At 42.0% G+C, this 64413-nt stretch overlaps 1 protein-coding gene and 10 non-coding genes across 11 annotated transcripts; all 11 read right to left on the bottom strand.

The window, feature by feature from the left end:
• Positions 1-22621: 22621 nt before the first annotated feature.
• On the bottom strand, positions 22622-22836 carry LOC117442998 (small nucleolar RNA U3). The gene has a single exon (XR_004551597.1). It is a non-coding gene; the product is annotated as a small nucleolar RNA U3 (small nucleolar RNA).
• Positions 22837-24848: 2012 nt separating this feature from the next.
• On the bottom strand, positions 24849-25063 carry LOC117442996 (small nucleolar RNA U3). Its single transcript, XR_004551595.1, has one exon. It is a non-coding gene; the product is annotated as a small nucleolar RNA U3 (small nucleolar RNA).
• A 2012-nt stretch (positions 25064-27075) lies between these two features.
• Positions 27076-27290, bottom strand: LOC117442995 (small nucleolar RNA U3). The gene has a single exon (XR_004551594.1). It is a non-coding gene; the product is annotated as a small nucleolar RNA U3 (small nucleolar RNA).
• Positions 27291-28319: 1029 nt separating this feature from the next.
• On the bottom strand, positions 28320-28533 carry LOC117442997 (small nucleolar RNA U3). The gene has a single exon (XR_004551596.1). It is a non-coding gene; the product is annotated as a small nucleolar RNA U3 (small nucleolar RNA).
• Positions 28534-30951: 2418 nt separating this feature from the next.
• On the bottom strand, positions 30952-31166 carry LOC117442999 (small nucleolar RNA U3). Its single transcript, XR_004551598.1, has one exon. It is a non-coding gene; the product is annotated as a small nucleolar RNA U3 (small nucleolar RNA).
• A 4208-nt stretch (positions 31167-35374) lies between these two features.
• Positions 35375-35589, bottom strand: LOC117442994 (small nucleolar RNA U3). The gene has a single exon (XR_004551593.1). It is a non-coding gene; the product is annotated as a small nucleolar RNA U3 (small nucleolar RNA).
• A 1058-nt stretch (positions 35590-36647) lies between these two features.
• Positions 36648-36862, bottom strand: LOC117442993 (small nucleolar RNA U3). Its single transcript, XR_004551592.1, has one exon. It is a non-coding gene; the product is annotated as a small nucleolar RNA U3 (small nucleolar RNA).
• Positions 36863-37920: 1058 nt separating this feature from the next.
• LOC117443001 (small nucleolar RNA U3) lies at positions 37921-38135 on the bottom strand. Its single transcript, XR_004551600.1, has one exon. It is a non-coding gene; the product is annotated as a small nucleolar RNA U3 (small nucleolar RNA).
• Positions 38136-39193: 1058 nt separating this feature from the next.
• LOC117442992 (small nucleolar RNA U3) lies at positions 39194-39408 on the bottom strand. The gene has a single exon (XR_004551591.1). It is a non-coding gene; the product is annotated as a small nucleolar RNA U3 (small nucleolar RNA).
• A 3701-nt stretch (positions 39409-43109) lies between these two features.
• Positions 43110-57704, bottom strand: LOC117442991 (polycomb group RING finger protein 5-B-like). Its single transcript, XM_034078950.2, has 9 exons — positions 57500-57704; positions 55632-56240; positions 53754-53850; positions 51549-51604; positions 48692-48751; positions 46566-46726; positions 46164-46262; positions 44597-44686; positions 43110-43160 (listed from the first exon to the last, which is right to left on the bottom strand). The coding sequence occupies exons 2-9, from the start codon at positions 55744-55746 to the stop codon at positions 43110-43112; spliced, it is 729 nt and encodes a 242-aa protein (XP_033934841.2). The 5' UTR covers positions 55747-56240; positions 57500-57704.
• LOC117443000 (small nucleolar RNA U3) lies at positions 43616-43830 on the bottom strand. Its single transcript, XR_004551599.1, has one exon. It is a non-coding gene; the product is annotated as a small nucleolar RNA U3 (small nucleolar RNA).
• Positions 57705-64413: the final 6709 nt, after the last annotated feature.

Raw genomic sequence — 64413 nt, 5'->3', positions numbered from 1 at the left:
GCCTAACAATAATAAACGTGTCCATTTCGTCAAGTCATCTGATTGATGTTATTAACAGCAATGCAAGTTAGCTTTGTTGCGAAGTAGGGGTTTTTACAACCCAACTCCTCACCGCGTGTTGTTTTGACGAGTCCTGCTTGAAATCATAACAGGGAAGGAATTAGAAGACACCAGGATACCAGTTAAACAATAATCCGTTTTAATTAAACAAAGTAGTAATAATAATGCAATACGATATAATATAATACATTACTTATACAATTCAAAGAATCATATAAGCAATGTGTGGAGTACTCCCGCCCTTATTCACGCACTGCGGACATCCTATCGTCTTGTCAACGCGTGAAGAGAGACCCAACCACCAGAAAAACATTTCCCTAATACAAAAGAAGGGGTGGAGTTTCATTGGGGAGATACCAAAACGCTATCTGACAGGGAAATCAGCGCCTAGCAGCTTTGAAAGCCACAGGTGTTGGGAAGGCACCTCATTAAAACTCAAGGAAAATGTCCCTCCCCATTTGTAAAACTTATCGATGGTTTAACCCAGAAAACATTATCAGGGATAATCTTTACACTCCAAACAGAAATCACCCTTAATTCTGCATCTTCCTTCTTCACAAATAGCTTAAAACACTCTTTTGATAAACAGGTAAAAAGTCAAAGAAAAAACTATTGTGCTCATCTATTTCTAACAAAAAAAGGGAACATTGTTTCAGAAATCTATAAAAAACCTCTCTATATTGGAGAGGAAAAATGTACCTTTTGTTCCTTCAACTATTAACACACAGGAATGTATAAACTCACACATATACTTATTCAAGATACATAGATTTCCTTAAAACCTGGCCTGCCAGAGATCTCAAACAGAATTTCCTCTCCCCACACCCACTCACCCTGTGCTGCATACCTCGACCTCCCCCACTGCAATAAAACTTATTTTTTACAGCCCTTTGTCTCTCGCCATTTTAGTCCTCACATTTATGAAAGGATCAAAACAGAGAAATCACTATAAAACACAAACACAGGTATTGCTTGAACAGTATTCACTTAACTGCTACTATTTGATAATTACCAGGGAAACTCAACAGACCTCTTTTAATGTCTGGAAATTGCAACAAGACTTTCTGCCCTTTTACATGTATCACTTCTTTGGTACAATATCTCACATCAATTTCCACAATTCCCTCTTTTGCACTCTTAAAAAAGAGTGCAACTTACACAAGGCACTTGAACCATAACTATTGTCGCTCCTCTCCACTGTGTTCATCTCTCAACATTATATTTAGAGCCCTTTAAACATTTAGAAACAGCCCTTCATAGCAATTTCTTATGGCAGAATGAGAGGGAGACCAAAAAATGTCAAAAACTGCGTCCTTGTCTGCTGAGTCTCCATACTCGTCCTCCGAGACACAGGCCAACAGTGTCAGGAGGGGGAGAAGCAGCTTTTCCCTCAATGGTGGAACGGATTAGTCTGACACATAATGAGCGGATGCACGGCACACCACAACACCCACATGATAGTCTCTGTCCATGGATATAACTCGAATGGTTTCATCAGACCCCTCTGAGGGCAGGATGGGCTGGTTACACGCAGCACATTTAGGCGCCAGGACCCTGTGGTAGTCTTTCAGACAGTAGATTTTATTCTCAGTGTCCACAGTGAAGGGCACTCCGTCCAGGCTCTCGTTGCAGATGCCGCAGCGGAAACAACCGGGGCGGTAAGACTTCCCCAGGGCCTGCCGGCCTGCATGTCCATGATCAGATGTCCACATGCGTTGCAGACTGCTGGAACCCAGAGTACAGAAAGTCCTCTTCACAGAAAACCCTTCCTGCGTCATAGTAGAACGCCTTCCCTACTACAGGCGCTGCAGGTGAAGCAGCTGTCATGATAGAGGCTGCCCATAGCTTGGCAGGCCTGGCTGGCTCCATACACCGTCTTGTTGCACTTAACACACACTCCTGTTTCAGCGGAGAGTGGAGTCCCCTGTGCCATCCTGGCTTGCCGTGTCTTTGTCCCCTCTGATCCGCTGACGGCGGCTTCTGGGCTGCCTGCTAGAGAGATGTCTTCCTTCTCCTCCGGCTTGCTGATGGCGGCTTCCGAGTCGCTGCTGAATAGATGTCCTCCCGATCTTCCTTCTCCGGTCCGATGATGATGCCTCCTGGGACGACTGCTGGATGGATGTCCTCGAGGTCCTTCTCCTCCAGTCCGCTGATGACCGCATCCGAGTCGACCTCCATGATGAGAGCCCAATCCGTCCTGATGTCGTCTAGGGTCCTCGCAGGTGTACCAGTTGTCCCCCTTTCCTTGTAGGCGGACGTCATTGGATGTCCTCTGGGTCACTCGGTCGGGGCCGGAGAGGGTTGACAGTCAGCCTCCTGCGTCTCGGGTCCCCCTTTTGGCATCCACAACCTGTGTGGAGAAATCTGATACAAATCCCTCAAGCCTACGCTCCGGGCTCTGGGGCCCTCGGCTGTTTGACCCACCAGTGCGTGGCCACTTGGAGCCTGTTGGTGGGGTGTCTTAAAACAACAGACGTCTGTGAACAGGTTTTCTAAATTAATTGTGCAGCTTCAGAATCTTAATACTTGGACTGTGCCCACTAAATAAGAACCCCAACATCTTTAGGTAAACTAAATAACATATTTCAATAGCTCTGAATTTCTGACAAGCATCTGTGTTTATTTTTAAATGAAATCCCTGAGATCCCATTAAAAATCTAAATATGATTTGAACTGCTAATGTTTCTGGTAAAGAAACACACTAATGTTATGGATTCAAAAACAACCAAAATCACAATACTAACAAAGTGAATGGCTTCCTGGTGATACTGCTTCTACCCGTCAGTGCTTAGATATTATTCCGCTGAAAAAATGAATACAGAATTCCAACAAACTGTCATCAAATGTCTTTCTATTATGTATTTAGATTAAATGTATATCAATCAATCAATCAATGTTTATTTATATAGCCCAATATCACAAATGTTACATTTGTCTCAGTGGTCTTCACAGTGTGTACAGAATATCAGTATGACAATACGACACCCTCTGTCCTTAGACCCTCACATCGTACAAGGAAAAACTTCCAAAGAAAACCCAGTTTAAAGGGAAAAATGGGAGAAACCTCAGGGAGAGCAACAGAGGAGGGATCCCTCTCCCAGGACAGACAGACGTGCAATAGATGCCGTGTGTAAATTGAAAAGATAATACATTTGCAACATAGGTAGTCCAAATGTTTGGAAATGCATGTGTGTATAATAGGAAGATGAATCCACGAGGATATCCATCCAGGACCTATGATCCAGGACCACAGCCACGACTCAAGATCCAGCGCTCGGGATCCAGGACACAGGACCGCAGGATCATCCATGACTCCGGATCCCAGCGTATATAGACACCAAAAAGAAAGACATTTGGGGAAGCTGGGTTAATCGGAACATGAGTGTACACGGGTATAGACAGAGAGAAGGAAGAAGTAAGATGTCCCCCGACAAACTAAGCCTATATCAGCAAAACTAGGGGCTGAATCTAATCAGCCCTAACTATAAGCTTTATCAAAAAGGAAGGTCTTAAGCGCACTCTTAAAAACGGATAGGGTGTCTGCCGCCCGAACACAAACTGGAAGCTGATTCCACAAATGTGGAGCTTGATAAGAAAAGGCTCTGGCTCCCATTGTACTTTTAAAGATTCTAGGAACAACCAACAACCCTGCATTCTTGGAACGCAATGCCCTAGTAGGACAGTAGGGTATAATGAGTTCTTTAAGGTAAGATGGCGCCTGCCCATTAAGGGCTTTGTAGGCGAGAAGAAGAATTTTAAATTCTATCCTGTGTTCTATAGGGAGCCAGTGTAAGGCAGCCAGAACAGGAGTAATGTGGTCCCTTTTCCTAACTCTGGTTAGTACACGAGCCGCAGCATTTTGAATCAGCTGAAGCGACTTGATTGACTTCTTAGTACTCCCTGATAATAAAGAGTTACAATAATCCAGCCTAGAAGTAACAAATGCATGGACTAGTTTCTCTGCATCGTTTTGAGGCAAGATATGCCTGATTTTTGCAATGTTACGTAGATGGAAGTAGGCGGTCCTTGAAATTGATTTTATGTGGGCGTTAAAGGATAAATCCTGATCAAATATAACACCAAGATTCCTTACAGTCTCACTGGAGGCCAAATTAATGCCATCCATAGTTAGTATGTCTTTAGATAATTTGTTTCGTAGATTCTTCGGGCCAAGTACAATAACTTCAGTTTTGGTCGTGTTTAACATCAAAAAGTTTAAGGTCATCCACGTTTTTAAGTCCTTAAGGCAGTCTTGAATTTTATTTATATGATTAATTTCATCAGGCTTGATTGATAAATATAGTTGAGTATCATCCGCATAACAATGAAAGTTTACAGAATGATTCCTTATAATATTGCCTAACGGAAGCATATATAATGTGAACAAAATAGGTCCGAGCACTGAGCCCTGTGGCACTCCATGGCTAACTTTGGTTTGCGTGGAAGATTCATCGTTAACACGTACAAACTGAGAGCGTTCAGATAGATAGGACCTAAACCAGCCTAAAGCAGTTCCCTGTATGCCAACTAAGTGCTCTAGTCTTTGCAATAGGATATCATGGTCGATAGTATCAAATGCAGCACTAAGATCGAGCAAAACAAGAATAGAGACAAGTCCCTTGTCTGAGGCTATTAGAATATCATTTGTGACTTTAACCAGAGCTGTCTCTGTGCTATGATGTGTTCTAAAGCCAGACTGAAAATCTTCAAATAAATCATTGTTTTTTAAGTAATCACACAACTGTTTTGCGACCGCTTTCTCAAGAATTGTTGAGAGGAACGGAAGATTAGAAATAGGTCTATAGTTGGCTAAAACCTCTGGATCGAGGTTGTGCTTTTTAAGAAGCGGTTTTATCACTGCTACTTTGAATGATTGTGGAACATAGCCTGATAATAAAGACATATTCATAATATTTAATAAAGAAGTGCTAATTAATGGAAAAACTTCCTTCAACAGCTTAGTTGGAATTGGGTCTAACATGCACGTTGATGGTTTAGAAGAGAGAATCATTGAATGTAATTGTTCAAGGTTAATGGCTGAAAAGCATTCTAGTTTACTATCTAGTGTAATATTAGAACTTACGATTCCGGGAGCTGTTGATAACACTATACTGGTCGAAGGCAAGAGGTCATTAATTTTGTTTCTAAGAGTAACAATTTTATCGTTAAAAAAGCACATAAAATCATTACTACTGAGTGCTAAGGGAATAGAAGGCTCAATGGAGCTGTGGCTCTCTGTCAGCCTGGCTACAGTGCTGAAAAGAAATCTTGCATTATTCTTATTCTCATCTATATCCCCATAATGACCTCAACAATAAAGTCTATGGCTTTTACTTCTTTACCAGGCTAGTTACATGATGTTGTCCAAATTACATTCTATCTCATTACATTACTATGTTTGAACTTTAACTGTAAATATGTTCTTTCTACATTTCAAACCTTAGTTACTTTAATACCTGTTGAAACATTAGTTGACACATTACTCACAGGTCAGCTTCTTCAGTATTTCATTCTGGACTTACATCTCTCTGGTAGCCCCTTGGCCACTGATTCTTTATCTGTGTTACCTGCTATAACTCAATCAATATTAGAGACATGTCAACATTCATCAAACAGTGTGTTATCCCCAAATATGGAGCAGGTCAATTCTAAAACTGTCAATCAATGGTCAGATTGAACAATCGAGTTGGGGCAGCAGGTTCCTTTCAGTCCCTAAATGAGAAAAAAATGTACATTGTGAAGTTTACACTCCTCCTTTTTTACACATTATCTCATGTGTAAACAAAATCCTGCATGGGAAGAAAACCTTCAGGTCATAATGGATTATAAGACAATACCAAACATTTTTCCCAAATGTACATCCATTATTTCCACAGTAAACACTTCAGTGAAATGAAGTGTTTCTCTCCATCTTTCAGTCCTAAAAGAAACAGAATCTTCAAATGTCATAGTTTGAGTTTCACATTCTGCAAACCGCCACCTCCTGTGGGAGTGAAATATCAAGTAGGTTAGAAACGGTTTCCCCTTTTGTGCAATGTTAGGAAACCTCTCATTTCACACATTATTAACACACAAAAATAATGTGTTAGTCCAAAACATGCTTGATTAGTCATCGTTTTAAATCATGCAGTTGCACTGATCAGATGCAAACATACACTCACTCACACTGTCAGGTTGTAAAGTCAGGTTTTGGTCAGGTACACCTCAGAGTCAGTCATTGACAGTGCCTTCCCAAGTTACCCTGTCGGTCAGTTGGTCTCAGTCTTTTTGGCCATGTGTCGTGCCCTGCAGAGATGTTCCAGCACAGGCCAGCATCCTCCGTCTATAAAAATCTGTATATATGGAGCGCCACCATTTATTAATTCACAATTACAACTATAATGTTCAAGATATCTCTGTTTTCCCAAATTCCCTGAAAAGTGTTAGCCAAAAAATGTCACTTCCTTATTGTACTACTACTGCAGTTCATTAACACCTAATCAATATCAACACGTCTAATAGATGTCATTCAGAAACTTGTGTACATCACTATTATCTTGTGTCAAAACATTACTAGGATCTGTAAAGCTCTGCTATGTATTCCATAACTCATTCTATTAATTTATCTTCAATTCTGGTGCACTTAAAGAACAATGTTACCCTCTTTAACAATGCGTGGAACCCTGGGTGTCCTGAACATGTAACAATCACTCCTTCCTTTATCAAGGACCTAAAAACAGAAGTAATTTCATCAATGGTTTGTAGCTGAATTTAGGAATCATCCCTCATGGTAGGTATGTTTTTACTTTTTAACATCTCTAAATGTCAGTTAATTACTAACTAAATGAATGTCCATTAGGAGGTGGTGCCTCTAGTCCTCTAAACTCATAATCTGGTGCCGTGCGCTTCCTGTGAAGCCGCAAGTAAGATTTTAAAACCACTGCAGGGTGGGTCGAGTGACCCCTCCTCCCTATTGGTCATCAATAATATGCACCCTTACTGGGTGATTGAAGGCCCCACATTATTTCCCATTTCAGCATCAGCCCTCTTTACTCTAAAATTACTTTTTAAATAGGAATATGTAGAAATGGAACAAATATTCAATCTTCAGAAAAGTTCTTAACCAATGTCTATCTGGTGACTAGCCAACATATTTTAAAATGTCAGATGTATAAAAATAAGCCTAAATGCTCCCTTACCATCAAAGTCCAAATCTAGACACAAGGTGAACAGTTTTGGTAACGGACAATTTAATCTAAAAACAAAACAAAATTGGACTTGTGTCCTTGTTATTTGTTCTTCAAAATACATTAGCAAATACCCTGCGAAGTATTCGCAACCTAACTAACCCTCCCTAGGATATGAACTCCATTCATCCCTTTACTCATAGTTAGTTTATATGTCTAAATTATTATGTGTGACCTAATAATCAGATGTGTTGTTTGTCAACCAAGAATATTAAACTTTAATCTTTTCAGTATTCCAGACCATCGCTTAAACAATCAGCCTCCCCTCTCAAACACTAATGTTATTGTTGTACACCACCCTCTGGAAAACTCTTGCACAGTTATGCTGTCAAATCATCGCATATTTTCCTCAGAGTCTGAACCGTCTGAGACCAGCCTGTCTCAAGATCTTGTCACATTGTGAACAGTCAGTAATGCGTTGTCCTCTGCAGCTGTAGTCAATAGGATCAATGAAACTCTTGCACTGGGATGTCCTGAGGGGGAAGGCACCTCTGGATCAATGTGCTACAGTCAGCAGACACACTTGTCCTCTGCACAGCAGGAATCCCCCAAAAACTGCTGTTCCTCTTCCCACCACTGTTGCCTTGGCAACGAGGTACACGCAAAATGTCAAACCCTCCTCAGATGCGTTCTTTGCACAGTTCTTCTGTTTCTGTAGTGAGCAACTCTTCACCAACACACTGATTCAGAGTACAACCCAAAGGTGGCGCACAACTTTCCAGTGCCGCTGTAAATCACAATAAAACCAGCAACTGGAGATAAACTCAATTTAAATCTCTCCCCCCAAGGGTTACAAAATAAAACGGCTGAGTGTCTATATGGTCAGGAATGCTGAAACATGTGAATGTCAAAACAAATCAATGGCAGTAGTCTACCCAGATTCTTTACTCCATTAAAAGTAGTAAAACCACATTGTAAAATCTCTTTTGTCTAGTTGAAGTCCTGCTTACTTCATCTTTAAAATCTTCTTTAATTTGAAACCACAAAAGGTCTTTAATGGTATCAATTGTGAACTTCCTTAATATGAATTGTAAATGCAACATATGTTCTCTTTAGAACACAGATATGACAGTAGCTGCTGAAACTGGTTAATAGCAGTTTTCTGTCAACCTAGTTAAGCCTGTTGTTGTTATATCTAGTAAATATATTTTTATTTCATGTTTACTCACAAAACAATATGACATTATTTAGAAACCAGTTTTACTCTCTCTGAACACTTCAAAACATCCACTTGTCTTTCTCTTTCCTCCCTGTGCCCTGCAGCTGCCGGCTCAAGTTTCCTCTCATCAATCACCGGTGTGTTTGTGCAACACCTCTGTCATGCGTAACCCTTTAACAGATTCATTCTGACTGACAAACTCATAACAACCTCCCGTTTACTTTCTACTCTTTCTTCATAAACTTACAAACACAATTAATGTCTACTAATGATATTATAAAAACACTAGGTGGAATAATCCACTATTATGTTCAATTTGAATCAAACTTTAACCTGCTTCATATACTCAGCAAACAGTATTATTACTTTCCCTCAACGTTACTGTATGCAATAAATGCCTTCGAAATATAAGTAAACTTCTCAGTAAATGACAAATACCATGAAATTCACAATGCAATGTTTCTTATTTATTTAAATATCTACGACACATTGATCTATTAATCTTCAATGTTATTCCCTCCTTTTTCAGAGGAAAGCTGTGAAGTGGGTAACAGCTACTCCGTTCATGGCGAGTGCTGCATTATGACAAAGCCTCCGTATTTTATCTAACTCCTCCTTTTCTTTGTTTAGTTTCCTCCGGCCTACTAATCCGTGCTTTTTTTGGTTTAGGTCACCCAGTTTTTTACAAGTTGTCGTTCATAAACATTTAGAGCTGAGCTTAAATTTCCTAGAGCTTCATCTCCTCCCACTCTGTCTTCTTCTATCATTTTTTTATGGAGGAACCCAAGGTCGGCACAAGCCTTTTTCTTGTCTCCCTGTTTGAGTCCACTGAGAATCAATCTCTCAGTCTATCTCCATTGCTCTCGGAAACTTCCGGGAATTGGGACGTGTAAATCTTTATTTTCAAACTGTCCCTCCATGGTGATTATATCTTATTTATCTGACTAGGTTGCTATGTGTTCAGTGTTATTTATTAATATAATGGACAATACTCGTCGTTACTCCTAACGTAGTTAATGTATTTATTTAACTGTCCTGCCCTTAATTCAAATGTGTAACTATTTTGAGTGTAAAAAACTGAAGTATTACACCCCCACTTTGAATGATGTATATTTATATATATATATATATATTATATTATATTAATCAAGAAGTACTACCAGAAGCACTTATAATGCTATTAACGGACTGGCTTACCGAAAGGCAGTTGAGTAGTACTTGTAATGTTTTGGCTCTATTAACCCAGATATATATTTCAATTATCCTGTGTTCTTATTTTTTATTTTCCTAGTCTAACGCACTTATTGTGAGTCGCTTCGGATTAAAGGCGCCAGTCAAATGGAATGTAATAATGCAAGAAGTACTACAAAATACTTCCACCAGATGGCGGCACCTCACCAGTTCCACCTCACTTGAGGGGAAAGATGTTTCTGAGAGCAACCAGCTTAAACTTTGCGTATTTATCTGGTCTTTTCTCCCTTATTTATTAGTAGTTATTCACATAAAATTATTCCCCGTACAGTCTATCGAGCTTTTTTGGTGCGATGTTTATTTCAACAGATAATGCGACCTTAGAATGCGCTTCGACACGGCTTTTCAGCTATGTGACATCCTCATGGAGCCGAAACCCAGGTCAACAGAATCCTTTATCTGTCACAGTCTTAAGGAGAACCCAAATGCAGCACTCGAGAAACCAAGGAGAATTGGTAATATCCTTTATTGGAGATTCCACTGGATCGGAGGAATACCAACCGGGCAGTATAACGCACCGGAGGACAGCGGGCAGAAGGTGAGTCAGGGACAGGCAGAGGGTCAGGGAGTAAGCGAGGCGGTCAGCGTGGATACAGGCAGGGTCGGATAACAGGCCAGGCAGGATAGTCGAGGGACAGGCAGGATCAGGAAACAGGCAGAGCAGGCAGGTCGGGGACAGGCAGGGTCGGAACCGGGTAGGCAATCTAGTGTTGAACGCGGGAGAGACAAGCATGAGGCAAAGTACAATCTGGCAAAGAGTGTGTGTCAGGTGCGAGTTTAAATACTGGCAGAAGCTAATGGGTGCAGAAGAGAAAGAGAGTGAGTTAACGAGTGGGTGTGGAAAACAGGTGAGACAGGTGAATGGAAAACTACTGGTGAATGATGGAGCAGACTATGACAGAACCCCCCCCTTAATGGACGGCTCCTGACGTCCCTAAATGCTAATCTACAGATGAAGGTGGGAGGTGGGATTAGTACTCATCTGAAAAAGTTCTTTCCGCCTCCCTCTCCTGCCCCCTGTGGGAATCTGCATCCTCATCAGAAGCCTGCCCCTCGCTGTCCTCCTCTGACGAGCTGACGGTAAGAGGAGAGACTCTCCCTGTGTCTCTGCCCGTCAACGTGACGGTCTTAGACGGTTGCTCGGGATTACGCCGATGGAACTCCCTGATGAGCCGGGGGTCCAACACATGACGAGCTGGAACCCAACACCTCTCCTCAGGGCCGTAACCCTTCCAGTCCACCAGGTACTGGACTCCTCTTCCTCTGCGACGGGAACGAAGAAGTCGTCGGAGAGTGTATGTAGGCCCGCCGTCAATCATCCGGGGGGGTGGTGGGGGAGGGATCGCAGGAACCAAGGCACTCTCTCGGACAGGTTTGATCCTGGAAACGTGGAAGGTGGGATGGATCCGCAGAGTCCGAGGCAGTCTTAGCCTTACTGCTGCGGGATTGATTATTCTGACAATCTCAAACGGTCCAATGAATTTAGGTGCAAGTTTCTTTGAATCCACCCGTAAAGGAATATCCCGGGAGGAAAGCCATACCTTTTGGCCCACCTGGTAGACAGGTGCTTCAGAACGTCGGCGGTTGGCAGAGGAGGCGTACCGGTTGGCCGAACAGACGAGAGTTCTCCGGGCTTGATTCCAGGTCTGTCGACAACGACGGATGAAAGCCTGGACGGACGGACAGGTAACCTCCCTCTCCAGGGCCGGAAACAGAGGGGGTTGAAGCCCGTAAGCACACTGAAATGGGGACAGCTTGGTGGCCGAACTGACCAGAGTGTTGTGGGCGTACTCGACCCAGAGCAGCTGTTTAGCCCAGGCCGCTGGGTTCTTGGAGACTATACATCGTAAGGTTGTCTCCATCTCCTGGTTCTTTCTTTCTGTCTGACCGTTGGACTGCGGATGGAAACCGGATGACAGACTGACCGTGGCCCCAAGGAGCGTGCAGAATTCCCTCCAGAACACCGAGGAAAATTGAGGACCACGATCGGAAACCACATCAGTAGGCAGCCCATGGAGCCGGAACACATGGAGCAGGACCAGCTCTGCCGTCTCTTTAGCTGAGGGGAGCTTGGGTATCGGCACAAAATGAGCCATCTTACTGAATCGGTCTACCACCGTCAAGATGGCAGTGTGTCCGTTGGACGGTGGCAGACCAGTAACAAAGTCCAAAGAAATGTGAGACCAGGGGCGATGAGGGATAGGCAGAGGTCGTAGGAGACCAGCAGGAGCTTGGTGAGAAGACTTGTTCTGATTGCAAACGGGGCAGGCATTAACAAATTCCCTGGTGTCCTCCTTAAGTGTTGCCCACCAGAACCTTTGCTGGACTACCTCCCATGTGCGTTGGATCCCAGGATGGCAGGTGAGTCTGGAGTTATGAGCCAACTGGAGAACATCAGACCTCAACGTCTGCGGAACGAACAGGCGGTTCGGAGGACAGGCACTGGGTCCCGGCTGGTCCTGCTGGGCAGCCTTGACCCTCTCCTCCACCTCCCAGATGAGGGCGGCGACGAGCTGAGAAGTCGGAAGGATGGTGTCCAAGCCCCTGGGAATGTTACCTCCCTCTCCAAACTGACGAGAAAGAGCGTCAGCCTTAATGTTCCGAGAACCAGGGCGGTAGGAGAGGGAGAAATTGAACCGAGTGAAGAAAAGGGCCCATCTAGCCTGTCGGGAATTCAGTCTGCGGGCCGACCGGATGTACTCCAAATTCTTGTGGTCGGTCCACACCAGGAAAGGTTGACTGGTCCCCTCGAGCCAGTGACGCCACTCCTCCAGAGCCAACTTCACTGCTAGCAGCTCCCGGTTTCCCACATCATAATTCCTTTCCGCTGGAGTCAAACGCTTTGAAAAGAAAGCACAGGGATGGAGTTTTTGGCTGTCCATTGCTCGCTGAGACAGGATGGCTCCCACCCCCATATCAGAAGCATCCACCTCCAAAACAAACTGTCTTACAGGATCGGGTACTCGGAGGATGGGGCCGGAGGTGAACCTCGCCTTAAGGTTCTGGAATGCCTCCTCAGCCGAGGAGGACCACTGGAACATGACCTTAGAGGAGGTCAGGGCTGTGAGAGGAGCGGCCAAGGTACTGTATCCACGAATGAACCTCCGGTAGAAGTTGGCGAACCCGAGGAACTGTTGTAGCCGCTTCCGGGAATCTGGAACCGGCCAGGAAGTGACTGCATCAACCTTGGCAGGATCCATCTCGATGCTCCCTTGTCCCACGATGTATCCCAGAAAAGAGACAGAGGATGTGTGAAACTCGCACTTCTCCGTTTTAACAAACAGCGAGTTCTCGAGTAATCTCCTGAGAACCGCCTGGACGTGGTGCACGTGTTCTTTCAGTGTCTTGGAAAAGATCAGGATGTCATCCAAGTAAACAAACACGTGTCGGTCCAACATGTCTCGGAGCACATCATTTACCAACGCCTGGAATACTGCAGGGGCGTTGGTAAGCCCAAAAGGCATGACTAGGTACTCGTAGTGCCCCGAGGTGGTGTTGAAGGCGGTCTTCCACTCATCCCCCTCGCGAATACGTACCAAGTGGTACGCGTTACGCAAGTCCAGCTTCGTGAATATGGTTGCTCCCTGCAACAACTCAAATGCAGAAGAGATAAGAGGCAGTGGGTATCGATTCTTGATTGTAATGTTATTAAGACCCCGAAAGTAGATACAGGGCCTTAGGGTCTTGTCTTTCTTCTCTACAAAGAAGAACCCTGCGCCAGCAGGTGATGAGGACGGGCGAATAATCCCAGCCGCCAGAGCGTCATTGATATAAGTCTCCATGGAAACTCTTTCCGGAGCAGACAGGGAGTACAATCGACCCCTGGGAGGGCTGGTGCCGGGATGCAGGTCGATGGCACAGTCGTAGGGCCGGTGTGGTGGTAGGGAAGTAGCCCTCGACTTGCTGAATACTTCCTTGAAGTCCAGATATTCCGGTGGAACTCCTGTAACATCCAGAACTTGGCTGGGGTTCCCCGAGCTTTGAGGCGCGGCAGCCTGTTTCAGACAGATCTGATGACAAGAGGGGCTCCATCCCAAAATGGCTCCCGTCTCCCAGTCAATGTTAGGGTTGTGGCGGCGGAGCCATGGGTAACCCAGGATAAGCGGGATATGTGGAGACCGGAGAACATGAAACTGAATAGTCTCGTGATGGTTCCCAGACAGGAGCATGTGAACGGGGACAGTCTGATGAGTCACTGTCCCCAGCAGGTGACCGTCTAAGGCGTTGGCTGGAACTGGGCGAGATAAGGGAACCCGGTCTATACCCAACTGCAGCATAAGCTCTTCATCCATAATACTCGCGTCCGAACCAGAGTCAATAAAAACTGCAAGAGCCTGAGAGCTATCCGGCAATAGCAACCTGGCGTGGCTCAATGGTCTCTGAGTGGGAACAAATCCAGGGGTTTGGCTCACCAGTATGTTCCCCATTACTGCTGAGCCTTGCCTTTTACCGGGCAGTGAGAAACGAAATGGCCGGCCCGGCCGCAGTAGAGACACAGGTTACGACGTCTGCGATGCTCACGTTCCTCCAAAGTGAGATTGGTGCGACCCACCTGCATGGGCTCATCCCCCCCTGGTTGCGGCTCTGGAGTGAGGTGAGGAGTCGCAGCCAAACTCGGACGTCGGGGCGCCCAGGCATGTTGAACTTCCGCCGATCGTCGCTCCCGTCTCCGTGTCTGGATGCGCCGATCCATGCGGGAAGTCAGTTCAATCAACCCATCCAGTGAATTGGGCAAATCAAACGACACAAGCTCATCTTTGATGTAATCCGCCAACCCACGCAGATAGGCGTCACACTGGGCTGCAGAATTCCAGTTGCTGAGGCGGCTCCGGGTGCGAAACTCAATGGCATAATCCACTATAGATCCATTACCCTGGCTCAGGTTCAATAGTCCTCCTGTAGCGTCTGGACCCACAGACACGGGTCCAAACACCTTGCGCAGCTGCGCAGAAAAAGCGGGGAACGAAGAGCAGGCGGGTGTTTGTTGCTCCCATTCCGCTGTGCCCCACAGTCGGGCTTTCCCAGTCAAATGATTGACCGTGAACGCCACACGAGCAGCTTCAGAAGCGAAAGTGTGTGGCTGCAGTGCAAACAGGATAGAACAGTTCGTAAGAAACGGGCTGCAGCCCTCCGGTTCCCCGGCGTAGCGCTCCGGAGTTCCCACCCGAGGCTCCGGGGTAAATCCCATCAGAGGTGATGCAGAAGCGGGTGTCGACAGCATAGGAAGAGGCGCTGGAGCAGCCACTCCTGCCACTAGCTGCTGCACAGTAGCCGTTAGCTGCTGTAGCTGCGCAGCTAAATAGGTTAGCGTCTGGTCATGTGAAGATGTAGCATGATGAGCCTCGGTGGCCAGGGCGGCTATCGAGGCTTCCTGCCTCTGGAGAGCGTCCTCAACTCTCTCGAAACGGTCTCTTGGTGAAGAGGAGTGCGCTGGGTCCATGTTCTGGCCAGATTGTTCTGTCACAGTCTTAAGGAGAACCCAAATGCAGCACTCGAGAAACCAAGGAGAATTGGTAATATCCTTTATTGGAGATTCCACTGGATCGGAGGAATACCAACCGGGCAGTATAACGCACCGGAGGACAGCGGGCAGAAGGTGAGTCAGGGACAGGCAGAGGGTCAGGGAGTAAGCGAGGCGGTCAGCGTGGATACAGGCAGGGTCGGATAACAGGCCAGGCAGGATAGTCGAGGGACAGGCAGGATCAGGAAACAGGCAGAGCAGGCAGGTCGGGGACAGGCAGGGTCGGAACCGGGTAGGCAATCTAGTGTTGAACGCGGGAGAGACAAGCATGAGGCAAAGTACAATCTGGCAAAGAGTGTGTGTCAGGTGCGAGTTTAAATACTGGCAGAAGCTAATGGGTGCAGAAGAGAAAGAGAGTGAGTTAACGAGTGGGTGTGGAAAACAGGTGAGACAGGTGAATGGAAAACTACTGGTGAATGATGGAGCAGACTATGACATTATCGTCACGTTTAGCTTCTTAGATTAATAACCCCACAGAACAAGAGAACGAGATTCCGTTCGTTTCAAAATGGCTTTTTGAAATTTGCGTATCTCTCCCTTGGATTTATTACATATAATACACTCCAGCGTCCTATGAGGCTGAAGAAGTATTATTCAGTTTCGTCCTGGGTGGATATCATTTCTTATGAAACCCACTGGACTTCCGACTTGAAATTGCCGACTTGATTTCTGTAAAAACCAACGGGGCCCTGCACCATTTTCTTACATTTCTCGTCGCATCACGTGTAGCATATCCCCTAGGTTCTCCACCTTTGCTTTATCATCATAGAGTAGTCCAAAGTTACCTACTTTATTCTATATGTACTGCATAATTATACCACAATTATAGTCCGTCGTTACCTATCTATGCTAATGTATGCATTACACTATCTTATCAGATCAGTAGTCCGTCGTTACCTACCTATACTAATATATGCATTGCATTATTTTATCATAAAGTCTATGACACTGAGAAATATTCCTGACAACTCTAAAAAAATTGAATATATCCAAATCACAGATTTCGAGTGTAACGGGTATCCGTGCTTACCTGTGTTTTTGTATAGAGCTCTGTTTTTAGTTGTCAGAAGTATTTCGAGGTGCCCCCCTGGACTGCTTCGTCCGCTGGCTCCTGATGTGACTCTCTGTGAACTCCTACTCGCTAACGTCGGGTCACCACTTGTTGCGAGGTGGGGGTGTTTACAACCCAACTCCTCACCGCGTGTTGTTTTGACGAGTCCTGCTTGAAATCATAACAGGGAATGAATTAGAAGACACCAGGATACCAGTTAAACAATAATCCGTTTTAATTAAACAAAGTAGTAATAATAATGCAATACGATATAATATAATACATTACTTATACAATTCAAAGAATCATATAAGCAATGTGTGGAGTACTCCCGCCCTTATTCACGCACTGCGGACATCCTATCGTCTTGTCAACGCATGAAGAGAGACCCAACCACCAGAAAAACATTTCCCTAATACAAAAGAAGGGGTGGCGTTTCATTGGGGAGATACCAAAACGCTATCTCACAGGGAAATCAGCGCCTAGCAGCTTTGAAAGCCACAGGTGTTGGGAAGGCACCTCATTAAAACTCAAGGAAAATGTCCCTCCCCATTTGTAAAACTTATCGATGGTTTAACCCAGAAAACATTATCAGGGATAATCTTTACACTCCAAACAGAAATCACCCTTAATTCTGCATCTTCCTTCTTCACAAATAGCTTAAAACACTCTTTTGATAAACAGGTAAAAGGTCAAAGAAAAAACTATTGTTTTTAACAAAAAAAGGGAACATTGTTTCAGAAATCTATAAAAAACCTCTCTATATTGGAGAGGAAAAATGTACCTTTTGTTCCTTCAACTATTAACACACAGGAATGTATAAACTCACACATATACTTATTCAAGATACATAGATTTCCTTAAAACCTGGCCTGCCAGAGATCTCAAACAGAATTTCCTCTCCCCACACCCACTCACCCTGTGCTGCATACCTCGACCTCCCCCACTGCAATAAAACTTATTTTTTACAGCCCTTTGTCTCTCGCCATTTTAGTCCTCACATTTATGAAAGGATCAAAACAGAGAAATCACTATAAAACACAAACACAGGTATTGCTTGAACAGTATTCACTTAACTGCTACTATTTGATAATTACCAGGGAAACTCAACAGACCTCTTTTAATGTCTGGAAATTGCAACAAGACTTTCTGCCCTTTTACATGTATCACTTCTTTGGTACAATATCTCACATCAATTTCCACAGCTTGTGGCAAAGCATCAATTATCCTTATGATAAACAGTAAGACCTTAACGTAAGTTAAACTATGCCTGTATCACAGTGCTTCTCAAAGTGTGGTCCGTGAGCGCCCCCTAGTGGTCCGTGACTATATTGGTAACATTTCACATTTTAAATAAATAAGTTAATTTAAGTTTTACGCACTCTCGCGGGAATATCTCCGCAATGGAGCAAGCTTAAGTTTCACTTTCGATTGCATTATATAGCCCAGCGCAACACCTTCGTCACACATGATGCCGCCGGTTTGTACCATTTTCAGGCGATTTGTAATCTGTTCTAGAAAAACTATGTGTTTTTGGATATTTGTGGAGTTTGGTTAAGTGGTCCTTGGTATGAAAAAGTTTGAGAAACACTGACCTAGAGCACACCCCTCAAGTCCAGAGATCCGAAGACATGCAGCGATTTCTTCGGTCGTTAATTCAGAAAAAAAACCTAGTGCGCTCTGCCTGGCTACTTTAGCTAGCTGTTTATATTAGCACCTCCAGGATATTAGCACCTCCAGGAAAATGGCGTATTTATATATATATGGCGCGCGTTGCATTGTGGGTAGCTCGTCACGTCACTGTATGTGAAAGAATAGGCATGCCAACTTGATGCTCTGCTCACGGATGACTCGATGAGAATAACAAACTGTTAAGATGATGACCTTGTATGCGTGTATATATTGTTTTCTTTGAGGGGGTCTGCCCCCAAAAAACAGTTTTACGTCCTGAAAAAGTAAAATAAGACGGTGTGTAAAACTACACTGCCCAGCCAACAGAAAGTAACCACTTTGATTTAACTAGGCCAGTAGGTAAGGACCTACCACTGGATCATAACTGCAGCGATGTGTTTTAGCTGAATACACGTTTGTTAACCCTAACTGATGCAGTTAGTCACTTCTTTAATATTTGTTCTTTCTGATGTCAAGGTTGTAACTGTATATCAATAATGATATCATTACTTGTTTTTCAAATTTGAAGGAGGGTGAGCAAGCATCTTGATGAACATTCATCATTAACTCCTCCAAAAAATATAGTTTATTCAATAATAAATGAATATGTGAATCATAACAGTTCTTCACTATAACTGTAAAGCGTCTTTGAGCACCTGTAAAAACGCTAACAAATTAAATCTATTATTATTAGTAGTATTTATTAACAGTGATTGACAGCTGATAGGAATAATATGATTGTTAATATTATCATATTCATTCAGACAAACATCGATGAGACAGTTAATTAATGTACTTATTGCAGCAGTCTGCATAGATTTGGTACCCCTGCTGGTCTAAGAGTGAGACAAACTCATTCAGTTATTGTTCAGTTAAAATTCATTAAATTACGTCTGCCACCTTATATGTAAGGCTTTACTGATGTGCCACAATAATATCACCTATGTGATTGAGTTAAAATATTAATATTGTGGCTTTCCAAGTTAACATTGATTGTAGGGGTGTAACGGTTCACAAACATTTCTGTTCGGTACGTACCTCGTTTTTAGGTCTCGGTTCGGTACGTTTTCGGTACAGCAGAAAAAATTATCACAAAACATTAAATATTTTTTTTTTATTATTATTAAACTGTGACTAATGTATTCAAATAAATACAAAATATAGTCAAATAAACATTAAGGTGCAGCATTTCAAAAAAATGAACTGAAATAATCTGTATTTGAACTGTACTAGTACCTAAGCAGCCAGCTTGACATTAGGACTTGCTTGTCATTGTATTTTCATGTTGTTTAAAGAAAGATGAACTTGTCCACATTGCTTGCTGAAATGGCAGATCTGCTGGCACTAACAATGTCTCCTGCTGTGGAGAACACCCTCTCTAGGGACAGTGGCAGCAGATACAGCCAGGTAGCGCTTTGCTAACATGGCAACATAAGGATATTTGGCGTTTGTAATAGCTTTGGCTCGGTCTGAACTCTCTGCGAGTGGTGGAGGCTTACATGCTAGTGGGAGTTGGGTTTGCACTTCAGTCTTTTTTCTTTTGGTACCGGTGATATTCACATTCGGGTGATGCCTTTTCAAATGAGTGTGATGTATTACCAGCCGCGTAACCAATGTTAGTTGAACAATGCCGACAAACAGCTTTGGTTCGGTCCACCTGTCTTTGTCCGTCATCCTTGTACGTAACTGCGAAACCAACATTTTCCCAAACCGGAGACTTCAATGATGCTGGAGGATCATTTCGACATTTCGACAGTTCCTCAAATTACTGACTACATTTGAACGCATCCCTGTGACCAGCTCTCATAGTATGCCTCTCGTCCAATGAAATGACTTGGTCGCTCTATGATATATACCTGAGATTACTTCCAGAAAGTTGTTCATGTTCTCAATTTTTTACGTTTAACGCTATATTCGTTACCGAATATAGCCGAAGGGCCCGTACCGAATAATTTCAGTACGGGTACGTGTACCGTTACACCCCTAATTGATTGATATAATTGCGATTTAAATCAGCATATACTTCTGTCAGGGGATGCCACCCCTCAAAATCTCCTGCCACCCTCTTGCCACCCCATGAATATTTGTCTAGATCCGCCCCTGCGCAGACTGTAGGCCTACTTAATGTTACTCTGATCGGGTTACTTATGTTGTGGCAGATATTTAAGTAAGCTTTCTTAACGCTAATGTTATATTAGTCAGATTGCTCTGAAGATGGGAGGTGATATTCTATTAATGTTCACGTTCACACAGTCGGTGAAAAACGGCAGTTTTTCTGTATTTCCTTTCTCCTGTAATATGACTTGATCGCTTTAAACTCTGCACACTGAGCTCTGATTGGTCAGCAGGTAGTGCTTTCACTGTGTTGAGCTCTTAGCCTGCAACCTAACCTGGTCCCGACCAGGGGGGTATACTACGAATCTAGTTCAACCTATCCTGGATATGTTTTGAGTAGGGGTGTAACGGTACACGTACCCGTACCGAAATTATTCGGTACGGACCCTTTGGTTCGGTCCACGTGTGTACCGAAGTGTACCGAACGAATATAACGTTAAACGTAAAAAATTGAACAACAACTTCTTGGAAGTAATCTCAGGTGCTGCGTCGCAGCGTTCAGAGTAATTTGCTCCCATTGTGTTCAACGCGAATTCTGATATTAACGTCAGAATTCTGACTTTTTTCTCAGAACAAAAAAAAAACATTTTTTTTTCAAATCCTTACAAAAAAAATGAATGTGGCCCTAATCCTCTTCCGTACAAACTGGCTGCTTAGGTACAGTACAGTTCAAATACAGATTATTTCAGTTCATCGAAAAGCTGCACCTTAAATGTTCATTTTATTTTATATTTATTTGAGTGAATATTCATAGTTTAATAATAATTAAAAACCCAAAACTAATAGTTTATGTTTTGTGAGTACTAGTACAGTAAAGTTCAAATACAGATTATTTCAGTTCATCGAAATGCTGCACCTTAATGTTTATTTTATTATATTTTGTATTTATTTGAGTGAATACATTATTCACAGTTTAATAATAATTTAAAAAATATATGTTATGTTTTGTGATAATTTTTTCTGCTGTACCGAAAACGTACCGAACCGAACCGTGACCTAAAAACCGAGGTACGTACCGAACCGAAATGTTTGTGAACTGTTACACCCCTAGTTTTGAGTTATCCGGTTGACTTAATCCAAAACAAAGCCGCTCTCGCTAAACGGTCCTACAACGCTGGCTATCAACTCGTTCACTGAAGCCAGCAGTGTCCTATCTAGTTAGGTGCGCGTTCACATAAAAGGGGTGGTATCTGGAGCATGCGTCCAATCACAAACATGAAGAAGCGTACTGACAGCGCAGCGTCATACTTCCTGAATGTTAAGTCAACTATAATATTAGACATATGAAGAAGTTAAACTTTAAACATCCATGACTTAAACACTTTATCCAGGATAAAAGCCACATAGTTGCACCTGCAAGGTGAATACAGCTGGTAAGAGAACAAGTGTTTGAATGCGTACATTAACAGGTTTATGATATCACTGCCCCGTCCAAGACACGAGTGCATCTGACTTTAATTACATTTGACTCGAGTGTTTCGTCAACTTAATGTGTTGCTTAAAATAATACTTCTGCATACAGTATGTGACACTGTGAATGTTGCACAGCCAGATACGGCTCGGCTGACTCAGATAAGGAAATAGATGATACATTATGATGCATGTGATATGATGTGATATGAATGATAATGGGACACATCGACGTCTGCACTCAAAGTGCCGCGGACTGCAGGCTACGTAATGTTACTTTGATCTGGTTACTTATGTTGTGGCAGATATTTAATTAAGCTTTCTTAACATAAGTGAACCAGCTTCGTAGTACCGGAAATCCCAGAAGTTATCTTGCTAAACGAAAATCCTGCTTCGTAGTATACCCCCCTGCTGAGTCTGATGGAGACACGCAGCTCTGCATAATCACCTGATGCTCCTCCCTCTGTTTAGCGAGCTGACCGGACTGCGCAAAATGCGTATATGAAGTGTCATGAATGCAAGAAATCATGCCCTGTGACTTAGTCACATAGTGATTTGGATATTTGTGGAGTTAGGTGGTCCGCGAGTGTTTTTTTATTGGTTAAGTGGTCCTTGGTATGAAAAAGTTTGAGAAACACTGCTGTATCAGATTCAAGTTAAAGCCCAGAAACAGTGACCTCTATAGGTGAACACAGCAAATAGCTGCAGGGGAAAACAAGCACAGTTCATTCCGCAGCTGCTGAGGACACAGCAACAGGTGAAATTGACCATGTGACTCTGACTTGAACAACACTGATTTTAGCCTGTATCAAAACTTAAATTACAGCTAAAACACTGGCTTTAAACAGAGCTGACAGAGCATTAAAATGGAACATTTGGACAAACAAAAGGCGTACTGACTATGTGTGCTGTGGAGTCTGGAGCTCAAACAATGACTTTTCCTCACAACACTGTTTAAGTGTACCTGTTTTCTAGAATAAGGGCTGCGTTAAGTCAAATACCAAATCACTAGCGACAACGAGGGCTCCCACTGACTGGATTAAATAAAGTCTGATGAAAATGTTACGAACTGACGAAATATTTGAACCTATCGAGACATAAAACATGTCACAGTATTTACCTATTTAAGAAGTTGTTATATTGTACTGATACTGACCACCACTCTGATCATATTCCCTTCCTCAATACTTCAGAAGAAGCAAAGAGCGATCATCAATGACAGAGAGCATATGAACTGAATCATTACTCTGTGTCCGCTTCACGCTCAGAAGGGAATACCACGTCTCATCATCGTGGGTAGCGAGACCAATCACTTTAGAAACACATTTCTCAAGTCAGAAACTATAGAAATGATCCCTGAAAGTATAGTCTTAGTTTGTTGAAGGGTGAAAACTGCATCTCATTCACAGGAAACGTACTATCACTGAGGGTTCCTGCCTAACAATAATAAACCTGTCCATTTCGTCAAGTCATGTGATTGATGTTATTAACAGCAATGCAAGTTAGCTTGTGGCAAAGCATCAATTATCCTTATGATAAACAGTAAGACCTTAACGTAAGTTAAACTATGCCTGTATCACAGTGCTTCTCAAAGTGTGGTCCGCGGACTGGTGGTCCGTGAGTATATTGATAACATTTCACATTTTAAATAAATAAGTTAATTTAAGTTTTCCGCACTCTCGCGGGAATATCTCCGCAATGGAGCAAGCTAAAGTTTCACTTTCGATTGCATGATATAGCCCAGCGCAACACCTTCGTCACACATGATGCCGCCGGTTTGTACCATTTTCAGGCGATTTGTAATCTGTTCTAGAAAAACTATGTGTTTTTGGATATTTGTGGAGTTAGGTGGTCCGCGAGTGTTTTTTTATTGGTTAAGTGGTCCTTGGCATGAAAAAGTTTGAGAAACACTGCTGTATCAGATTCAAGTTAAAGCCCAGAAACAGTGACCTCTATAGGTGAACACAGCAAATAGCTGCAGGGGAAAACAAGCACAGTTCATTCCGCAGCTGCTGAGGACACAGCAACAGGTGAAATTGACCATGTGACTCTGACTTGAACAACACTGATTTTAGCCTGTATCAAAACTTAAATTACAGCTAAAACACTGGCTTTAAACAAAGCTGACAGAGCTTTAAAGTGGAACATTTGGACAAACAAAAGGCGTACTGACTCTGTGTGCTGTGGAGTCTGGAGCTCAAACAATGACTTTTCCTCACAACACTGTTTAAGTGTACCTGTTTTCTAGAATAAGGGCTGCGTTAAGTCAAATACCAAATCACTAGCGACAACGACAGCTCCCACTGACTGGATTAAATAAAGTCTGATGAAAATGTTACGAGCTGACGAAATATTTGAACCTATCGAGACATAAAACATGTCACAGTATTTACCTATTTAAGAAGTTGTTATATTGTACTGATACTGACCACTAGTGATGTTACGTATTGCACCGAGGCTTCGGAGCGTGTGTCGAGTAATCGCCGAAGCTTTTTGTGAAGCATGTATCGAGGCTTGTATCGTTTTGGGCCAGTGACGTCATCGATGACAAACGAAGCCTCGCTGTCTGTCGGTACCACGTGACTGCTTCAGGAAGCGATTCAGATCGGTTGAACCGTTGAACCACAACGCTCATACCCATGGATCTATAATAAGAACCATATTACCCCTCCTGCACCCGGGCCCGCTGACACGATGGAATCAAGAGAGCTCAGACCCTCACTTATATAGAGGTCGGAACATGTCATAAGTATAAATAGATACAAGCATAAATACATGTAGGAATAAAAACATGAATAAATAAATGAATAAATACAGGAATAAATATGTTGCTTTGTTTTCAGGGAGCTTTAGTGTGTGTGCTGTGGCTCAGCTGGAAAGCAGTTGACTCATGACGGCAGGGTTCCTGGTTCAACGACTGAACAATACGTACTTTTTTTTATTTATAAAAGCTACAGCTAAATGAGATAATGTAGTTAATAAATGTATTCTTTGATATGGTTTAGCCTTTCTCAGGCTACAACATGGTTAAGTTTACGAATATTATTAAGGAATACAAATCCCTCTTTGCAATGTTTACCAGCCTCCTTAGGCTTTTCAATCACAATCATTAAACTGGAATAAATACAATATTGTTAACATGAAAATAAGATTTTATGTTCGTTGTTTAGAGTTATTCTAAGGCTTTACTCAATGGGAACTCGGTATGAGATCGAGCACACTGGTGAGATGTCCAATCTGCCTGTTTTACACACTTTGACCAACAGGGGGTTTGTGTTCAAATGAAGCCCATGATGAAGCCTCATGAGATGAACCCTTTTGCGAACCAATTGGCTGGAAAGCTTCAAAGCTTCATAAGGCTTCATCTCACCATCACTACTGACCACCACTCTGATCATATTCCCTTCCTCAATACTCCAGAAGAAGCAAAGAGCGATCATCAATGACAGAGAGCATATGAACTGAATCATTACTCTGTGTCCGCTTCACGCTCAGAAGGGAATACCACGTCTCATCATCGTGGGTAGCGAGACCAATCACTTTAGAAACACATTTCTCAAGTCAGAAACTATAGAAATGATCCCTGAAAGTATAGTCTTAGTTTGTTGAAGGGTGAAAACTGCATCTCATTCACAGGAAACGTACTATCACTGAGGGTTCCTGCCTAACAATAATAAACGTGTCCATTTCGTCAAGTCATGTGATTGATGTTATTAACAGCAATACAAGTTAGCTTGTGGCAAAGCATCAATTATCCTTATGATAAACAGTAAGACCTTAACGTAAGTTAAACTATGCCTGTATCACAGTGCTTCTCAAAGTGTGGTCCGCGGACTGGTGGTCCGTGAGTATATTGGTAACATTTCACATTTTAAATAAATAAGTTAATTTAAGTTTTCCGCACTCTCGCGGGAATATCTCCGCAATGGAGCAAGCTTAAGTTTCACTTTTGATTGCATGATATAGCCCAGCGCAACACCTTCGTCACACATGATGCCGCCGGTTTGTACCATTTTCAGGCGATTTGTAATCTGTTCTAGAAAAACTATGTGTTTTTGGATATTTGTGGAGTTAGGTGGTCCGCGAGTGTTTTTTTATTGGTTAAGTGGTCCTTGGCATGAAAAAGTTTGAGAAACACTGCTGTATCAGATTCAAGTTAAAGCCCAGAAACAGTGACCTCTATAGGTGAACACAGCAAATAGCTGCAGGGGAAAACAAGCACAGTTCATTCCGCAGCTGCTGAGGACACAGCAACAGGTGAAATTGACCATGTGACTCTGACTTGAACAACACTGATTTTAGCCTGTATCAAAACTTAAATTACAGCTAAAACACTGGCTTTAAACAAAGCTGACAGAGCTTTAAAGTGGAACATTTGGACAAACAAAAGGCGTACTGACTATGTGTGCTGTGGAGTCTGGAGCTCAAACAATGACTTTTCCTCACAACACTGTTTAAGTGTACCTGTTTTCTAGAATAAGGGCTGCGTTAAGTCAAATACCAAATCACTAGCGACAACGACAGCTCCCACTGACTGGATTAAATAAAGTCTGATGAAAATGTTACGAGCTGACGAAATATTTGAACCTATCGAGACATAAAACATGTCACAGTATTTACCTATTTAAGAAGTTGTTATATTGTACTGATACTGACCACTAGTGATGTTACGTATTGCACCGAGGCTTCGGAGCGTGTGTCGAGTAATCGCCGAAGCTTTTTGTGAAGCATGTATCGAGGCTTGTATCGTTTTGGGCCAGTGACGTCATCGATGACAAACGAAGCCTCGCTGTCTGTCGGTACCACGTGACTGCTTCAGGAAGCGATTCAGATCGGTTGAACCGTTGAACCACAACGCTCATACCCATGGATCTATAATAAGAACCATATTACCCCTCCTGCACCCGGGCCCGCTGACACGATGGAATCAAGAGAGCTCAGACCCTCACTTATATAGAGGTCGGAACATGTCATAAGTATAAATAGATACAAGCATAAATACATGTAGGAATAAAAACATGAATAAATAAATGAATAAATACAGGAATAAATATGTTGCTTTGTTTTCAGGGAGCTTTAGTGTGTGTGCTGTGGCTCAGCTGGAAAGCAGTTGACTCATGACGGCAGGGTTCCTGGTTCAACGACTGAACAATACGTACTTTTTTTTATTTATAAAAGCTACAGCTAAATGAGATAATGTAGTTAATAAATGTATTCTTTGATATGGTTTAGCCTTTCTCAGGCTACAACATGGTTAAGTTTACGAATATTATTAAGGAATACAAATCCCTCTTTGCAATGTTTACCAGCCTCCTTAGGCTTTTCAATCACAATCATTAAACTGGAATAAATACAATATTGTTAACATGAAAATAAGATTTTATGTTCGTTGTTTAGAGTTATTCTAAGGCTTTACTCAATGGGAACTCGGTATGAGATCGAGCACACTGTTGAGATGTCCAATCTGCCTGTTTTACACACTTTGACCAACAGGGGGTTTGTGTTCAAATGAAGCCCATGATGAAGCCTCATGAGATGAACCCTTTTGCGAACCAATTGGCTGGAAAGCTTCAAAGCTTCATAAGGCTTCATCTCACCATCACTACTGACCACCACTCTGATCATATTCCCTTCCTCAATACTCCAGAAGAAGCAAAGAGCGATCATCAATGACAGAGAGCATATGAACTGAATCATTACTCTGTGTCCGCTTCACGCTCAGAAGGGAATACCACGTCTCATCATCGTGGGTAGCGAGACCAATCACTTTAGAAACACATTTCTCAAGTCAGAAACTATAGAAATGATCCCTGAAAGTATAGTCTTAGTTTGTTGAAGGGTGAAAACTGCATCTCATTCACAGGAAACGTACTATCACTGAGGGTTCCTGCCTAACAATAATAAACGTGTCCATTTCGTCAAGTCATGTGATTGATGTTATTAACAGCAATGCAAGTTAGCTTGTGGCAAAGCATCAATTATCCTTATGATAAACAGTAAGACCTTAACGTAAGTTAAACTATGCCTGTATCACAGTGCTTCTCAAAGTGTGGTCCGCGGACTGGTGGTCCGTGAGTATATTGGTAACATTTCACATTTTAAATAAATAAGTTAATTTAAGTTTTCCGCACTCTCGCGGGAATATCTCCGCAATGGAGCAAGCTTAAGTTTCACTTTCGATTGCATGATATAGCCCAGCGCAACACCTTCGTCACACATGATGCCGCCGGTTTGTACCATTTTCAGGCGATTTGTAATCTGTTCTAGAAAAACTATGTGTTTTTGCATATTTGTGGAGTTAGGTGGTCCGCGAGTGTTTTTTTATTGGTTAAGTGGTCCTTGGCATGAAAAAGTTTGAGAAACACTGCTGTATCAGATTCAAGTTAAAGCCCAGAAACAGTTACCTCTATAGGTGAACACAGAAAATAGCTGCAGGGTAAAACAAGCACAGTTCATTCCGCAGCTGCTGAGGACACAGCAACAGGTGAAATTGACCATGTGACTCTGACTTGAACAACACTGATTTTAGCCTGTATCAAAACTTAAATTACAGTTAAAACACTGGCTTTAAACAGAGCTGACAGATCTTTAAAGTGGAACATTTGGACAAACAAAAGGCGTACTGACTGTGTGCTGTGGTGTCTGGAGCTCAAACAATGACTTTTCCTCACAACACTGTTCAAGTGTACCTGTTTTCGAGAATAAGGGCTGCGTTAAGTCAAAGACCACTGACTGGATTAAATAAAGTCTGATGAAAATGTTACGAGCTGACGAAATATTTGAACCTATCGAGACATAAAACATGTCACAGTATTTACCTATTTAAGAAGTTGTTATATTGTACTGATACTGACCACCACTCTGATCATATTCCCTTCCTCAATACTCCAGAAGAAGCAAAGAGCGATCATCAATGACAGAGAGCATATGAACTGAATCATTACTCTGTGTCCGCTTCACGCTCAGAAGGGAATACCACGTCTCATCATCGTGGGTAGCGAGACCAATCACTTTAGAAACACATTTCTCAAGTCATAACTATAGAAATGATCCCTGAAAGTATAGTCTTAGTTTGTTGAAGGGTGAAAACTGCATCTCATTCACAGGAAACGTACTATCACTGAGGGTTCCTGCCTAACAATAATAAACGTGTCCATTTCGTCAAGTCATGTGATTGATGTTATTAACAGCAATACAAGTTAGCTTGTGGCAAAGCATCAATTATCCTTATGATAAACAGTAAGACCTTAACGTAAGTTAAACTATGCCTGTATCACAGTGCTTCTCAAAGTGTGGTCCACGGACTGGTGGTCCGTGAGTATATTGGTAACATTTCACATTTTAAATAAATAAGTTAATTTAAGTTTTCCGCACTCTCGCGGGAATACCTCCGCAATGGAGCAAGCTTAAGTTTCACCTTCGATTGCATGATATAGCCCAGCGCAACACCTTCGTCACACATGATTAGGGTTGGGTACCGAGAACCGGTTCCGGTTCGGAACCGGTTCCAACATTTCGATTCCAACGGTATCATTTAGAAATGTGAATTTCGGTTCCGCTTTTCGATTCCTGAGGAAATGTTTCTCGCCGCTCTCCGTAGCCTACTGCATGACTGCAGCGGGGCGGGAAATGTAGCGTTGTATCTACATTTCCTACAGTGTAACCTGAGACCAGGGCCGGCCTGTCGCACTGGCATTATAAATGTTCGCCTAGGGCGCCAGATCTGTGGAGGCGCTGCGCTGACAGCTCTGGGAGAAAAAATAAATGTTTTGACCGTTGGTGCTCATCCTAATTTTCGGCCTTGATGTAACAACATTCATAATTAAGTAAATGTAACACCCTTTTCATCCCGGTTACACTTTTCATTTGCCCTGTACGTTGGGCGCTGCAAGTGATGAAAATGGGGGATGTTGGCTTATCTGGCAACCGCAGCTCACGAGGGTGCACTGGAACCGGCGCTGTTGTTATTAGCATCTGGTGCTAGCTGCTCTGACGGAAGAAGAAGATGTTTCTACAATGATGTGGAGGGAGAGTCCTCTCCAGTCAGACTGAGAGGCTGATAACTTCAGCTCAGTGAGGTAAAGGACTCTCAGTGTTTAGATAGTTCACTTTAGTCTAAGTTATCTCAGTGAGTCTCAAACGGCTTGATCACAATTTACGTAAACACATATTTCCAAGGCACTCCTTTATAATTATTGGGATAAAACAGGTTTGAAATCATTCCAATGTATACTATAGGACAGTAAACCAGACATATCGTTTTAAACTGGAGAGATAAAAAAATATGCATAAATAAAATAGTAAAATAAGATATGAATGAACAACAAAAATAAAATGCATTACATGTAGGCTATTTGTTATTTAATTATTCAAATGTAAACCGATCTTTTTCATATGGGTGTTTGGAGTTGTACCCCCTAGATCTAGTCTCTAGTAATTCTGCGTGTGCACCAGATTGAAGCATTTTACTTCAAAATGTTCAAACATTTCTTCCCGGTATGCCTGAGAAGGCAGATATGCTTGTTTTTCTCAACAAGAACTGTTTTTAAAAGTTGCACTGTTGTAGCTTCAGGGGTTCTCAGGTTAAAGTTACATAGCAGTGAATATAAACAGACTGATTAATGTGAATATTACTTTAAACTAACCTGTGTAAAAGTTTCTCGAATAAATGTAATTTTTTTGGTGGAAGAAGCATGTATCATTTTTTTACCCTGCCCCTCAAAGAATCGGAATCGAGAACCGTTAAGAACCGGAATCGAAAAGTAGAATCGGAATCGGAATCGGAATCGTGGAAATTCAAACGATACCCAACCCTACACATGATGCCGCCGGTTTGTACCATTTTCAGGCGATTTGTAATCTGTTCTAGAAAAACTATGTGTTTTTGGATATTTGTGGAGTTAGGTGGTCCGCGAGTGTCTTTTTATTGGTTAAGTGGTCCTTGGTATGAAAAAGTTTGAGAAACACTGCTGTATCAGATTCAAGTTAAAGCCCAGAAACAGTGACCTCTATAGGTGAACACAGCAAATAGCTGCAGGGGAAAACAAGCACAGTTCATTCCGCAGCTGCTGAGGACACAGCAACAGGTGAAATTGACCATGTGACTCTGACTTGAACAACACTGATTTTAGCCTGTATCAAAACTTAAATTACAGCTAAAACACTGGCTTTAAACAGAGCTGACAGAGCTTTAAAGTGGAACATTTGGACAAACAAAAGGCGTACTGACTATGTGTGCTGTGGAGTCTGGAGCTCAAACAATGACTTTTCCTCACAACACTGTTCAAGTGTACCTGTTTTCGAGAATAAGGGCTGCGTTAAGTCAAAGACCAAATCACTAGCGACAACGAGGGCTCCCACTGACTGGATTAAATAAAGTCTGATGAAAATGTTACGAGCTGACGAAATATTTGAACCTTATCGAGACATAAAACATGTCACAGTATTTACCTATTTAAGAAGTTGTTATATTGTACTGATACTGACCACCACTCTGATCATATTCCCTTCCTCAATACTCCAGAAGAAGCAAAGAGCGATCATCAATGACAGAGAGCATATGAACTAAATCATTACTCTGTGTCCGCTTCACGCTCAGAAGGGAATACCACGTCTCATCATCGTGGGTAGCGAGACCAATCACTTTAGAAACACATTTCTCAAGTCAGAAACTATAGAAATGATCCCTGAAAGTATAGTCTTAGTTTGTTGAAGGGTGAAAACTGCATCTCATTCACAGGAAACGTACTATCACTGAGGGTTCCTGCCTAACAATAATAAACGTGTCCATTTCGTCAAGTCATGTGATTGATGTTATTAACAGCAATGCAAGTTAGCTTGTGGCAAAGCATCAATTATCCTTATGATAAACAGTAAGACCTTAACGTAAGTTAAACTATGCCTGTATCACAGTGCTTCTCAAAGTGTGGTCCGCGGACTGGTGGTCCGTGAGTAAATTGGTAACATTTCACATTTTAAATAAATAAGTTAATTTAAAGGAGACCTATCATGCTATATTTAAATGATATAGTGTATGACCATACCTATATAAGGTATATTTATACATTTTATTTTTCAAAATACCAAACAGATCATTTTTTAGACATGCCTCGTTTCGCTCATTTTCGCTTTATTCCAAGCCCGTCTTTGAAAATTCTGAGCAGCAGCTGACCAGGCCCCCCTGCAGAAGAGCAGGCATGAGCCGGCGAGAGTCACGTTACCATGCTTGCTGTGATTACGAGTGTCGAATAAACATGTCATCTCAGAGCAATGCATGTGTTCAAGCATACTATCAATTTGATCCAGAAACTGACCCTGAAGCAGCAGCGGAGGTTTTGGTGGAGGTGCAAAAATCTCGGTTGCAGCAGGACGTTTCTGAATGGTTAGCTGACAAGCTGTTGTCCCTATTTATTTTACTCTGTTACGATGCTTGCTCCTTATTCCGTTCATATTTTTGGCTAATTAGCAAGAATGCAATGTGTACAGTTTGTAACGCAAAAACAGCGATATATATATATATATTTATAAAGGGAGACATTCATATTTTCAGCATATATACAATGGCCTCATTGCGTTTAATAGTTTACAGTCCTTTTCTTCCAACATCCTGCAACAACCGTTGGAAAGTTGAATAACTTAGGATGATAAAAAGTATAACTCCAACAACAAGTTGTCAGCAATGTGTGTAGTTTCATGTGTTTTTAAAAGCTCAGTTATTGACTTCTTTGTGCAAATTGCGCCACGATGCCTTCTGAACGGAGAATGTGTGCTGCATGGAGATACCACAGGTAACATTTTTGATAGCTTTACTAAGTTGTCTGTTTAAATACATTTTTCACATGTCATTCAATATATGTTTATCACAATGTGTCAAGACGGATGCAGTAACCTGTATGGTGGACCATCCTGGATTGGAGCCTGTGTGCCTAAATGTGTTCTCCCTGCTAAATGCGTTGCATATTTACAGAGCTGAACATGGTGGACTACAGTTGAGACAAATAGAGCAGTGAGTGGTTTGTTTGTTTTGACTGAAATTGTAAAACGAATGCTAATATTGTTCATGGAAATAAATACTGGTGTATATGGCTTTATGCAATCTTTCATTCTGTCATTGTACTATTATATACTACACAGCAATGGCATAACACACCCATGTGTACGACAAAAAGGTCCACACACACAACCTTATGCTTTTGAAATCAGAATATTCTTTACCCATCCAAACATGAATAATCACGACACATTTTGATATCAACTTGGAACTTTATTGTCAAAATCAACGGTTAAAAAAACCCATACAAAAAAACTAAATGTAGCCTACTTGTATTTTGTATAGATGACACTAAATATTTTTACAGAAGCTTTGTGAGCTGGTGCTGGGGCTTCCTTGGACGCAGGATCAGAGTGGTGATTCCGGCCTGCGTTGTCCTCAGGATACGCAGGGAGTTTCCTGATCCGTGAAATGTCGATGTTGGGTTCAGACAGCAGCCAAATTGAACCGTGTAGCATACCCGGCGATGACCTCCTCCCTGTCAGGTCGCTCATAATGGTGCAGGGTCCACAAAGACTTGGTCGAAGATGAGGTCCATCAAGTTGGCCACGTTGGGCTGTGCAATGGTAAAAAAAGCACAACAAAAAATGTGGTTTAGATTAGTATATGCATGTAAAAAACTGAAACTTCTTAGCAAAGCTCTCTATTTAGCAAAGCTCTTTGCTTAGCCTTTTCCAATCTGAGTTAGTTTTAAACCGTAATGTGCATGCTGTGTTTCTGACTCAATGCAGGTGATGTGTTGGAGAGGGGCTGAGCTCAGTAGACTGACTGTAATGAGTGCTAGCCACTAATTAGCCTGTTGCTAGAGGTAAGGCCTTGTCAACAATAACAGACCGACGGGGCTTTAGCTCAGTTTTACTCGTGGTGTGTGTCCCCCCTCGCATACATACACAGTGTTGTATCCTAACACACCCCCATTTATATTCATGTGCGCAAACAAGTAAACACACAAAAGCTTTTACATATAACGCTGCAAAACACGGCATGTCTCATTAGCGTAGCGTAGCTTAGCTTACAGATCGATGATATCTGATCGTTCTTACAGACTACAATCACAAAAGCGTTTACATATAACGCTGGAAAAAACGGCACTTGCCTACAGAAGATTACGTTTGTTATTATAACTTACTCAATATGATTGTAGAGGACACAAAATACTAATAAATAGGATAATAAATACTTGTGTTATCGCCTAGGGCGTGGCTTTACAGCCTTCACACAGATCGCCATTACGGCAGTATGTCTGAACATGTTAGCAAATGCCTGATAATTCAAATGACAAAGCAAAGACTGCGGAGCGTACAAAATAAAATGCTACAAAAATATATAAACACCTAACCGATTACTATTTGGGTTTGAGGCGACATTGATGCGGCGAAGCTACATGCTACATGCTACAAGCTAGAGATAGCTTTATCAGGAAAAACACCGCTAAATAAAATCTTACAGCTTCAAAATTGGATGTGTCCTCACTGGCCTGGTCCCGGATGGTTGGTATTGATCCCGGGTTTAGCATTAGTTTGGAGGCATATCCGTGTTGGACTTGATAGAAGTTAATAAACATGTCCGTGGTCAAATGTTTGGAACACACAAACAGAAATCTTCCGTGGTCTTCTGGCACATGTCCCTTGTAAATGAAGTCTAGCCACAGATTCATTTCTTTTTCCACTGATGGCATTGCATGCAGTCCCCTGTCCCGAGTCTTGCAGCCAACAACAGCACAACGTTTAACTGGCTTAGACATCCTGGCAAGAGCAGGCAAAAACACAGATGTGACTGGGGTGTTGATTATTTAGCCTGCCGATAGCCTATATGCGAATGAGAGGTTTGGCAATGCACGTTGCCGTGGCTCATTCCCCTGATAGGTGGAGAGTTGACCAATAAGCGGAGCACTTCTTTGTGAAGTAGAAAAGTATTGGAATGTGGATCCGTTTTTTTCAGATCCGTTGCAGCCCCTTTTTTAGAGATTTGGCGAAGGAGGAAAATAGAGAGGGTTGTGTTTTCTGACACTTGGTGAGTTCCCTGGAACACCGGGGATACATATTCATGTATAAAAGACGTACAAAGGTGCATTTTGCATGATAGGTCCCCTTTAAGTTTTGCGCACTCTCGCGAGGATATCTCCGCAATGGAGCAAGCTTAAGTTTCACTTTCGATTGCATGATATAGCCCAGCGCAACACCTTCGTCACACATGATGCCGCCGGTTTGTACCATTTTCAGGCGATTTGTAATCTGTTCTAGAAAAACTATGTGTTTTTGGATATTTGTGGAGTTAGGTGGTCCGCGAGTGTTTTTTTATTGGTTAAGTGGTCCTTGGTATGAAAAAGTTTGAGAAACACTGCTGTATCAGATTCAAGTTAAAGCCCAGAAACAGTGACCTCTATAGGTGAACACAGCAAATAGATGCAGGGGAAAACAAGCACAGTTCATTCCGCAGCTGCTGAGGACACAGCAACAGGTGAAATTGACCATGTGACTCTGACTTGAACAACACTGATTTTAGCCTGTATCAAAACTTAAATTACAGCTAAAACACTGGCTTTAAACAGAGCTGACAGAGCTTTAAAGTGGAACATTTGGACAAACAAAAGGCGTACTGACTATGTGTGCTGTGGAGTCTGGAGCTCAAACAATGACTTTTCCTCACAACACTGTTCAAGTGTACCTGTTTTCGAGAATAAGGGCTGCGTTAAGTCAAAGACCAAATCACTAGCGACAACGAGGGCTCCCACTGACTGGATTAAATAAAGTCTGATGAAAATGTTCCGAGCTGACGAAATATTTGAACCTATCGAGACATAAAACATGTCACAGTATTTACCTATTTAAGAAGTTGTTATATTGTACTGATACTGACCACCACTCTGATCATATTCCCTTCCTCAATACTCCAGAAGAAGCAAAGAGCGATCATCAATGACAGAGAGCATATGAACTGAATCATTACTCTGTGTCCGCTTCACGCTCAGAAGGGAATACCACGTCTCATCATCGTGGGTAGCGAGACCAATCACTTTAGAAACACATTTCTCAAGTCAGAAACTATAGAAATGATCCCTGAAAGTATAGTCTTAGTTTGTTGAAGGGTGAAAACTGCATCTCATTCACAGGAAACGTACTATCACTGAGGGTTCCTGCCTAACAATAATAAACGTGTCCATTTCGTCAAGTCATGTGATTGATGTTATTAACAGCAATGCAAGTTAGCTTGTGGCAAAGCATCAATTATCCTTATGATAAACAGTAAGACCTTAACGTAAGTTAAACTATGCCTGTATCACAGTGCTTCTCAAAGTGTGGTCCGCGGACTGGTGGTCCGTGAGTATATTGGTAACATTTCACATTTTAAATAAATAAGTTAATTTAAGTTTTCCGCACTCTCGCGGGAATATCTCCGCAATGGAGCAAGCTTAAGTTTCACTTTCAATTGCATGATATAGCCCAGCGCAACACCTTCGTCACACATGATGCCGCCGGTTTGTACCATTTTCAGGCGATTTGTAATCTGTTCTAGAAAAACTATGTGTTTTTGGATATTTGTGGAGTTAGGTGGTCCGCGAGTGTTTTTTTATTGGTTAAGTGGTCCTTGGTATGAAAAAGTTTGAGAAACACTGCTGTATCAGATTCAAGTTAAAGCCCAGAAACAGTGACCTCTATAGGTGAACACAGCAAATAGCTGCAGGGGAAAACAAGCACAGTTCATTCCGCAGCTGCTGAGGACACAGCAACAGGTGAAATTGACCATGTGACTCTGACTTGAACAACACTGATTTTAGCCTGTATCAAAACTTAAATTACAGCTAAAACACTGGCTTTAAACAGAGCTGACAGAGCTTTAAAGTGGAACATTTGGACAAACAAAAGGCGTACTGACTATGTGTGCTGTGGAGTCTGGAGCTCAAACAATGACTTTTCCTCACAACACTGTTCAAGTGTACCTGTTTTCGAGAATAAGGGCTGCGTTAAGTCAAAGACCAAATCACTAGCGACAACGAGGGCTCCCACTGACTGGATTAAATAAAGTCTGATGAAAATGTTACGAGCTGACGAAATATTTGAACCTATCGAGACATAAAACATGTCACAGTATTTACCTATTTAAGAAGTTGTTATATTGTACTGATACTGACCACCACTCTGATCATATTCCCTTCCTCAATACTCCAGAAGAAGCAAAGAGCGATCATCAATGACAGAGAGCATATGAACTGAATCATTACTCTGTGTCCGCTTCACGCTCAGAAGGGAATACCACGTCTCATCATCGTGGGTAGCGAGACCAATCACTTTAGAAACACATTTCTCAAGTCAGAAACTATAGAAATGATCCCTGAAAGTATAGTCTTAGTTTGTTGAAGGGTGAAAACTGCATCTCATTCACAGGAAACGTACTATCACTGAGGGTTCCTGCCTAACAATAATAAACGTGTCCATTTCGTCAAGTCATGTGATTGATGTTATTAACAGCAATGCAAGTTAGCTTGTGGCAAAGCATCAATTATCCTTATGATAAACAGTAAGACCTTAACGTAAGTTAAACTATGCCTGTATCACAGTGCTTCTCAAAGTGTGGTCCGCGGACTGGTGGTCCGTGAGTATATTGGTAACATTTCACATTTTAAATAAATAAGTTAATTTAAGTTTTCCGCACTCTCGCGGGAATATCTCCGCAATGGAGCAAGCTTAAGTTTCACTTTCGATTGCATGATATAGCCCAGCGCAACACCTTCGTCACACATGATGCCGCCGGTTTGTACCATTTTCAGGCGATTTGTAATCTGTTCTAGAAAAACTATGTGTTTTTGGATATTTGTGGAGTTAGGTGGTCCGCGAGTGTTTTTTTATTGGTTAAGTGGTCCTTGGTATGAAAAAGTTTGAGAAACACTGCTGTATCAGATTCAAGTTAAAGCCCAGAAACAGTGACCTCTATAGGTGAACACAGCAAATAGCTGCAGGGGAAAACAAGCACAGTTCATTCCGCAGCTGCTGAGGACACAGCAACAGGTGAAATTGACCATGTGACTCTGACTTGAACAACACTGATTTTAGCCTGTATCAACATTTAAATTACAGCTAAAACACTGGCTTTAAACAGAGCTGACAGAGCTTTAAAGTGGAACATTTGGACAAACAAAAGGCGTACTGACTATGTGTGCTGTGGAGTCTGGAGCTCAAACAATGACTTTTCCTCACAACACTGTTTAAGTGTACCTGTTTTCGAGAATAAGGGCTGCGTTAAGTCAAAGACCAAATCACTAGCGACAACGAGGGCTCCCACTGACTGGATTAAATAAAGTCTGATGAAAATGTTACGAGCTGACGAAATATTTGAACCTATCGAGACATAAAACATGTCACAGTATTTACCTATTTAAGAAGTTGTTATATTGTACTGATACTGACCACCACTCTGATCATATTCCCTTCCTCAATACTCCAGAAGAAGCAAAGAGCGATCATCAATGACAGAGAGCATATGAACTGAATCATTACTCTGTGTCCGCTTCACGCTCAGAAGGGAATACCACGTCTCATCATCGTGGGTAGCGAGACCAATCACTTTAGAAACACATTTCTCAAGTCAGAAACTATAGAAATGATCCCTGAAAGTATAGTCTTAGTTTGTTGAAGGGTGAAAACTGCATCTCATTCACAGGAAACGTACTATCACTGAGGGTTCCTGCCTAACAATAATAAACGTGTCCATTTCGTCAAGTCATGTGATTGATGTTATTAACAGCAATGCAAGTTAGCTTGTGGCAAAGCATCAATTATCCTTATGATAAACAGTAAGACCTTAACGTAAGTTAAACTATGCCTGTATCACAGTGCTTCTCAAAGTGTGGTCCGCGGACTGGTGGTCCGTGAGTATATTGGTAACATTTCACATTTTAAATAAATAAGTTAATTTAAGTTTTCCGCACTCTCGCGGGAATATCTCCGCAATGGAGCAAGCTTAAGTTTCACTTTCGATTGCATGATATAGCCCAGCGCAACACCTTCGTCACACATGATGCCGCCGGTTTGTACCATTTTCAGGCGATTTGTAATCTGTTCTAGAAAAACTATGTGTTTTTGGATATTTGTGGAGTTAGGTGGTCCGCGAGTGTTTTTTTATTGGTTAAGTGGTCCTTGGTATGAAAAAGTTTGAGAAACACTGCTGTATCAGATTCAAGTTAAAGCCCAGAAACAGTGACCTCTATAGGTGAACACAGCAAATAGCTGCAGGGGAAAACAAGCACAGTTCATTCCGCAGCTGCTGAGGACACAGCAACAGGTGAAATTGACCATGTGACTCTGACTTGAACAACACTGATTTTAGCCTGTATCAAAACTTAAATTACAGCTAAAACACTGGCTTTAAACAGAGCTGACAGAGCTTTAAAGTGGAACATTTGGACAAACAAAAGGCGTACTGACTATGTGTGCTGTGGAGTCTGGAGCTCAAACAATGACTTTTCCTCACAACACTGTTCAAGTGTACCTGTTTTCGAGAATAAGGGCTGCGTTAAGTCAAAGACCAAATCACTAGCGACAACGAGGGCTCCCACTGACTGGATTAAATAAAGTCTGATGAAAATGTTACGAGCTGACGAAATATTTGAACCTATCGAGACATAAAACATGTCACAGTATTTACCTATTTAAGAAGTTGTTATATTGTACTGATACTGACCACCACTCTGATCATATTCCCTTCCTCAATACTCCAGAAGAAGCAAAGAGCGATCATCAATGACAGAGAGCATATGAACTGAATCATTACTCTGTGTCCGCTTCACGCTCAGAAGGGAATACCACGTCTCATCATCGTGGGTAGCGAGACCAATGACTTTAGAAACACATTTCTCAAGTCAGAAACTATAGAAATGATCCCTGAAAGTATAGTCTTAGTTTGTTGAAGGGTGAAAACTGCATCTCATTCACAGGAAACGTACTATCACTGAGGGTTCCTGCCTAACAATAATAAACGTGTCCATTTCGTCAAGTCATGTGATTGATGTTATTAACAGCAATGCAAGTTAGCTTGTGGCAAAGCATCAATTATCCTTATGATAAACAGTAAGACCTTAACGTAAGTTAAACTATGCCTGTATCACAGTGCTTCTCAAAGTGTGGTCCGCGGACTGGTGGTCCGTGAGTATATTGGTAACATTTCACATTTTAAATAAATAAGTTAATTTAAAGGAGACCTATCATGCTATATTTAAATGATATAGTGTATGACCATACCTATATAAGGTATATTTATAAATTTTATTTTTCAAAATACCAAACAGATCATTTTTTAGACATGCCTCGTTTCGCTCATTTTCGCTTTATTCCAAGCCCGTCTTTGAAAATTCTGAGCAGCAGCTGACCACGCCCCCCTGCAGAAGAGCAGGCATGAGCCGGAGAGAGTCACGTTACCATGCTTGCTGTGATTACGAGTGTCGAATAAACATGTCATCTCAGAGCAATGCATGTGTTCAAGCATACTATCAATTTGATCCAGAAACTGACCCTGAAGCAGCAGCGGAGGTTTTGGTGGAGGTGCAAAAATCTCGGTTGCAGCAGGACGTTTCTGAATGGTTAGCTGACAAGCTGTTGTCCCTATTTATTTTACTCTGTTACGATGCTTGCTCCTTATTCCGTTCATATTTTGGCTAATTAGCAAGAATGCAATGTGTACAGTTTGTAACGCAAAAACAGCGATATATATATATATATTTATAAAGGGAGACATTCATATTTTCAGCATATATACAATGGCCTCATTGCGTTTAATAGTTTACAGTCCTTTTCTTCCAACATCCTGCAACAACCGTTGGAAAGTTGAATAACTTAGGATGATAAAAAGTATAACTCCAACAACAAGTTGTCAGCAATGTGTGTAGTTTCATGTGTTTTTAAAAGCTCAGTTATTGACTTCTTTGTGCAAATTGCGCCACGATGCCTTCTGAACGGAGAATGTGTGCTGCATGGAGATACCACAGGTAACATTTTTGATAGCTTTACTAAGTTGTCTGTTTAAATACATTTTTCACATGTCATTCAATATATGTTTATCACAATGTGTCAAGACGGATGCAGTAACCTGTATGGTGGACCATCCTGGATTGGAGCCTGTGTGCCTAAATGTGTTCTCCCTGCTAAATGCGTTGCATATTTACAGAGCTGAACATGGTGGACTACAGTTGAGACAAATAGAGCAGTGAGTGGTTTGTTTGTTTTGACTGAAATTGTAAAACAAATGCTAATATTGTTCATGGAAATAAATACTGGTGTATATGGCTTTATGCAATCTTTCATTCTGTCATTGTACTATTATATACTACACAGCAATGGCATAACACACCCATGTGTACGACAAAAAGGTCCACACACACAACCTTATGCTTTTGAAATCAGAATATTCTTTACCCATCCAAACATGAATAATCACGACACATTTTGATATCAACTTGGAACTTTATTGTCAAAATCAACGGTTAAAAAAACCCATACAAAAAAACTAAATGTAGCCTACTTGTATTTTGTATAAATGACACTAAATATTTTTACAGAAGCTTTGTGAGCTGGTGCTGGGGCTTCCTTGGACGCAGGATCAGAGTGGTGATTCCGGCCTGCGTTGTCCTCAGGATACGCAGGGAGTTTCCTGATCCGTGAAATGTCGATGTTGGGTTCAGACAGCAGCCAAATTGAACCGTGTAGCATACCCGGCGATGACCTCCTCCCTGTCAGGTCGCTCATAATGGTGCAGGGTCCACAAAGACTTGGTCGAAGATGAGGTCCATCAAGTTGGCCACGTTGGGCTGTGCAATGGTAAAAAAAGCACAACAAAAAATGTGGTTTAGATTAGTATATGCATGTAAAAAACTGAAACTTCTTAGCAAAGCTCTCTATTTAGCAAAGCTCTTTGCTTAGCCTTTTCCAATCTGAGTTAGTTTTAAACCGTAATGTGCATGCTGTGTTTCTGACTCAATGCAGGTGATGTGTTGGAGAGGGGCTGAGCTCAGTAGACTGACTGTAATGAGTGCTAGCCACTAATTAGCCTGTTGCTAGAGGTAAGGCCTTGTCAACAATAACAGACCGACGGGGCTTAAGCTCAGTTTTACTCGTGGTGTGTGTCCCCCCTCGCATACATACACAGTGTTGTATCCTAACACACCCCCATTTATATTCATGTGCGCAAACAAGTAAACACACAAAAGCTTTTACATATAACGCTGCAAAACACGGCATGTCTCATTAGCGTAGCGTAGCTTAGCTTACAGATCGATGATATCTGATCGTTCTTACAGACTACAATCACAAAAGCGTTTACATATAACGCTGGAAAAAACGGCACTTGCCTACAGAAGATTACGTTTGTTATTATAACTTACTCAATATGATTGTAGAGGATACAAAATACTAATAAATAGGAGAATAAATACTTGTGTTATCGCCTAGGGCGTGGCTTTACAGCCTTCACACAGATCGCCATTACGGCAGTATGTCTGAACATGTTAGCAAATGCCTGATAATTCAAATGACAAAGCAAAGACTGCGGAGCGTACAAAATAAAATGCTACAAAAATATATAAACACCTAACCGATTACTATTTGGGTTTGAGGCGACATTGATGCGGCGAAGCTACATGCTACATGCTACAAGCTAGAGATAGCTTTATCAGGAAAAACACCGCTAAATAAAAACTTACAGCTTCAAAATTGGATGTGTCCTCACTGGCCTGGTCCCGGATGGTTGGTATTGATCCCGGGTTTAGCATTAGTTTGGAGGCATATCCGTGTTGGACTTGATAGAAGTTAATAAACATGTCCGTGGTCAAATGTTTGGAAAACACAAACAGAAATCTTCCGTGGTCTTCTGGCACATGTCCCTTGTAAATGAAGTCTAGCCACAGATTCATTTCTTTTTCCACTGATGGCATTGCATGCAGTCCCCTGTCCCGAGTCTTGCAGCCAACAACAGCACAACGTTTAACTGGCTTAGACATCCTGGCAAGAGCAGGCAAAAACACAGATGTGACTGGGGTGTTGATTATTTAGCCTGCCGATAGCCTATATGCGAATGAGAGGTTTGGCAATGCACGTGGCCGTGGCTCATTCCCCTGATAGGTGGAGAGTTGACCAATAAGCGGAGCACTTCTTTGTGAAGTAGAAAAGTATTGGAATGTGGATCCGTTTTTTTCAGATCCGTTGCAGCCCCTTTTTTAGAGATTTGGCGAAGGAGGAAAATAGAGAGGGTTGTGTTTTCTGACACTTGGTGAGTTCCCTGGAACACCGGGGACACATATTCATGTATAAAAGACGTACAAAGGTGCATTTTGCATGATAGGTCCCCTTTAAGTTTTGCGCACTCTCGCGGGAATATCTCCGCAATGGAGCAAGCTTAAGTTTCACTTTCGATTGCATGATATAGCCCAGCGCAACACCTTCGTCACACATGATGCCGCCGGTTTGTACCATTTTCAGGCGATTTGTAATCTGTTCTAGAAAAACTATGTGTTTTTGGATATTTGTGGAGTTAGGTGGTCCGCGAGTGTTTTTTTATTGGTTAAGTGGTCCTTGGTATGAAAAAGTTTGAGAAACACTGCTGTATCAGATTCAAGTTAAAGCCCAGAAACAGTGACCTCTATAGGTGAACACAGCAAATAGCTGCAGGGGAAAACAAGCACAGTTCATTCCGCAGCTGCTGAGGACACAGCAACAGGTGAAATTGACCATGTGACTCTGACTTGAACAACACTGATTTTAGCCTGTATCAAAACTTAAATTACAGCTAAAACACTGGCTTTAAACAGAGCTGACAGAGCTTTAAAGTGGAACATTTGGACAAACAAAAGGCGTACTGACTATGTGTGCTGTGGAGTCTGGAGCTCAAACAATGACTTTTCCTCACAACACTGTTTAAGTGTACCTGTTTTCGAGAATAAGGGCTGCGTTAAGTCAAAGACCAAATCACTAGCGACAACGAGGGCTCCCACTGACTGGATTAAATAAAGTCTGATGAAAATGTTACGAGCTGACGAAATATTTGAACCTATCGAGACATAAAACATGTCACAGTATTTACCTATTTAAGAAGTTGTTATATTGTACTGATACTGACCACCACTCTGATCATATTCCCTTCCTCAATACTCCAGAAGAAGCAAAGAGCGATCATCAATGACAGAGAGCATATGAACTGAATCATTACTCTGTGTCCGCTTCACGCTCAGAAGGGAATACCACGTCTCATCATCGTGGGTAGCGAGACCAATCACTTTAGAAACACATTTCTCAAGTCAGAAACTATAGAAATGATCCCTGAAAGTATAGTCTTAGTTTGTTGAAGGGTGAAAACTGCATCTCATTCACAGGAAACGTACTATCACTGAGGGTTCCTGCCTAACAATAATAAACGTGTCCATTTCGTCAAGTCATGTGATTGATGTTATTAACAGCAATGCAAGTTAGCTTGTGGCAAAGCATCAATTATCCTTATGATAAACAGTAAGACCTTAACGTAAGTTAAACTATGCCTGTATCACAGTGCTTCTCAAAGTGTGGTCCGCGGACTGGTGGTCCGTGAGTATATTGGTAACATTTCACATTTTAAATAAATAAGTTAATTTAAGTTTTCCGCACTCTCGCGGGAATATCTCCGCAATGGAGCAAGCTAGACTAGAACATCCTTTAAATAAACTGATTTAGTGATTGTCTGATGAAAAGACATTGAAGGTGTTCTTGTTCGTTGAGATCGGTGTTCTTGTCTCAGAATCAATCACATGTTTCTCAACTATACTTGAACATCAGCTTGTTCCAGAAGTAAATACAGAAACCACACACACTCATACTTACCCATGTGACTACGTCAACATCTAACATTAAAAAGCTAGCACATGCCACTATTTTATTATATATGTCGCATTGTTGGAGGAGATCAGGTCAGAAGAATTTCATTGCCATTTCTACACTGTAGCTTATGAGCATATCACAATAACACCTTTGGATCTTGAAATGTGAAAACGTCAGCTTGTTCTATAAGTAAACACACACACACACACACACACAACACACCCCCACACCACACAGGAAGTGACGCTTACATTCTCTCCATGCAGCCTCCAGCGGGTCATGTAGATGAACTCCAGAGTGTGATCTCTGCCCATGATTTCTCCGTTACACAGAACGTCCAGCTGCTCACAGCGGGGCGAAAGGGATAAGAAGTTCTCATATCATATTTCAGTCTGTTTTTTAAAAAAATATTGTGATTTCAGGTGCAAAATGTTCATATAGTATGTCAAAATGAAAACAATAACTATCAGGTTATATAGGTGAGGTTGTCCTAAGAAAAAAGACACCAAACTTTGACATGCTAAACATTTCTTAATGGGGTTTAGTTCAAATCAAAAGTACGTTGAAGAAGCGCTGAATGAATGATGAGGGAAATCAAACAGCAGAACATGAGCGCGAAGGGGAAGTTCTAGGGAGAGGAGTGGGAGGTTGTGATAATGAGAGAGGGAGGGACAGAGTTTCAGTTTAGCTTCACCAACATCTTAACCCCGCGATGAAGCTGAGCGACAGATATCATTATACTGGAGTTTGAATGAGCATCTGGCTTCTGAGTGGTTAACGTGAATTAACTGATCGATTAATGGAAATAATAAGTGTGTCCTATCTGAGGAGGCCATATGCAACCAGTTTAGTAATACAGTAATATGCTGTGTAGCCTATTTACTATCATATGTCAGTAGATTGTGTGGAAGAGTAAATACATTAGCCATGTGACTACATCAACAGCTAACATTCAAAAGCTAGTTTGTTAAGTAGAGAGCTAACATTAGCAAGCACGTGTTTGATAGACCGCTAACGTCAGATAGATAGTGGGAAGGAAGGAAGGAAGGTAGGCAGGCAGGTAGGCAGGTAGGCAGGTAGAGAGAGAGAGAGAGAGAGAGAGAGATAGATAGATACTTATTAATCCCAATTAACGTTCGCTAGCTAAGTAGCACATTCACATGCTAACTTGTGTAGCTCCTCACAGCAGAGCCATCTACATCCAAAGACCCCAAAGAGTTATTAAAATTGTGTTTATATGACATTTTGGGCCATTTTAATGTAATCCTGCAGTCAGTAATGAATAATGGATGTGGCCATTTAGAAATGTCCCATCGTCGCAAAAGTATTTGTAAATGACCCCAAATTAAATGTATACCGTACTTTTCGGACTATAAAGCGCACCGGCGTATAAGCCGCAGCAGCTAACTTGTCCGTCTGTCTTGCTCTCGTTCTGTCTCTCGGTTCCACTTTTACTTTGGCGCGCTACCTGTCTCCCTCTTTTCCGGCCTCCAGCTTTTCCTGCTGGAGCCCGCCGCTTAAAGGTGGCGGGCGCGGACCGGTCATAGAGCCCATAGCGTTAAAGGTGGTTAATTTTACCTGTAAAATCCATAGATGTAGGAGGTCCCCTAGTGGCCGTTAGCTGTACAAAAAAAAATGGGGAAAAAAGTCGCGGCTTATAGTCCGAAAAGTACGGTAGTTTAAAATGCTGCTAGTGCTACAGAAGGAGCTGGAAAGGGGGCGGAGCTTCATACGGTGAATAATGGATGAAGTGAATGATTGGAAAATATATCTAAAAGTTGGTGTCTGTTTTATCTTCAGTTTTGTTGGGGTTCTTACCTCGTAGGAGCTGGGCAGCTGGAGCTTCAGACTGAGAAACTTCTTAATGGTTCCCACTGTGACTCTACTGGAGCAGCGGATGAATCTCTTCATCAGATCCTAATTGGACGAGAAAAGAAAATCAATTGGAGACTCAACAAGAGAGGCAGCTTAAAATGAAATTCTTTCCAAAACTAAATGTTACCAATCGATTTACCTAATGATGATTAAGGTATACAAACTACAGACTTTTCGGATGTGTAATTAGGTAGATAATTTGTTTATATATAATTTGTAAGTCAATAATATCTGTGTTTATCAATTTGATACTGCTTAAGATTGTACAGGTTTTTTTAATTTTGTATTATTGTTTTACACGTTTGAAATAAATGAAATAAGAAAATAAAAAACAATCCAACCCACCGTGACAGTCGCCTCAGATTGTCCCGTGTTGCGCAGGCAGTCCAGACAGATGGCGATCTGAGGATCATTTCTGTGGTAATCTTCCTCATCGTCATCATCTTCATCACGGCCTCCATAATCACCCACAACGTCAGGAAGTCCGAGCCTCTGACGCCTTTCTGCTTTGGGATGCAAAATGAAAGGAATATTAAAATGATAGAAAAGTGTCATAATAACTATCATTTCACGGGAACACGAGAAGTAGAGGAATGTGAGAATGAGGTTCCGGATATTTCCAAATATCCGGAACTAACTCCCAGAAACCGGCCGGTCCGCTGCAACTTAAATCCAGGCTGAAGACTTTCTTTTTGACGCTGCTTTTAATTGAACAATTCACAACTCACACTGCACCGTAACTCATGTTTTATTATCTTTGCTTTTTAATGTTTCTAATGTGTTTGATGCTCTTAATGTCTTTAATTTGTGTCTTGTTCATTCAGACACACATCGATGAGACAGTTAATTAATGTACTCATTGCAGCAGTCTGCATAGATCTGGTTCCCCTGCTGGTCTAAGAGTGAGGCAAACTCATTCAGTAATTGTTCAGCTACAATTCATTAAATGATGTCTGCCATCTTATATATTTATATGTAAGGCTTTCCTGATGAGCCACAATAATGGCACCTGATGTTATCGAGTTAAAATATGAATATTGTGGCTTTCCAAGTTAACATTGATTGATATGACTGCGATTAAATCAGCATATACTTCTGCAGGGGAGGCCACCCCTCAACATCTCCTGCCACCCTCTTTCCACCCCATGAATATTGTCTAGATCCGCCCCTGCTTCCTCCTTCTCTTCCAACCAGTTGGACGCAGACTTGCATTTCCCCGTAACGATGTTGTTTAACAACCGGCGTAAACGGGCCTTCGCGCTATCAAGCAGTGAGCGTGCGATGTCCTGTTCGGATGACGTCTAACCCAACGGGATGCCATCAATAAACTCCACAGAATCACACGACACACCTACGCCATGACTACATTCAGGCAGACGGCAGAACACAACCTCTCTGGGCCATTCAGATACTTACTGGAAACAAGCTACACAATGTAACACCTTGGAAAATGCCCTTTAATACTTTTTAATAGCCTTCATTTTCGCTAAATTGATTGATCAACGTGTAATACTTTTTAAGACCCCGCGGACCCCCTGTATGCCCCATATTTACATAAACAAGCCCGCAATATGACAATTACATTAAGATTACGATTAAACTTTACTGTCATTGCAAATGACTAAGAAACAAAATGTAGTTTACATCCAACCAGAAGTGCAAAACAGTAGTAAAGCGCATAGTGATCTTTAGTATACAAATATCTGACAGTATTGTATACAAACAGTTTAAAAAATGAATACACTATAGCTATGGTATAAATAACACACAATACAGAATACATAGAAATATATTACGGACTGTTTTTGTCAGGTTTACAAAATATAAATATGAGTGTGCCATAGAAGATATCGATGATCGGACATTTTATAAATACAGATATGTTGGTTGACGTAAGTGAAAAAGTCAGTCCCCGAGTCTCCAGGGGAACGTGTGTGTGTGTGTGTGTGTGTGTGAGTGAGGGGGTGAGTGTGTGTGTGGCCTAGCATTACCATCCTTGTGGGGACCTATATCTGTTTACACAGTCACGTGTGGGGACTCGCCTCCCTTATGGGGACATAACGGAGGTCCCCATAAGGGGAATCATTAATTTTAGGGTGAAGACTTGGTTAGGGTTAGGCATGTGTTGGTTATAAGTCTCCAGGAAATGCATGTAAGTCAATGTAATGTCCCCTGAAGTGATGTATACATGGTATGGGTGTGTGTGTGGGTGTGTGTGTGTGTTTAGTCAAAACATAATAAAAAACTCCCCTAATCTATTGATTTAATGTCTGCCTCCTCTGCTAATGGCAGGAAGAAGATATAAACAGTAAATTAGAAGTAAAAAAGTACATTATAACAGTCAAATAAGTAAGAAAGAACCCTTAAGAGTATTCGTTATTTACACACACACAACCTGGCCGGATTTAAGCCAGTGGTGAAGCGAGTGTATTTATCAAAACACACATCGTATAAAATCTAAATCCTCTCACCTTGGCCGTTCTCTCTGGGCTGGTTCTTCTTCCAGAACTCCAGCTCCTGCTGCTCCTCTCCTGGTTTTACATAAGCAACAGGAAGTGTTGAAAGGCAGCATGGAGACACACAGAGAAGCAATCACACTGAATTCCTATCAAGACAGACGGGTGATTCTGATCCTTCATTGGGTATTACTCTCACAAACCATTCATCAGAAATGCTATGACGCTTATTTTTACACCACTTGGCTTCACTAAGACATACGATGTTTGCTCCGTCAGCAGCGGGAAGTTATGGAGTCATAAAACTGAAGCACCATCACAGATTAAGTTAGACATGTTGGCTTCTTGGATTAACCCTGAGGAGGAGCACAGAGCTATTGGAGGGACACTGTTTTGCGCAAAAGCTAACATTGGAGGCCATTGAATCTGATTATATTCAGTGTGAACAGCAAGTTACAATTGTTTTAATTTGAAGCGAGATGTGTCCTAGCACAGTGAGTTTGTACAGAAGGACCTGAAATGTAAATGTTTCCAATTGTTTGCCATGTTTTAACATAGCAATGAGGACACTGTTGAGACAAATTTAAAAGAAAATGTGCTGGTCTTAATGTATGAATATGTGGGATATTTAATATTGCCGCAAAACAGTGGTGCAATGATAACGTATGTTTTAAGTTAAAAGCTAATGTTGGGCTATAAAGGAACTACAGCACGGTCACATGACTTCATGTCACCACCGCTAAGCTAAAGGAAGCTAATGTTGGGCTATAAAGGAACTACAGCACGGTCACATGACTTCACGTCACCACCGCTAAGCTAAAGGCGGCTAATGTTGGACTATAGAGGAACTACAGCATGGTCACATGTAGTGCTGCGTACCTGGACTCACATTCAGGTTCAGGTCCGGACTCAAGTCCAGAGGTTCAGGTTCAGGTCCGGACTTATAAGTCCGGACCTGAACCCATGGCTTGTGTCAAGTTGTGTGAGTAAAGTGAACTTATTGTGAGCTAATTATTCATTGAAAATTAACTCATAATCAACTCAAATTCAAACTCGTCAGGTTTATTGCGCTCCCTTCCAACTTGTGTCTACATTTCTCTACAAAGTACAAATGTAAAAAAAAAACATTTTTTGCCACTTAGTCTACAAATGACTTATGACAGCAACTGCAGTGAACTACTACAAAGTTCAAACATTTATTTCATATACCAAACTAAAGTAACCAAACAGTCCCTGAGCTGACTGAGCCTAAATCCCTAAAGCGTTGCTGAAAGGTAGAGTGTAGAGTAGACTATACGCATTACACTGTTAGACACCTACTATACAGTATAGGCTAAACTGTAGTGACTGTACAGTCAGAGTGTACTGTACTGTCTGTACACCATGTCTTTTCTACAACTCTACATGTGTACATTATACAGTACATACTACATACATAGTGATGTACATACATACTGTTAGAAATTAAAATGAATGTTGATATGGCGTAATTTTGAATTAAATACACTATTTAATTTAAATCAGTTTTATTCTGAAAAAACCGGAAGTTCACACTATTTACTTAATACTTTTATTCTGAAAATTCTTCACTTCCGGTTAGCATTAGCATGTGGCGAAATGCTACGTTTTCAAACGGCGAATCGAAGGTGAAATGACATGTGATGTTGTACACTGAGCACACTGGGATTAGCACTCATTTATTGACGCTGAATAACGTTTATCAGGGAATGTTTAAATAACCACAGACACCAGAATATACGTAAGTGCTAGTCTTTTTGCGAGTCCAAGTACCGGTTCCCGACGTTCCGGTTTTAACCGGACTTGAACCGAAACTTTTTACAAGTCCAGTACCGGTTCGGCGTACCGGTACGCAGCACTAGTCACATGACTTCACATGACCACCGCTAAGCTAAAGGAGGCTAATGTTGGGCTATAAAGGAACTACAGCACGGTCACATGACTTCACGTCACCATCGCTAAGCTAAAGGTGGCTAATGTTGGGCTATAAAGGAACTACAGCACGGTCACATGACTTCACGTCACCACCGCTAAGCTAAAGGTGGCTAATGTTGGGCTATAAAGGAACTACAGCACGGTCACATGACTTCACGTCACCACCGCTAAGCTAAAGGCGGCTAATGTTGGGCTATAAAGGAACTACAGCACGGTCACATGACTTCACGTCACCACCGCTAAGCTAAAGGTGGCTAATGTTGGGCTATAAAGGAACTACAGCACGGTCACATGACTTCACGTCACCACCGCTAAGCTAAAGGTGGCTAATGTTGGGCTATAAAGGAACTACAACACGGTCACATGACTTCACGTGATGACGTTTAGTCGTCTCATTTAGACACTTGTTAGCAACCACTATTTTATAATCCACCATGGGGTATTTACTGACGTATTTGATGTCGTAGAACAGAAATATCTTCAGCTTGTGTTAGCCACAGACCTTTTTGTAGGAATCTAACCTCAAACACATTTGAGGCCGGGGGACAGGAAGTGGTAAAATGCTGATTCATGTCAGAGTTTTAAGTCTCATTCCTGCACTTACTTTCTTTGCTGTTCTTCTGACCTGTTGTAATGTTACAGGGATGCTCTCAATTAATATGATAGTGTTCTTTCATTACCCATATTTCATTTGGGTTTTCCCCGCTGGTTCAACTTCATATAATAAAGTGTTGGGTGCACATGTTGAAGGCCATTTGTGTGTAGTAATAACATATTGGCTAGCTTGAATATAAATTATGTGATTTTCTGTTGTTCTGTTTAGTGAACTATTGTTCCAACCCCCCGGTGAATAGTCGCATAATTAAACATGGCCGTCAAACTGAGGAGACAGATTGATGAAACCATCTGGCAAACTCACTTTCTCTGAGTCCAGGTACCAGCTTGAAAATGATTTCCTCCAGGGTGTTGTCCAACCTGAGAATATGGAGAGAGAAGGAGGTGAAAAGGAAGTTGCATAAGGATGTAAAATGACAGGATCAAAACATGGAGAGCAGAAGTGGGGAGGAAGAGAAGCAAAGGGTGAAATAGTCAGTATGTATAAGCTCCAAATCTATATAAGGAACATTTAGCTCAGACTGGAACAAAACACAATTTATGAAAAACGGACCAAATCAGGAGGTCGCCCCGAAATATTGCTGACACCTCGTTCTATAAACAAACGCATTTAGATTTCTTAACATTTAATATATATGTTTTTCAAATGTAAAACCTGTTCTATTCAAGAATCAGTGAGGGGTGAAAGATAGCGCCAAAACACACGGTGGAAGACACATGTCGAATCAGAATGAAACTCAAATGAAGGATGTGGGGAAATCCATACGCTAAGAATGACCAGAACAGAACATCGATCAAATGAGTCACGGTCACCATGGAGGTAAATGGAAATCACGTGGAGTACTTAAAGTGTTGCTTTGTACTGTCGTGAACCCAATATCACCAAGTCCCCTAAACTATCGGTTAACTTGATTCATTGGTTTATTGTTTTCTCCCCTTAATTGTTAGTATTTATGACTTTTTTGTTGTTTTTGTATTTCACTTTTTTCTAATGTTTGAATTATTATTTGTTATTTTGCTGCATTGGAGGTTTTGATCTTGGCAATTATCTTTGTATTGGTTTTGCACGATTCTTTCACACACAGTGACGTCACGAGCTACCCACAATGCAACACGCGCCATATATATATATATATATAAATACGCCATTTTCCTGGAGGTGCTAATATCCTGGAGGTGCTAATATAAACAGCTAGCTAACGTAGCCAGGCAGAGCGCACTAGGTTTTTTTTCTGAATTAACAACCGAAGAAATCGCTGCATGTCTTCGGATTACATCTCTGGACTTGAGGTCGTTAGCAGCGTGAACTAGAGCTGTGTGGGTTGTCGGATTGCCCTTACAGACTGCCTGCAGATGTATGGAGAAACGACCCTCGAAAGTGGCCTTCGTCGATTTTGGCTGCGTCTACGTCTAATTTCTGGACAATAATAATTCTACAATAATATTATCATGCCAATGCATATATGTGGTATTTTAGAGTTGACTAGATATCGATTAAGGCAATAGACTATGATATTCAGTACAGGAAGCTTAGCACCACCTAGACGGTGTACGGCTGCTTGCACCTCGCGTAAAACGGCGGATACCGGAAGTACGGTGTCGCGCTGGGCCCAATCCCCGTATGTGTGTGTGAAGGAATGACCCGTTTGTACAAAGTGTTGCATTTGTACGGTAGTGTTACTCAATTCAATATCACCAAGGCCAAGTCCCCTAAACTATCGTACCTTGTTATCTTGATTCATTTGTTTATTCTTTTCTCCCCTTAGTTGTTATTATTTATGACGATGCAGGTTTATTTGTTGTTTTTTATTTCTATTTGTTTCTCGTGTTTATTATTATGTATTGTGCTGTTTTGAGGGTTTTGATCTTGGCAAGGCAAGTTTATTTATCTAGCACTTTTCTACACGAGGCAATCCAAAGTGCTTTACAAACCCTGAAAGACATTAAGAGCACAACACTCGTGGAAACATTAAAAAGCAAAGATAATAAATCATGAACACCAGGACATGAATAAAAGTTACAGTGCCGTGTGAGATGCGAATAGTTCAATTAAAAGTAGCGGCAAAAAGAACGTGAAAAGTATCTTTGCATTGGTTTTGCTCGATGACCTGTTTGTACAAAGTGTTGCATTTGTCATTTATAACAACAGAGACGTTCTCAAAGAAGAGACAACAGTGACGGCCCGTCCACACGCCGGCGTGCGCTGAAGCTCGCCGGCGGGCGTGTCTGAAACTCGACCAACAACCAATCACATGGATCTCCCGCCCCTGACACACAAGCAGCCGTTTGATTGGCTATAGCTTGTCCTGGCATACGATTCGATTGGCTGCCGAGGCTTCAAAAATTGAACATTGCTCAACTTTTGCCGCGAGCCACGCCAGCAAAGCTCCGCGTCGCTTCCCACAATGCAGTTCGGCAAAAAGTGACGTCACCCCATTCAAAGTGAAGCTTTCAACGCACGCCGCTGTGTGGACGGGCCGTGAGAGTCAGAGTAAGAGTAAAACATTACCTGAGCATCTCCAGTGGGTTGGTCTCGTGAACCTGAATGCCACATCGAGGACAGTCGTTGCTGTCCTCAAAGTGCTGCACGATGCAGCTCTTACAGACTGCAAAGGAAACAACATTGAGACATGTTAATGGGTTAACATAAGATGCATCTTTGCGCTTGTCCGATGCGAGGGTTCAAGGACGGAGGGGGTCGTATTCATATTCTGTACAAACTGTAAAGTCCACTGAGACAAATGTAGCTTTGTGCTATTGGGTTTTATAAATAAACATTGATTGATCTTGTTTTAAGGATTTCAAAGAAATAAACGGGAAAAAAAGACTGAAAAGTTTGATAAACGTCGGCTGGTTAGCCTGCTAGCTCGCTCATTAGCAGGTTAGCTCGCTTGCAGACAGCTAGCAGACAGCTAGCAGACAGCTAGCAGACAGCTAGCAGACAGCTAGCAGACAGTTAGCCCAGTGATTAGCCTGGAAACAGGAGAGTAGTACAGTCGGTTAGCTGGCTAGGTAACAAGCTACTGATGTGTTAAGAACATGCACTGTCTGTGGGTCGTTTCTTAGCAAACCAGGTGACATGCAACGCATCTCGTGCAGACTGCAAAAGAAACCAACATGTGTTATTGAGGTTAAATTCGACTCACCACCTTTTTGTCAAGACAGCATTTAGTTTAAAGGACTTCAAAGTTATAAAACAAAGAAAAACACTGAACAGTTGATTAACATGCTCGTTAGCAGGTTAGCTTGATTGCAGATAGTTAGCTCACTCATTAGTAGGTTAGCTTTGTATCAATCTTATGATGTGTAATTATGGGGTTTGTAAGTGCTTGTAAGGAAACAACATTAGCATGTATTACATGTTGGGGTTAAACTAAAATCTACAGTTTGACAGCCTTATGGTGAAGGATGTCAAAGAAAAAAAGAACACAAAACATTGAAGATTTGAGAAATGTGTGCTGGCTAGCCTGCTAGCTCGCTAATAGGTGGTTTGATTGCTTGCTGGGAGTTAGCTCACTCACTTGCACAGACACTGACATGCTGGTGCACTATATTAGTTTGCTAGCTCACTCAGTTGCAGGTTAGCTTGCCTGCATGTGGTTTGTTCACTCACTCGGAAACTGAAACAGGAGGTTAGCTTGAAAGCTCGCTCATCATTACTGTAACTCTCCGACTGCTTGTTGCACACATGTCTGCACACACGTCTGCACAGCCCTCCACACATATAACACACTGTAGTTTGCCATATACTCATTGTCCTAAATGTTTTTTTTAATGTTTTTTCTTTAGCTTTTAAAATGGTAAATGGACTGTGCTTATATAGCGCTTTATCCAGTCTTTACGACCCCTCAAAGCGCTTTGCATGCTACATGCCGTTCACCCGTTCACACAGAGCAGTGTCCCTTACTGTAGGACCTAACATGCACACACCGCTGGCCATCGGGAGCAGCTCAGGGTTAAGTATCTGGCCCAAGGACACATCGACATGTTGACTGCACGGGCTGGGATTAAGGTTATTTGTATAGTTACATTTGGTGTAAATACTTACTTTAGCATCCTGTTTTAATGCTAAATTGTTTCTTAGAAATTCTTGTTTTTTATTATCCCACTTTTTACCTACTTTGCAACTTATTGTTCTCGATTGTTAATGTTTGCACCACCAGATACTAAACTAATCCTTGTATGTGTAAACTGGATTCTGATTCTGATTAGCAGGTTAGCTTGTTAGCAGAGATGTGGCTCACTCACTGAACTATCCTGATACACTTGAATATGTTTGCCAAAAGCTTTGGATACAGTTGATTGGCGGTTTCTGGAAACATCTCCTGCCTCAAGAGTTGGATATCTTTTAGCTGACACACATTTCACAGGTGTCTGCTTTACTCACAGGTGTGCAGGCACTCGGTGACCGTGGTGGGTTTGATCAGGTAACCTCGACACAGGTAACAAGTCATGAAATGGTTGAAGTCTTTCACCAAGTGCTTCCTTCCTGTAGCAGCCATGTTTGTAGTTTTGAGCAGAAATGGAAGCTAGTACAGGCTTGTTTCAGGGTTTGAATCCAGGCTGGCTAACGTTAGTCCAGGCTAGTGCATACAGACGATCACCATCCAACATCTATGATAGATCCTATTGTGTGAAATCCTGCTCCATGCTTGACTCAACTTCTAATTATGAATCAGTTTTGCTTTTAAAAAAAACAAACCACCCAGATCTTATTCCATCTTCACCAACCATGCGAGTCCCATTGGAATACGGAGACAGACGGCGCTTTGCAATCCGGTTTCAAACTATATTCCCAGAGTTCCCGGACAGTTGGATGTGTCGCTTCCCTCCCTGTCCGAGCCAAAGGGACATGTCTAATCCACGAGTGGTCAAAGGTCAGCTGGCGAAGTTGGGGCAAGAGACTTCTGGGTAGTCGTTCTTATTTTCCTCGTCTCTTCATCATCCATCGTTGTGATGCGGCTGTTGTTGATCACTTGTTTGATGAACTTTTAACCTGAAGAGAAAATAGCAAAAAAACAGGGATTGGTTTTTGTGCAGAGATCAGATATTTAAAAAAGTGATAGGAATGGACAGATATATTCATGATGATATACACACAAGTCATACAATTGGTTTAAGGCGGCCCTATTTAAAGATAAGCAGAATAGGGCCTCTTTAAGTGTAGGTTAAAGTGTGAAACATGTATTTGTATGAATGTGAAATTTTCCCATGAATACAATTCATTGTATACAAAAATCTGCATCCATGACATTGAAAGCATAACATACATTATGTGCTGCATTTATTTGACTTGTAAGTAACAATGAGACCATTCCAGACACACAGGTGTGGTGATACGTGTAGAGATATTAAAAATACATACTGAAGTTAAATAGTTTTAAAATAATAATAATTGGACCATTCTAGAAGTGATCAGATAAATGAGAATGACTTTCTTCTTGTAAATTACATGAGGTGCACGTTGGTGTTGTCACACACACACACACACACACACACACACACACACACACACACACACACACACACACACACACACACACACACACACACACACACACACACACACACACACACACACACACACACACACACAGTGTGTGGGTTACTTCCCTCACATACTCCTGCTTCTCTTCTTTTTGCTAGAAGAATCTCAAGTGCGCAGCTCAGAAATCCCTCTCAGTGTCCATCAACAACACACACACACACACACACACACACACGCACGCACACACGCACGCACGCACACACACACACACAAGCGTGCTATTTATTCGCACGGCGCGGATCTGCTTATCTCATCGTGAAGGCGCGTCACGCACTACGTCACCCGTGTCACAACAACATCAATGGACGCCACAGTGACACACGCTGATATATAATATACGAACACACGCACACACACACGTCGCAGCTGTATCTACACACACAGACACACACACACGAACACACACACATACATCGACATTAAAAGTTGCAGAGCTGCATGGCACGGCCTCATAAAAACGCGAACGGGAAGCGCAGCCCACGCGTAAATGCATGTGTGTGTCGGTGTGTGCGTGCATGTGCGTGCGTAAATGCATGTGTGCGTAAATGCACGTGTGTGTGTGTGCGTAAATGTATGTGTGTGCACGGTGAAGCACTTCCACGATCTGGAGTGAAAGAGGGGGAGGAGCTCCGGAAAAGCAACGTCAAAGTTTGTCCGTAACCGAGCCGCGATGAATCCTCTGAAAGACCCGAAATAAAACACTTCACCTCGGCACACTTTCTCCTCTCTGAACCCCCGGAGTTATGGATGCCTGGGCCGGGCGGGAGGCTCCTTCATGGCGGATCCTCCGCTTCAGTCTGGTCCGATGAGAGGAGCAGGAAACACGGAACTGGTCGCGCGGAGATCTGCCCCAGTCCGCCCAGCAGCAGCAGCGCGCGGCGGTGGGCGTGGAGCAACGAGCAGCAGCAGGGAAACTGAAAGTGTTGTGTAACTCAGAGACTATTGGCCTACAACACACACACACACACACACACACACACACACACACACACACACACACACACACACACCCATTATCATACACACCCATTATCATACACACACACACACACACACACACACACACACACACACACACACACACACACACACACACACACACACACACACACACATACCATGTATACATCACTTCAGGGGACATTACATTGACTTACATGCATTTCCTGGAGTCTTATCCTAACCAAGTCTTCACCCTAAAATTAATGATCCCCCTTATGGGGACCTCAATTTTGTCCCCATAAGGGAAGCCAGTCCCCACGCGTGACTGTGTAAACAGATTTAGGTCCCCACAAGGATGGTAATGCTAGGCTTACACACACAGACACACACACCCACACCCCACACACACACACACACACACACACACACACACACACACACACAGACACACACACCCACACCCACACACACACACACACACACACACACACAGTCAGAATGTCGTATGATAAAATACAGTGCATTACGTTATAAACTGCATTTGGTCAAATTGTCTCAAGTATTGTTATTTTTTGACATATTAGTACTTTGAGCATTTCCATTTAATGCTACTTTTTAATAATATACTATAAAATAGACTTTTTACTACATGTATAGTTTATTTTGTTTATTATTGTATTTATTTATTCTCAGAGGTGGGCTATGTAATTCACTTGGGAAACACTTGTTGTTATATTCCTGAATGCTCTTAACGTCCCGATAGCAATGAATATATTAAATGCTTTGACAATAAATACAAACATCTCATCTGTGGAAGCCGTGGCGCTGTGAAAAGCACGACCAATCATCTGAGCCGGCTGAAGTAACTGGATGGCCTACCTGCCTGTCAGCCTTCCATCGGGGCACACACTTACCTCGTGCCCTCATTGGTCATGTGCGCGTTGGTGTGTGTTGGGGGAGGGGCTCTGTGAGGAAGTCTGAAGGAAGTGGCATATTTGTATTTATTTTTGTATTTTCAAATTCGAGCGCACTCGAGCTGGTTTCTCCATTCTTACCTACCCCACCTTTAACTTTCATAGTTACTTATACTGTATACAAAGAGATATGCTAATATTGTATAATGCAGTATTACTAGTCTTCTCCTGCTGTTTCCTTCAGTGTTTACTTCCTGTCTGTCTTCTCCTGCTGTTTCCTTCAGTGTTTACTTCCTGTCTGTCTTCTCCTGCTGTTTCCTTCAGTGTTTACTTCCTGTCTGTCTTCTCCTGCTGTTCCCTTTAGTGTTTACTTCCTGTCTGTCTTCTTCTGCTGTTCCCTTTAGTGTTTACTTCCTGTCTGTCTTCTCCTGCTGTTCCCTTTAGTGTTTACTTCCTGTCTGTCTTCTTCTGCTGTTCCCTTTAGTGCTTACTTCCTGTCTGTCTTCTCCTGCTGTTCCCTTCAGTGTTTACTTCCTGTCTGTCTTCTTCTGCTGTTCCCTTCAGTGTTTACTTCCTGTCTGTCTTCTTCTGCTGTTCCCTTTAGTGTTTACTTCCTGTCTGTCTTCTCCTGCTGTTCCCTTTAGTGCTTACTTCCCGTCTGTCTTCTCCTGCTGTTCCCTTTAGTGTTTACTTCCTGTCTGTCTTCTCCTGCTGTTCCCTTTAGTGTTTACTTCCTGTCTGTCTTCTTCTGCTGTTCCCTTTAGTGCTTACTTCCCGTCTGTCTTCTCCTGCTGTTCCCTTTAGTGTTTACTTCCTGTCTGTCTTCTTCTGCTGTTCCCTTTAGTGTTTACTTCCTGTCTGTCTTCTCCTGCTGTTCCCTTTAGTGTTTACTTCCTGTCTGTCTTCTCCTGCTGTTCCCTTTAGTGTTTACTTCCTGTCTGTCTTCTTCTGCTGTTCCCTTTAGTGTTTACTTCCTGTCTGTCTTCTTCTGCTGTTCCCTTTAGTGCTTACTTCCCGTCTGTCTTCTTCTGCTGTTACCTTTAGTGTTTACTTCCTGTCTGTCTTCTCCTGCTGTTCCCTTTAGTGCTTACTTCCCGTCTGTCTTCTTCTGCTGTTACCTTTAGTGTTTACTTCCTGTCTGTCTTCTCCTGCTGTTCCCTTTAGTGCTTACTTCCCGTCTGTCTTCTTCTGCTGTTCCCTTTAGTGTTTACTTCCTGTCTGTCTTCTCCTGCTGTTCCCTTCAGTGTTTACTTCCTGTCTGTCTTCTTCTGCTGTTCCCTTTAGTGTTTACTTCCTGTCTGTCTTCTCCTGCTGTTCCCTTTAGTGTTTACTTCCTGTCTGTCTTCTTCTGCTGTTCCCTTTAGTGTTTACTTCCTGTCTGTCTTCTCCTGCTGTTCCCTTTAGTGTTTACTTCATGGGTGTTTCTCAATGTCGAGGACGCTTGCTTGGTAGCACATGTCTGCCGAGCATCTTGCGTCAGAAGCGAGGCAAGAATCCTTCCTGGCATTCGGAAAACAAAGAGTGGAACAGGCTAGCAAGTGTGCAGCCAGCTGTGCGTCATATGAGAGGCCCCGCCTTACATCTTCCGCCACAGATTTGGGGAAATTGGTCCGTGCGCAAAGCATTGTGGGGATTTTAAGACCCCGGAGTCTACACATGTGCAGCCTCGAAATTTCTCCTGACAAAGTACGCCGGGCTCGGTAGATTTTCAAGTATGCTGGAGATTGGAACAGTCCTTCGGTGGCACTCGATGACGTAGCATGCTTGAAATAGTGGCTCTGGAGCAGCCTTCCTCGACATTGAGAAACACCCCATGTCAGTTTAGTGTTTACTTCCTGTCTTTTAACCTCTTTCCTTCTCTTGTTCTCTTTTTCTTTGAAGGATAGCGTCCACAGCAATTATGCCATAGCAAGAGGGTCACGATGTGCTAACTAGCTAGTTAGATAGATAGCGAACGTAAGCTATGTTAGCTTACTAGTTAGCTAGTTCAACTGATAGCTAATGTTTGCTAGTTAGCTTGTTAGAAAGATTGCAGACGTTCTATGGCCGGCTTGTTCGAGTGTTACCATTGAATGGGCTGATATCCGTCACAATGGACGGCTTCACGTTGTTGTCAACATGTGGCCGTTGCTCTCAACACTAACACTGTTTACTAAAGGTTCCTGATTCCCTCCTCCTCCCTGCTGCTCTTTAATATTCCCTTCCTCACATACTGTATATATAACATGTCATTTCCTGCTTTAGATTTTGTTACTGTGAATTTGTAATTCAACATGTATATATTGTTTAATGCTATTTGATTTATATTGAGATGTTTACATGTTGGAATGTATATTTCTATCTTTTAATTTTTAATCTACAACGCCTTGTCCTTTTATGCTGCTGCAACGCAAACGTTTCCCAAATTGGGATCAATAAAGTACTTCTTCATTTATATTTAGTGAATACATAATATAGGGCGGCTGTGGCTCAGTGGATAGTGCACTGGACTTCGAATCAGGTGATAGCAAGTTCAAGTCCCTCTGCAGTCATTACACTACATGTCTCCGGGACACAACGACAAGCTGACTGCAGTGGGGTTTGAACCTGGGACCCCCTGACCCCAACGCACAACCCACTGCGCCACACACCTCAGTCAGCATGTCGTTGTGTCCCTGCTCGCTTTGGATAAAAGCGTCTAACAAGTGACATGTGATGTAATGTATAGCAACATGTCTACAGATAAGAGAAGAGCAGTACCATGTGTACAGTTGGTGTAATGTGAGAGAAGAGCTACAGATGTTATATTATAATATGCCGATACTTCATTTTGAATGATGATACTGGATGGCGAGGTTTCTCAGAGGACATGTCCCGCTTCCCAGAACACCTCCCCATCAACATGTATATGTCCTATACTTTTCTACTTTGCTGCTGCAACGCAAACATTTCCCAAATTGGGATCAATAAATACTTAATTTGTTATTCTTTTAAACAACAAGACATACCTTACACACAATTACAACAACAAAAACAAAAAAATAATAATATGAAAAACAGAGTCAAAGACAAGACATCATTTCAAAAGTTAAATACAATTGAAATATATAGTACAAATAAAAGACATTAAATAAAATAAAACAATTTGGCGGTAGCAACATTATTCTAAAAAGTGGTCACAGCAGTTTAAGAAGTACCTTTTCCTTTCACCCACATGGCTCGCATGGATTCTCATTGTTATCTCTTCGCCTGTCTGACACACTGACCCTCCAGTTGAGCAAACGCTATCAAAGGTTTCATTTGAGCTTTTCAGAATAAAGTACTTCTTAATTTATCCTATCACATTATAGAGATGCTTGCCTTTCGTTGTGTTCGTTAAAGCACAGTGAACGAGGGGAAACAGACCCTCGGAGAGACTTCGCCCTGTGGGATGTGACCTCTTGTTTCTGGAAAGGGGAATGTATCACCATGGCAACACTGGTCCCAGTCACACAGGGGGAAAGTGCCTGGGATTTCATTGAAGAAAATGTAATGTGTTTTTTTTATCGAGAGAGAGCTATCAGACTACTATTTTGATATTGGTATTGTTCCCTCCGACTCCGAGGTGCAGGTCGTTTGCATTAAAGGCCATTTCCACTGATCATGATTCCATCGTTGAGTCGACTAGAATAGATTCACATCGTTCAATGTTCCAAACTCACTTTGGTTTCTCACAGCATCTCTGTGTAGTCTGTGTTTTCACTCCCTGTCCTACACGGCTTGTTGGAGCTCCTCCCCCCTGTGAGCCCACTGTGCTCTGATTGGTCGGGACGTTGCGAGGCTCGTTGCTGTGTGGAGCGGACAGGTTTCCGGGTCGGCGATACAGCGAGAACAAGCGAAACTCATCCTGAGCACACACACACTCACAGCCGAAGTAAAAACAATAAGTGTGGCTTGATGTCGAGGAAGAAAAATGTTTATAACGCTGTGAGCATGGGTCTGCGCCCAGTGGCGTAGCCAGGAATTATTGTGTGGGTGGGCCTGGAGAAATGTAGGTGGGCCAGGGGGAGACATATTAAGCGTGGGGTCTGAGCCGAAACTTCATTAATGATTTTTTAAAGCACTAATAGAACATAAGCATAAATTAGCAGTGAAAACTAAAAACATAGGCCCGGCGGCCTCAGAATGTGTGTAACACTGACATCCACATAGGGATGGGTATCGTTAAGGCTTTAACGGTACTACTACTTTTATCGATAGCGCTTATGCTCCAGGTTCAGTACCAACCACATCATAAAGTACGCGGACGATACAGCAGTGGTGGGACTCATCAGGGACAACAAGGAACAGGCCTACAGGGAGGAGGTGTCTGACAGACTGCTGTAACACCAACAACCTGATCCTGAATGTCCATAAAACAAAAGAGATCATTGTCGACTTCAGGAACAAAAAGCACCGTCACCCACCACTCCACATCAACGGCACAGCAGTGAAGACTACAGGCAGCACCAAGTTCCTGGGGCTGCATATCACGAGCAGTCTGACCTGGTCCACTCACACCACATCACTATTTAAGAAGGCACAGCAGCGCCTACACTTCCTGCACAGCTCCCCCCTCCCATCCTCACCACGTTCTACAGAGGAACCTAGAGAGCGTGCTGACCATCTCCATCTGGTCGAGAGACTGCAACGCCAAAGACTGGAAGTATCTGCAGAGAGTGGTCAGGACAGCAGAGAAGATCATCGGAGTTTCTCTCCCTCCCATCAGAGACACCGCTCAGAAACGCTGCCTGACAAAAGACCCCGCTCATCCTCACATGCTCTGTTCTCCCTGCTGCCCTCCGGCAAGAGGCTCCGCAGCATTAAGAGCAGAACAGCAGATTCTGCAATAGCTTTTCCCCCGTGCCTTCAGACTGCTGAACAGCAAGCAGACCAGTAACATCAAGATTACATTACGCTGTGTAAAGCGCACATATGTGTTATAGTATGTCTATTTTATTTATATAGTAAGTCTTTATATTTTAAACACACACTTTATCTTTAATTGTATCTGCACCACGTCACTATTATTTATTTATATGTACAATTTTAGCAAGTTGTTATATTGTCCTGTTCCTGTAGCCAGTACCACGACATGTCGTTTTAATAGTCCACTCTGTGTCTCGTTGAAATGACAATAAAGTATGTCTATGTCTATGTCTTATCGATCCGGTCCTTTAATAGTACTCTTATCGGTTCTTCTGGAGAAAAAGAAAAGGTCAACTAACTAAACAAATTGTGAACAAAACTAACATTGCTTTTTATTTAAATTAAATACATAATATTTCACATCAAAAGAAACAACAGTGTTTTAATAAATCGTATTAAATAATGTGATGACAGAACTGTAAACAGAATAGCTGAAACTTTAACAAACTAAATAACTCAGTTTCCTCTAATCATAAACCCGTGTTTGTATAATGTAGTTAGCTCCGTGTGTTGCTGCTAGCATACAGAACACCTGACGGGGAAACGTTACTCGTGGACGGGGTATGGGCATAGATATGTCTCATAATTATTTGTGTGAACATAAAAATAATTTGTGTGTAAATATGTGATTTGTAAATGTAAAACAACATCCACAAATGCATTTAAAAGATTTGCAAACTCACAAATACATTTGCAAGTGTTAAACGGATCTGCAAATACGCTAAATATGTTCACAAATTAAAAAAAGATCTGTGAATATCTCTTTAACATTTACAACTTTCGATCAGGCATTTGTGAATCCATTTTGTATTTGTGGACCAAAAATGCGCTCGCGGATC

This window comes from Pseudochaenichthys georgianus, unplaced genomic scaffold (assembly GCF_902827115.2).
Source record: "Pseudochaenichthys georgianus unplaced genomic scaffold, fPseGeo1.2 scaffold_520_arrow_ctg1, whole genome shotgun sequence".
NCBI lineage: Eukaryota > Metazoa > Chordata > Actinopteri > Perciformes > Channichthyidae > Pseudochaenichthys > Pseudochaenichthys georgianus.
The sequence above is the reverse complement of the archived record's forward strand: the minus strand, read 5'-3'. Positions and strand labels throughout refer to the sequence as shown.

Coding starts and splice junctions, on each gene's coding strand:
- LOC117442991 (XM_034078950.2), bottom strand. CDS start 55,746: ATGGCTGCTACAGGAAGGAAGCACTTGGTGAAAGACTTCAACCATTTC. Junction 48,752..51,548: donor GGTACCTGGACTCAGAGAAA/GTGAGTTTGCCA, acceptor ATGTAAAACCAG/GAGAGGAGCAGCAGGAGCTG. Junction 43,161..44,596: donor GGAGGCTGCATGGAGAGAAT/GTAAGCGTCACT, acceptor TTTCCCCTGCAG/CTATTTGCTGTGTTCACCTA.